A 72,089-nucleotide genomic window follows, 5' to 3' on the forward strand; every position below is an offset into this window, starting at 1 on the left:
TGGCTCTTTCCTGTGACTGTACGGTGTTGGATGTCTCTGCAGGGGTCCCCCTTTCTGCATGTGGGGTGACTGGCCCTACTGATTGATCATTCAGATGTATTAAAACTTGGGACAGTACTTTAGTCTGCCTGGCCAAGGTGGTTTTTCCTGTTAGTACTTTAGTCTGCTGCGTCCAATAGTCCATTTTTCCTTTTTACCAACCCTACTGCTCACAGGTTATAGGTGAAATAGAGCCTCCATTCAATGTCATGTTCTTTTGCCCGGACTTGCACATCATGACCTTTGAAACTTGGCTTCCAATTGCTGCCTATTTGACAAGGCACTGTTCCAGGTGAGGGTAAAGAGTGCTCCAAAACCACAAATCCCTACAAAGGCTGACACCTCTTTTATATCTGTAGGAGTTGACTAGGCTTGCACCTTATCACTCACAGCTTCTGGGACAACTCATGACTTTCTTGACCAGACAACTCCTGAAAACAGTGCCTGGGCCTTGAATTTTCTGTGGGTTCTCCACCCTTCCTTTTCCTCACCCTGCAGCAGAGGCAGGTCTTCACATGTTAGCATTATATCACCAACATAATGGGTCCATTTTGCTGATGTGGAAACAGGAACAAATCTTGTACTACAGCTCTACAACATATTGTAGGGCTGTGCACATAGCCTTGGGGAATTACTTGAAAGGTACATTATTATCCCTCCACATGAAGGCAGATAGATTTTAGTTATCAGAAACCCGTACTTGTTAGAGTCTTCCTCATGAATCTCCTTAAAGATGAAGCACTTTTGCGGGGACACTTTTTTGAAAGCATCAGGGTAAAACGGTAATAGTCTATAAATGACAAAAGACTTAAGAAATGGTCATGGTTAAGGATCTCATGAGAGTTCATTGATATAGTGCAATTGACAAGGAAATTTAGTTATTTCTGTGACATACATTTAAAATTTATGATTGATAATATTATACCAGAACATATTAGATTTATAGAAATTTCATACAAATATACCCTTAGAGTGTTTACCATCACTTGTTATTCGACAATGCCTCCCCTGTCTTAGATGGCCATGAGATAAGTAGATCTCCACACCCACCACCAGAATCATAAAAGTTTAAATAGAGCCCTTCACTGGAATCTGTCACCTCCACAGTCCAAATGGTCTCAGCAGCACCTTTCTCTCTCGAGGTTGTGTCTTTGGAACAGCTTCCACTGGGAACAGGGGAAAACGGACATTCCTGGCACAGTTGACGGGGTGAGGAGCTTCTGATTGCTCGAGCCCAGCTCATCAGTCAGTCACTGATCATGTCCTCTTGAAGACCTTATGTAACATAGTCTGTGTCCTTTTTTGGTCAGTTTATCCAAGTTTATGTCTTTTATTGATCTTTTCATAAAATTGCCTTTTAGTTTTGTTAATTTTTCTGTAGTCTTTGTTTTCTGTTTCATTATTTTCTGAACTTTAGTATTTTTTTCTTCTGTTTACATTGAGTTTAATTTGATCATCTTTCAATTCTGAAGTTGAAAGCCTTGATAATTGATATTAACCCCTTTTCCTCTTCTATAAGTATTTGAAGCTATAAATTTTTATTATAGCTTATTTTAGGTGGATGCACAAAATTTGATATATTGTCTTTTCATTTTCATTCAATTTAAAATATTTCCTATTTTTCCTTGTGTGTTTTTTTGTCTTTGACCCTGTGGATTTTTAGAAGTTGCTTAAATATTTGGGCTTTCATAGGTATCTACATATATTGATTTCTAATTTATCAATAATTATATTGTCACAGAACATACTATGTGGGCTTCAGTCTTTTGAAGTTTATTGAAATTTGCTTTATCACCCAGAATATATTCTTTCTTGGAAAATGGTCCATGTTCATTGAAAAGAATGCTGAAGTCATCAGGTGTAATGTTCTATAAATGTCAGTTAACTTAAGGTAGTTGAAAGTGTCATTCAGATCCTCTGTATTATTAATTATTTAGTTGCTCTATCAGTTATAGTGAAAGATGTATTGCGTGCTCAGTCGTGTCTGACTCTTTGTGACCCCATGGACTGTAGTACCCCAGGCTCCTCTGTTCCTGGGATTTTCCAGGCAAGAATACTGGAATGCATTAGTTGTCATTTCCTCCTCCAGGGGATCTTCCTGACCCAGGGATTAAACCTGTGTCTCTTGTGTCTCCTTGCATGGGCAGGCATATCCTTTACTACTGAACCACCTGGGAAGCCTTACAATTACGATTGTGTATTTGTTTCTCCCTTCAGTTACTTTAATTTTTGCTTCATGTATTTTGAGATTCCATTATTAGGCACAAATGCATATATAATAGTCACAGCTGCCTGATATATTTCCTTTTTATGAATATGAAGTGTCCCTCTTTATTTTTAGTGTTTGTTTTTGTTCTGAAGTCTATTTTGTCTGATATGTAGGTAGCCACTCCTTATGTTTTCTTATGTTTCCTCTTTCCACCTTTAAATTTTTTACCTATATGTATCTTTATATTTTAAATGCATCTTATGGACATCTTTGCGCTTCCCTGGCGGCTCAGATGGTAAAGAATCTGCCTGTAATGCAGGAGACCCGGGTTTGATCCATGGGTTGGGAAGATCCCCTGGATAAGGGATTGGTTACCCACTCCAGTATTCTTGCCTGGGGATCACTTGGTTCTTGTTTTTTACCTAGTATGGTAATCATTGCCTTAAAATTTTTTTAATATATTAAATTGTGGCAAAATAGACATAATATGAAATGTACCATCTTAACCATTGTCAAGCATTCAGTTCAGCGACATCAAGTACATGCATATTGTGCTACTGTAACCACCTTCCATCCACAGACTCTTTTCATCATGCAGAACTCTACCAGTTAGGGAATAACTCTCCATTTCTCCCCTTTCCCCAGCATCTGGTAACCACCATTCTTTTTGTCTCTGATTTTGACTACTCTCGATGCCTCATGTAACTGGAATCATACAATATTTGTCCTTTTGTGACTGGCTTATTTCTGTTAATATAGTGTCCTCAGGGTGCATCCATGTGGTAGCGACACAATGCCTTTCTTTTTTAAGGCTGAATATGCTCCATTGTACATGTATACCATTGTGTTGCTCCTACATTTTGGCTACTATGAATAATGCTGCCGTGTACATGATTATTCAAATATTTCTTTGAGAGCCTGCTTCCAATTCTTTTGTTACATGCCCAGGAGTAGAACTGCTCAATCATATGGTGATTCGTTCTTAATTTTTCATTATACTTTTTCCATAGCAGTTGTACCGTCTTACGTTTTTTACCGACAGTACACAAGGGTTGTCTACATCCTAATAAATACTTGCTGTTTTTTTTTTTAAATAGTTGTATTTGCTTCTGAGATTGGGATAAGGCAAAGCTCTCTACCCTCACCACTTCTAGTCAGCATTGTACTGGAAGTCCTAGACAGTACAAAAAGCAAGAAAAAGAAATAAAAGTCATACAGAAAGAAAAATGTAAAGCAGTTGTTATTCACAGACATGATTGTGTATGTGGAAAATCCTAAGGAATTTACAGAAAAGCTACTAAAGTTATTCAGAGAGTTTATTAGCAAGGTGATGAGATACACAGTAAACAGGTAAGACTAATAATGTCAATTGGAACAATTGGAAATTGAAATTTAAGTAAATTAAATTTAAATTGTCATGTAAATAGTGTCAAAGACATTATATAATTGGAGACAAACTAAGCAAAAATGTGTATACAATAACAACCACAAAAGACTGCTGAGAGAAATTAAAGACTATAAATGGAAAGATACACCAGGTTTATGAATCAGAAGATTCAATATGATTAAGATGTCAATTCTTCCCAAATTAATCTGCAACTTTAATTCAATTCCAGTAAATATCCCAGCAAGCTTTATGTAAAAATTAGGAGTTGTTTCTAAAATTTCTATAAAATACAAAGGATCTAGAGTAGCCAAAAATAATTTTGAAAGAGAAAAATAAAGCTAGAGGACTTAAACTATGTTACTAAAAGAGTTACAGTTACATGAAGTGATGGGACCAAATGCCATGACCTTCGTTTTCTGAATGCTGAGCTTTAAGCCAACCTTTTCACTCTCCTCTTTCACTTTCATCAAGAGGCTTTTTAGTTCCTCTTCACTTTCTGCCATAAGGATGGTATCATCTGCATATCTGAGGTTATTGATATTTCTCCCGGCAATCTTGATTCCAGCTTGTGCTTCTTCCAACCCAGCGTTTCTCATGATGTACTCTGTATAGAAGTTAAATAAGCAGGGTGACAATATACAGCCTTGACGTACTCCTTTCCCTATTTGGAACCAGTCTGTTGTTCCATGTCCAGTTCTAACTGTTGCTTCCTGACCTGCATATAGGTTTCTCAAGAGGCAGGTTGGATGGTCTGGTATTCCCATCTCTTTCAGAATTTTCCACAAGTTTATTATGATCCACACAGTCAAAGGCTTTGGCATAGTCAGTACAGCAGAAATAGATGTTTTTCTTGAACTTTCTTCATTTTTTGATGATCCAGCAGATGTTGGCAATTTGATCTTGAATAGAAGATTTAAATAACAAACTTCTTTTGGCTAATAATAATCTTCAACATCATTAATCATCAGGGAAATGCAAATTCAACCCACAAATAGATAATACCACACACCTAATTGAATGGCTAAAATTTTGAAGACTAACAATATCAAACACAGTCAAAGGCTTTGGCATAGTCAATAAAGCAGAAATAGATATTTTTCTGGAACTTTCTTGCTTTTTCCATGATCCAGTGGATGTTGCCAATTTGATCTCTGGTTCCTCTCCCTTTTCTAAAACCAGCGTGAACATCTGGAAGTTCACTGTTCACATATTGCTGAAGCCTGGCTTGGAGAATTTTGAGCATTACTTTACTAGGATGTGAGATGAGTGCAATTGTGCAGTAGTTTGAGCATTCCTTGGCATTGCCTTTCTTTGGGATTGGAATGAAAACTGACCTTTTCCAGTCCTGTGGCCACTGCTGAGTTTTCCAAATTTGCTGGCATATTGAGTGCAGCCCTTTCACAGCATCATCTTTCAGGATTTGAAACAGCTCAACTGGAATTCCATCACCTCCACTAGCTTTGTTTGTAGTGATGCTTTCTAAGGCCCACTTGACTTCACGTTGCAGGATGTCTGGCTCTAGAAGAGTGATCACACCATCGTGATTATCTGGGTCTTGAAGATCTTTTTTGTACAGTTCTTCTGTGTATTCTTGCCACCACTTCTTAATATCTTCTGCTTTATTTTTGGGGGGCTCCAAAATCACTGCAGATGGTGACTGCAGCCATGAAATTAAAAGATGCTTACTCCTTGGGAGAAAAGTTATGACCAACCTAGATAGCATATTCAAAAGCAGAGACATTACTTTGCTGACTAAGGTCCGTCTAGTCAAGGCTATGGTCTTTCCTATGGTCATGTATGGATGTGAGAGTTGGACTGTGAAGAAGGCTGAGTGCCGAAGAATTGATGCTTTTGAACTGTGGTGTTGGAGAAGACTCTTGAGGGTCCCTTGGACTGCAAGGAGATCCAACCAGTCCATTCTGAAGGATATCAGCCCTGGGATTTCTTTGGAAGGAATGATGCTAAAGCTGAAACTCCAGTACTTTGGCGACCTCATGCAAAGAGTTGACTCATTGGAAAAGACTCTGTTGCTGGGAGGGATTGGGGGCAGGAGGAGAAGGGGACGACAGAGGATGAATTGGCTGGATGGCATCATTGACTCGACGGACGTGAGTCTGAGTGAACTCCGGGAGTTTGTGACGGACAGGGAGGCCTGGCGTGCTGCGATTCATGGGGCCACAAAGAGTCGGACATGACTGAGCAACTGAACTGAACTGAACTGAACAATATCAAATGTTAGCATGAATGTATTGGGTTAGCCAAAAATTTATTTACTTTTCCCATGTTACAGAAAAACCCAAGCAAACTTCTTGGCCAACCCAATGCAAGTGGAATGCTCATACATTAACTGGTGGGAATGTAAATGGTATAATAACTTTGGAAAATTGCCTGTTACTAATAAAGCTAAATGTACACTTAACTGTATTAGCCCTTAGCAATTTCACTCCTGTGTATTTGCACAAAAGAAAGGAAAATTATGTGCACATGATGTATATAAATGTTCATAGCAGGTTTGTATATAAAAGTCCCAAACTAGGAATACCTCTAATGTCCATCAGTACATAAATGGAAAAACAAATTGTGTCATATTCACGTTTGCCTCTATTCAGCAGTGAAAGGAAAGAACTACTGGAATGTGAAAGAACATGGAAGAGTCTTAGAAACATATTAAGCGAAAGAAGCCAGCCTCAAATGAGTGTGTATTAATGACTTCACTAATATGAAACTTTAGAAAGGACAAATATATCATGATAGAAAACTGATCAAGGTGGGATTTCATGGCAAGGGGTACAAGGGAACTTTCTGAGCTGAGGAAAATATTCTATGTCTTGATTATGAGGATGGTTACGTAGGTGTATACATTTTTCAAAAGTCATATTGTACACTTAAAATGTGTGCATTTTGTTTATAAATGATATCTCAATTGAGTTGATAAATATTATATCTATATAAAAGGAAAGAATAAACCCTAAAATCAGATGCAGATGGAAATAAATATTATTAATGGATAAAATTACTACACAGAAAATTACTTAATTCGTGTAACTTTCAATATAGTACTCTGTCCTCACAGAAAAAAGAGACAGAGTGATGTCTTGAATTTTACCAAGTAGGTGTCTACTGGTATAGATTTCAGTGTAGTGATTGTGAAACTATTTTGTGTGTGTTACAGAGTAAATTAGTAAATTATGTTGTGGGTAATTATTGCAAAAGAAGGAAGGCGCAAATATGAACTGGGGAAAGGTACTGAATAACACTTTGGTGTTGGATTTAAATTGGAAATATCAATATGAAGTGTTAGACACTCAGCGGTGTCCAAATCTTTGCAACCCTATGGATTATAGCCCACCAGGCTCCTCTGTCCGTGGGATTCTCCAGGCAAGAATACTGGAGTGGGTAGCCATTCCCTCCATGAGGGAATCCTCCTGACCCAGGGATGGAATCCAGGTCTTCTGCATTGCAAACAGATTCTTTACTGTCTGAGCCACCAGGGAAGTCCAACCAGGATGAAGTCATGCCTTATAAAATGTATTTCTTACTTAGCCTAGAATGAATGACAACTCAGTAGCAATGACTATTCCTTATTCTTGGTTTTTAGAGCCATTTCCCATTAAAAGAAATTAGGGTTCCTTGGAGAACTGAGTGGTTTACTCTTGCCTGGAAAATCCCATGGACGGAGGAGCCTGGTGGGCTGCAGTCCATGGGGTCGCTGAGAGTTGGACATGACTCAGTGACTTCACTTTCACTTTTCACTTTCATGCATTGGAGAAGGCAATGGCAACCCACTCCAGTGTTCTTGCCTGGAGAATCCCAGGGACGGGGGAGCCTGGTGGGCTGCCGTCTATGGGGTCACACAGAGTCGGACACGACTGAAGCGACTTAGCAGCAGCAGCAGCAGCAGCAGGAAAACTAAAAGTTTAGCCTAGAACATCTTGTTGTGCTAGAAAGGAAGTGCTTAAAAGCTAATGGAGGAATGTCAAAAGAACACAGTGGCCACCTTGAATTTAATTGGCCAAATCTGCAACAGTTTGGGCACCAAAAGAATAATGATGGTAACTGGATTACACACTAAATTTTAAAAAGAAGCCTATGAGCCATATGATGTTGAAAAAAAGGAGAAGAGAGAGGAAGAAAGCTCTTTTGCAGAAAAATACTTGCTAATAAATATAAAAAGAATGAGAAATAAGCATTTTGCAACCCTTAATGTAGTAGTTGATTTGAGCAAGGAGCTTCAACTAAAACCATTGAGTGTAAATTTCTTGAGGAAACGGATATTCATATAATCTCCAAAATTATGAAAGAAAAAGGGCATCTTTGCAATAAGAAAATATGGCAAATACCACTTTATTCAAGATAAAAGTGATAAGATGATCAAACAGCATCACCTATAATGGGACTAACTGACATTGTATGTTTTGATGGAATACAGTAGAAGTATATTATTTACGTCATAAATGTAGTAATCCAAGTCTGTGCCCCAAACACCAATGCTGAAGAAACTGAAGTTGAACAGTTTTATGAAGACCTAAAAGACCTCTTAGGGCTAACATCAAAAAAAAGAAAAAAGGAAAAAGTCCTATTCATCATAGCACATTGGAATGCAAAAGTAGGAAGTCAGGAGATACTTGGAATAACAGGCAAGTTTGGCCTTGGAGTACAAAATGAAGCGGGGCAAAGGCTAACAGAGTTTTGCCAAGAAAATGCACTTGTCATAGCAAGCACCCTTTTCCAACAACACAAGAGAAGATTCTACACGTGAATGTCACCAGATAGTCAATACCAAAATCAGATGGATTATATTCTTTGCAGCTGAAGATGGAGAAGCTCTATACAGTGAGCAAAAACAAGAGTGGGAGCTGACTGTGGCTCAGATCATGAACTCCTTATTGCCAAATTCAGACTGAAATTGAAGGAAGTAGGGAAAACCACTAGAAGCATTCAGGTATGACCTGAATCAAATCCCTTATGATTATACAGTGGAAGTGACAAATAGATTCAAGGGATTAGATGTGATAGAGTGCCTGAAGAACTATGGATGGAGGTTTGTGACACTGTACAGGAGGTGGTGGTCAAAACCATCCCCAAGAAAAAGAAATGCAAAAAGGCAGAATGGTTGTCTCAGGAGGCCTTACAAATAGCTGAGAAAAGCGAAAGGCAAAAGAGAAAAGGAAAGATATACCCATCTGAATGCAGAGTTCCAAAGAATAGCAAGGAGAGATAAGAAAGTCTTCCTAAGTGATCAATGCACAGAAATGGCGGAAAACAACAGAATGGGAAAGACTAGAGATCTCTTCAAGAAAATTGGAGATATCAAGGGAACATTTCACACAAGGATTGACACAATAAAGGAGAGAAATGGTAAGGACCAAACAGAAGCAGAAGAGATTAAGAGGTGGCAAGATAACCATGATGGTGTGATCACTCACCTAGAGCCAGACATCCTGGAATGTGAAGTCAAGTGGGCCTTAGAAAGCATCACTACGAACAAACCTAGTGGAGGTGATGGAATTCCAATTGAGCTGTTTCAAATCCTGAAAGATGATGCTGTGAAAGTGCTGCACTCAATATGCCAGCAAATTTGGAAAACTCAGCAGTGGCCACAGGACTGGAAAAGGGCAGTTTTCATTTCAATCCCAAAGAAGGGCAATGCTAAAGAATGCTCAAACTACCACACAATTGCACTCATTTCACATTCTAGCAAAGTAATGATCAAAATTCTCCAAGCCAAGCTTCAGCAGCTCATGAACTGAGAACTTCCAGAGGTTCAAGCTGGATTTAGAAAAGGTAGAGGAACCAGAGATCAAATTGCCAACATCTGTTGGATCATAGAAAAAGCAAGAGAATTGCAGAAAAAACATCTGCTTCATTGACTATGCCAAAGTCTTTGACTGTGTGGATCATAATTAACTGTGGAAAGAGATGAGAATACCAGGCCACCTATCCTGCCTCCTGAGAAACCTGTATGCAGGTCAAAAAGCTACAGAACACTGTGTGGAACAACTGACTAGTTCAGGACTGAGAAAGGAGTACAGTAAGTCTGTATACTGTCACCCTGTTTATTTAACTTATATAGAGTACATCATGCGAAACGCTGGGCTGGATGAGTTACAAGCTGGAATCAAGATTGCGGGGAGAAATATCAACAACCTCACATATGCCGATGATACCGCTCAAATGGCAGAAAGCAAAGAGAAACCAAAGAGCCTCTTGATGAGGGTGAAGAAGGAGAGTAACAAAGCCAGTTTAAAACTCAAACTAAAAAAACTAAGATCATGGCATTCGGTCCCATCACTTCATGGCAGATAGGGGAATAGGTGGAAGCAATGACAGATTTCCTCTCCTTGGACTCTAAAATCATTGCAGATGGTGACTGCAGCCATGAAATTAGAAAATGACTGCTTCTTGGCAGGAAAGCTAGGACAAACCTGGATAGTGTGTTAAAAAGCAAAGACATCACTTTGCTGACAAAAGTCCATGTAGTCAAGGCCATGGTCTTTCCAGTAGTCATGTACGGATGTGAGAGCTGGACCATTAGGAAGGCAGAGTGCTGAAGAATTGATGCTTAAGAACTGTGATGCTGGAGAAGACTCTTGAGAGTCTCTTGGACAGCAAGGAGATCAAACTAGTCAACCTTAAAGGAAATCAACCTTGAAAACTCTTTGAAGGATTGATGCTGAAGCTCCAACACTTTGGCAACCTGATGCGAACGGCTGACTCATTGAGAAAGATCCTAATGCTGGGAAAGATTGAAGGCAGAGGAGAAGAGAGCAACATAGGATGAAATTGTTGGGTGGCATCACCTGATTCAATGGATATGAACTTGGGCAAACTGTGGGAGATGGTGAAAGACAGGGAAGCCTTGTGTCCTGCAGTCTCTGGGGTGGTGAAGAGTCAGACACAAATTGGCAACTGAACAACAACAATAGTACTTGTGAAAAAACCTTTACTCTGACTTATCATGAGGAATTCAGATAAATTCAGAATGCAGAAGATTCTTTTTTTAAATTTTTTTTACTTTATTTATTTATTTATTTTTTTTTTTTTTTTTTTAATTTTAAAATCTTTAATTCTTACATGCGTTCCCAAACATGAACCCCCCTCCCACCTCCCTCCCCATAACATCTCTGTGGGTCATTTTTAAATCAATGTTAATATGCTTAAAATCCCATACTATCCTTAAATAATGTCAAAGGTTTAACAAAGTGTTTTATTAAAATTCACGGTATTAAAGCATTTAATTTATTCAAGTCTATTTTGATTCTTTTTTGCTTAATATATACATTTTATTGAAGTGTTGTTGACTTACAGTGTTTCAGGTTCACAGCAAAGTGATTCAGTTATACATATACACAAATATTATTTTTGAAATTTTCCATTATAGGTTATTACAAGATATTGACTATAGTTCCCTATGCTATACAGTAAACCTTTGTTGCTTGTTGCATATCTATTTTTATTAGAAATCTAGCATTCTATTCATATTAAGTCAAACAAGTGGAATCAAAATGTTATAAATTTTTTAGTTAGGCTAAAATTTGTAAGTTTTCTGATATATATTATATATACTACATATAAGTAAGCAAAAACTTTGCTTGATAAAGGCTTGAGAAAGAAAAAAAGAGATGGAGAAATTGGAAAACATAAACTAAATGAAATGAGAGCGCTGAATATGAAATAGAAAAAGCGAAACAAGCTAGATAAAAGATCATCACATAGTCTAGTTGTTTTTAAATATGGCTGCTCATTGGAAACATATGTGGAGCTTTGGAGAAAAAAAATACCTGGACAGTTGTATTTTTCAAAAAATTTTCAAGATAATTCTGATACACATCTGTATTTTTAAAAGTGATTACATATTTTCCTATTGAATGGTAGTTTTGATGATACAGACTTCTATTATTTGTCCAATGACAAATCATATAATGGTACTAAGTGAGTAACAGGTGCATAATCAGAATAGTAAAAGATATTTATCAGTTTTCACAATCAATAGCCAGACAGAAAATAAAAGATAATTGCAACTTCAAGCTGTAATGGGAACATGATTAACCTAACAATATAGAATAATTACATACAATTTGGGGTGTTCAAGCAGAGTGATGTGGTAAGTGGAAGTGCATAGATGAACATGTTTTCACCTGTCCAGCTAGTCTATGTCTTTTGGTTGATACATTTAATCCATTTACATTTAAGGTAATTTTCAATGTTTACAATCCTATTACCATTTTCTTAATTGTTTTGAGTTTATTTTCTGTAGATCTTTTCCTTCTCTTGTGTTTCTTGCCTAGAGAAGTTCCTTTAGCATTTGTTGTAATGCTGGTTTGGTGATGCTGAATTCTGTTAACTTTTGTTTGTCTGGAAAGCTTTAAATTTCTCCATCAAATCTGAATGAGAATCTTTCTAGGTAGAATATTCTTGGTTGTAGGTTCTTCCTTTTCATCACTCTAAATATATTGTGCCATTCCTTTCTGGCGTATAGAGTTTCTGTTAAGAAATCAGATGATAACCTGATGGGAGTTCCCTTGTACATTGTTGTTTTTCCCTTGTTGCTTGTAATATTTTATCTTTGTCTTTAATTTTTGTCAGTTGGATTACTATGTGTCTGAGTGTGTTCCTCCTTGGATTTATCTTGCCTGGGACTCTGCGCTTCCTGGACTTGGTTGACTACTTCCTTTCCCATGTTCAGGAATTTTTGAGCTATTATCTCTTCAAATATTTTTTCAGGTCCTTTCTTCTTATTCTGAGATCTCTATAATGTGAATGTTGGTGCATTTCATGTTGTCCCAGAGGTCTTTTAGGGTGTCTTCATTTTTTTTTTCATTCTTTTTTCTATATTCTGTTTTGTGGTAGTGATTTCCACCATTCTATCCTCCAGGTCATTTATCTGTTCTTCTGCCTCAGTTAGTCTGCTATTGATTCCTTCTAGAGTATTATTCCTCTTGGCTTGTTCTTTAGTTCTTTGGTAAACATTTTTTGCCTCTTTTCCATTGTTTTCTAGAGATCCTGGATCATCTTCACTATCATTATTCTGAATACTTTTCCTGGAAGGTGGTCTATCTCCATTTCATTTAGTTGTTTTTCTGGGGTTTTATCTTGTCCTTCCATCTGGGACATAACTTCTGCTTTTTCCTCCTGATTAACTTTCCATAATGTGGTTTTTGTTCTAGCGGCTGTGGCATTGTGGTTCTTCTTGCTTCTTCTGTCTGCCTTGTGATGGAAGAAGCTAAGAGGCTTGTGTAAGCTTCCTAATGGGAAAGTGAAAGTCACTCAGTCATGCCCGACTCTGCAACCCCATGGACACTAAAGTCCATGGAATTCTCCAGGCCAGAATACTGGAGTGGCTAGCCTTTCCCTTCTCCAGAGGATCTTCCCAACCCAGGGATCGAACCCAGGTCTCCCACATTGCAGATGGATTCTTTACCAGCTGAGCCACAAGGAAAGCCCAAGAATACTGGAATGGGTAGCCTATCCCTTCTCCTGACCCAGAATTGAACTGGAGTCTCCTGCATTGCAGGCAGATTCTTTACCAGTTCAGTTCAGTCGCTCAGTCGTGTCCAACTCTTTGCAACCCCGTGAACCACAGCATGCCAGGCCTCCCTGTCCATCCCCACCTGGAGTTTACCCAAACTCATGTCCACTGAGTCAGTGATGCCATCCAATCATCTCATCCTCTGTCATCCCCTTCTCCTCCTGCCCTCAGTCTTTCCCAGCATCAGGGTCTTTCCAAAAGAGTCAGTTCTTCGCATCAGGTGCCCAAAGTATTGGAGTTTCAGCTTCAACATCAGTCCTTCCAATGAACACCCAAGACTGGTCTCCTTTAGGATGGACTGTTTGGATCTCCTTACAGTCCAAGGGACTCTCAAATCTTCTCAACACCACAGTTCAAAAGCATCAATTCTTTGGCGCTCAGCTTTCTTTATAGTCCAACTCTCACATCCATACATGACCACTGGAAAAACCATAGCCTTGACTAGATGGACCTTTGTTGGCAAAGTGATGTCTCTACTTTTGAATATGCTGTCTTTGTTGGTCATAACTTTCCTTCCAAGGAGTAAGCGTCTTTTAATTTCATGGCTGCAGTCACCATCTGCAGTGATTTTGGAGCCCCCCAAAATAAAGTCTGACACTGTTTCCACTGTTTCCCCATCTGTTTGCCTAGAAGTGATGCGACCAGATGCCATGATCTTTGTTTTCTGAATGTTGAGTTTTAAGCCAACTTTTTCACTCTCCTCTTTCACTTTCATCAAGAGACTCTTTAGTTGTTCTTCACTTTCTGCCATAAGGGTGGTGTCATCTGCACATCTGAAGTTATTGATATTTCTCCCAGCAATCTTGATTCCAGCTTATGCTTCTTCAAGCCCAGCATTTCTCATGATGTACTCTGCATATAAGTTAAATAAACAGGGTGACAATATACAGCCTTGACGTACTCCTTTGCCTATTCAGAACCAGTCTGTTGTTCCATGTCCAGTTCTAACTGTTGCTTCCTGACCTGCATACAGATTTCTCAAGAGGCAGGTCAGGTGGTCTGGTATTCCCATCTCTTTCAGAATTTTCCAGTTTATTATGATCCACACAGTCAAAGGCGTTGGCATAGTCAATAAAGCAGAAATAGATGTTTTTCTGAAATTCTCTTGCTTTTTCGATGATCCAGCAGATGTTGGCAGTTTGATCTCTGGTTCCTTTGCCTTTTCTAAAACTAGCTTGAACATCTGGAATTTCACAGTTCACATATTGCTGAAGCCTGGCTTGGAGCATTACTTTACTAGCATGTGAGATGAGTGCAATTGTGTGGTAGTTTGAGCATTCTTTGGCATTGCCTTTCTTTGGGATTGGAACGAAAACTGACTTTTTCCAGTCCTGTGGCCACTGGTGAGTTTTCCATATTTGCTGGCATATTGAGTGCAGCACTTTCACAGCATCATCTTTTAGGATTTGAAATAGCTCAACTGGAATTCCATCACCTCCACTAGCTTTGTTCCTAGTGATGCTTCCTAAGACCCACTTGACTTCACATTCCTGGATGTCTGGCTCTAGATGAGTGATCACATCATTGTGATTATCTGGGTCATGAAGATCTTTTTTGTACACGGATTCTTTACCAATTGACCCTCCCAAAAAAAACAGAAAAATAGAACTACTACCTAGTGGTTTAGTTGCTAAGTCTTGTCCAACTCTTGCAACCCCATGGGCTATAGCTAGCTAGGCTCCTCTGTCCATGGGATTCTCCAGGCAAGAATACTAGAGTGGGTTGCCATTTCTTTCTCTAGAGGATCTTCCTGATCCAGGAATCAAACCCAGGTCTCCTCCATTGCAGGCAGATTCTTTACCGACTTAGCTGTGAGAGAAGCCCCTCCTAATGCGAAGGACCAGGAAAAACTGAGTCTTGCTCTGGTGGGCAGAGCCTTGCTCAGTTTTTCTAGTAGTCATGTATGGATGTGAGGGTTGGACTATAAAGAAAGCTGAGTGCCGAAGAATTGATGCTTTTGAATTGTGGTGTTGGAGAAGACTCCTGAGAGTCCCTTGGACTGCAAGGAGATCAAACTAGTCAATCCTAAGTGAAATCAGTCCTGAATACTCATTGAAAGGGCTGATGCTGAAACTGAAACTCCAGTACTTTGACCACCTGATGTGAAGGACTGACTCCTTAGAAAAGACTCTAATGCTGGGAAAGATTGAAGGCAGGAGGAGAAGGGGATGACATAGAGGATGAGATGGTTGGATGGCATCACCAACTCGATGGACATGATTTTGAGCAAGCTCTGGAAGTTGGTGATGGACAGGGAGGCCTGGCGTGCTGCAGTCCATGAGGACGCAAAGAGTCAGACATGACAGAGTGACTGAACTGAACTGGGGTTTTGCTCCCGTCCTGTTGTTTGGCCTGAAGCAAGCCAGGCCTGGGGTTTGTGGGCTGTATGGTGAGGTTAATGGTGACCTCCAAGAGTGCTTATGCCTAGGGGGATCTTCCAGGACTGCTGCTGCCAGTATCCCCATCCCTGTGGTGAGCCCAAATGCAGAGGATTCTACAGGATAGTTGACTTGGACTCTATCACTGTTATGAAAGACAAAAAAGAATATAAAATAAGGACAGAGGAAACTATTTTAAATTAAAGGACATCGCAATGTGTGGAATTTGGATTATATGCTGGAGTAGGGCAGAGACTATAAAAACATTTTTAAGACAGGAAGATTGGAATACAGACCCTATATTAGATGGTATTAATAAATCATTGTTAAATTTCATTGGTGGGATAATGGTATTGTGATTCTTGCTCTTGGAAGATAATGTGTTGTATTTGCTTTCAGATTGTTAAACCAAAAAAAAACAAAAAAAAAAGTGTGTGTGTGGAGAGAGAAAAAAAATGTGCGAACAGGGCAAGAGTTTAATGTTTGGCGGATAAAGGTGGACAGTCATTGTACTCATCTCTCACCTTTGAGACTGAAAATTTTGAAAATAGCTGGGAAAAAATAATGCTTAAGAAGAGTACGTAAAAATCCTCCTTATAAATGAAATAGGCAGAACTTACGGTAGCTGCCTTTGCATAGTACGCCTATGTATGATTTTTTCTCTACTTATTTTCTCTACTTCAGATTTTGATGGTACAATATGAGGATAGCCTATTTCGGGAATTGGAAAAATAAATTAAAATTTATAATAGTACACTTTAATTTTTAATTTTAAAATTTTATAAAATATTTTATTTGCTGCGCCACACAGCTTGTGGGATCCTCTAGGGACTGAATCCAGACCACAGCAGTGACAGCACTGAGTCCCAACCACTGAAGCACCAGGGAATTGCCCTATTTTATACAGTTTTTAAGTGGCAACCCACTCCAGTACTCTTGCCTGGAAAATCCCATGGATGGAGGAGCCTGGTAGGCTGCAGTCCATGGGGTCGCTAAGAGTCGGACATGACTGAGTGACTTCACTTTCACTTTTCACTTTCACGTACTGGAGAAGGAAATGGCAACCCACTCCAGTATTCTTGCCTGGAGAATCCCAGGGACGGGGGAGCCTGGTGGGCTGCCATCTCTGGGGTCGCACAGAGTCGGACATAACTGAAGTGACTTAGCAGCAGCAGCATACAGTTTTTAAAGGTAACTTTCCACTTTCCACTGGGCTTCCCTGGTGGCTCAGAGGGTAAAGCGTCTGCCTACAATGCAGGAGACCTGGGTTTGATCCCTGGGTCAGGAAGATCCCCTGGAGAAGGAAATGACAACCCACTCCAGTACTCTTGCCTGGAAAATCCCATGGACTGAGAAGCCTGGTAGGCTACAGTCCATGGGGTCACAGAGTCGGGCACAACTGAGCGACTTCACTTCACTCCACTTTCCATTATGGAATATTGGCTATATTCCCTATGTTGCACAGGACATCCTTGAACCCATCTTATACCCAGTAGTTTGTACCTCCCACTCCCTACCTCTATATCGTCCTCACCCCAAACTGGTAACCACTATATCTGTGAGTCTACTTCTTTTATGTTAAAAATAATATACTTTAAAATTTGAGTTTATAAGTAATAACAAGTCCTTTGTTCTAGTAAATTTTTCAGATTTTGAAAGAAATAAAGTATCTATTGGATATATATATCTATATAATGAAAAGACCATATGAATCATGCGTGTGCTAAATTGCATCAGTCGTGTCCGACTCTGTACGACCATGTGGACAGTAGCCTGCCAGGCTCCTCTGTCCGTAGGATTCTGCAGGCAAGAATACTGGAGTGGGTTGCCATTTCCTCCTCCAGGAGATCTTCCCAACCCAGGGATCAAACCCGCATCACTTATATCTCCTGCATTGGCAGGTGGGTTCTTTACCCCTAGTGCTAGCAGGGATAATAAAAATAGGAACTGAGCACCTTCAGTATATCAAAACTTTGTATAATCAACTTGTTTAATCATCACAACACTGGTGCCAAGTAGGTGTCAATAATCGTCCCAACTCTTACAAATACTAAGTTAACAGAATGAAATTTGAAACAAAGCCTGTCTTAGGTTCCAAAATCTATCCTCTAATAGTCTCTCGTGGTGGAGAGAAATGTTATATAACTGAATTCTGGTTGGCTGAAATAAGTGAACTAAACTGGGCAAAAAGATAAGAGGTTGCAAATAATAGATGCTGCCTGATTAGATAGGCAGACCTAAGCAGTAAGTAGGACATACCTTTGAATTGAAAAGCAAGGATTTTCCCTCCAGTGCTGTCAATACATTCTGAAGAGTTTCTTAACATTAATATCCAGGGCTTATCAAGTGAATCCGAATGATAGTCAGGTAGAATAAACAGAAAATGACTAATGTATTATACTGATTGTTATAGAAGCATCACCCACTAATTCCTTATAAGACCTTGTCAATGGATAAATTAGGGTCTCCTTCAAAAAAGAAGAGTCAGTATCCCCTGAATGTTGCTCACATGTCTATGAAAAAGTCAGTTTTCTGCCTCTTGAACATTAAACTGCTGATGATCCCCAAGGGAATTAATTGATGGAAAACTCATGCTTACTTTCAGTTAAATCCTAAAATTAGGTTTAAGCTAAACAAAGCAAAACAACAAAAATACATGGTTTTAACTGGTTGAATGTTAAAAGGAAGGATGAGAAAATAATTACTTCTCCTTTATGCATGAGTTCTCCAGAGTTTAAGGGAGATTCTAATCCTGTTTTTTTTGTTTTAATAATTCATATTATAGATTAGTCATCATAAAGTTAATCCCAGGTTGGTATTCTTCCTTTCTAAGCATGCTTCTCAGTCATCTCACATTTAATTCAAGGGCCCAAGGAATACAGACTTTTAGCATGGGCTTCGAGAAAATAACGTTCAGAAAGTTGGTTATAACATTGCCAAAAAAAAAGTCTTAGTATACATTTCTAGATAAGAAGTAAATTATTTGGAGGTGTTTGCACCACAATTCTCTCTTGGCATCGGAAAGGAAGTATTAATATTAAATAGTTCTAATTAGAATTTGATTAATAGGCAGATACTTACTTCTTCAAATATCCTTTGAGAGTCAGAAACAAGATGATGATTCAAAAAATATATATCATACAACCAAATGTTTTTGAATAAAATAAAACCTAACTTAAAAGTTTTGATTAATTTAACAAAAACCAACTTTTCTTTTAATTATTAGCTCTTTATTATTTGACATTTATATACATAAAGTATATATTTAGCTGTTTATACAAACTCTAGGAAGATATTCCAAATGCAAAATTATGATTATAAAGTATAACAAGATACATCAAGGAAGAATGTGATTGAGTGCCAAATCTGTAATCACTTATCTAATATGTCACAATCCTTTTATTCCAAAAAATGTTCACATGAGAACTCTAGAATGGGCAATTATTTGTCAAAAGAATAAATGATTTTCATTATGTAGAACATGGAAAGGGACACGATGCAAAATAAAGATTCTTCAGAATTTTTTTATGGAGTTGCAAGTAAGACAGCAGAACCTAAGGCTATAAGGACCTGTCCAAGTAGAATATTTATATTAAATGTGCCTTTATTGCTTGACTGGTAGAGTTGCTCTGTCAGCCACTTTTGGTTGAAGGATGGTGCGCTATAGACACCAGGAAAATTTTTTCGACCACAGCCATATCCGTAACTGGTAATTCCCATTACAAAATATCGTTTACGTTCTGGTAGGTAGCACATTAATGGTCCACCACTATCACCCTATTAAAAAAGTCCCAAAATAGTATTAGTTACTTCCAGTAGTCTTTAAACAACAATAAATCTGGAATAAATTAATCACATTAATTATATATTTATATAAATATACATTTTTAACTTCTAACTTATAAAGATGCATAGATTTTCAGTTTTATATTCCAACTGAAACAGGTATTCAGTCTGGCCTGTTATTTTTGAGGAACCATATAGCTGGTGGATAAATTTTCCACCTGCATAGTTTAGAACCAAAATAGTATAAATCGAATTGTTTGGATTTTTTAATGTAGTTACTCAGGAGGAATATAATTTAGGAGTTGTGCAAAATACTATAAATATTGTCTATTAGAATACTTGTATTAATGCTATGTAGGAATGGTAGAACTAAGATATATAACGGATTCATTTAGGTGTGTGTGTGGTTTGCTAACTAGAGGACAGGAGTGAACGGGCATCTTGCAAGACACGGCATCTTTCTAAGTGTTGACATTAACTGGTGCAGGATCATAGGAATAAATAGCTAAGCATGCAATGCAGGAGACTGGGGTTCGATCCCTGAGTCAGAAAGATCCCCTGGAGAAGGGCATGGCAACCCACTCCAGTACTCTTGCCTGGAGAATTCCATGGACAGAGGAGCCTGGTGGGTTACAGTTCATGGGATCACAGAGTCAACATGACTGAGCAACTAACATTTAATAGTATTAAAATGACAAATCTTTGTCATAGTTTATACTAGACTGTTAACACACCAAAACACCATTACTGAAGAGTATTAATCATTCAAAACAATAAAGACTCTGAGATAACTGTTTAATGCTTAAAGTTTAAGGATCGTGTTTCTAACGTGTTTTCAAATTCTCTATATAAGGAAAGCATTAAAAAATTATTTTTTGACGATGAGAATGTTTCATTTATGAATGCAATTAAATTAGATTGAATTCTTCTATTCAGTAAGATTTTTAAGGAAAAGGATACCAGAAAGACAAACCCTGAAGAGCAGAAATCAAAGTGAGTAGGAAAAGATCAGAGCATGGGACACTGTTTGGGAGCGATGTGCTGGTAGATTTAGAAGCAGTAAGAAAAAAGAGGAATAAAGAAAGATTTAAAAGCTACAAGGGACAAAACAAAAAACGGATACATTTGATTTTGTAAAAAAAAAATCAAAGATGGGAATTCGCTGGTGGTCCAATGGTTGAAAATCCACCTGCTGATACAGGGGACATGGGTTTGAGCCCTGGTTCTGGAAAATTTCACAAGGTGCAGGGCAACTAAGCCTGTGTGCCGCAACTACTGAGCGCCTGCTCTGGAGCCTGCATGCTGCACCTACTGAAGCCTGCACCCGCTAGAGCCCGTGCCCTGTGACAAGAGAAGCCACTCCGGTAAGAAGCCTGTGCACTGCGACTAGAAAGCGTCCCGCGCTCGCTGCGACCGGAGGAGCCCATGTGCAGAAAGGAGACCCAGGGCAGCCAGAAACGAGCAGTGAGAGAGATTAAAAGCATGATGGGACTTCCCTGGTGGTCTAGTGGCTAAGACTCTGTGCTCCCGTCCAGGGGGCCTGAGTTCAATCCCTAGTCAGGGAACTAGATCCCACTTCCCAGATCTGAGAGTTCAATGGCCACAACTGAAGATCCCGCAATGAAGGCTGAAGATCCCCGAGTGCCACAATTTAGACCTAGCGCAGCCAAGTAAATATAAAAAAAAAAAAATCAAAGACAGCCCTTCCCTGGTGGCCCAGTGCAGGAGACACGGGTTGATCCTTAGTCAAGGAAGACCCCACATGCTGTGGAGAAACTAAGCCCATGTACCAGAACTACTGAGCTGGGAGCCGCATGTGCTGAGCCACGTGCCACAACTACTGAAGTCTGCATGCCTAGAGCTCTTGCTGTGCAACAAGAGAAGCACCACAATGGGAAGCCTGCACACTGCAACGAAGACTAGCTCCTACTCAACAACTAGAGTAAAGCCTGCGTAGCAGTGAAGACCCAGCACAGCCAAAAATAAAATCGTTTTTAAAAATCATTAAATGAAACAAACCACAGACATGGAAAATAAACTTATGATTACCACAGGGGAAAGGGATATAGAGAGGAATAAATTATTTAGAAGTATGGGATTCACAGATACAAACTGCTATACATAAAATAGATAAGCAACAAGGATTTCAGTATCTTGTCATAATAATAATGGAAAATAGTCTGGAAAAGTATACACATATTACTGAATCAATTTGCTGTACACCTGAAACTAATGCAGTATTGAAAATCAATTGTATTTCTATTTAAAAAAAGATAGACAATAACAAGTGCTGACAAGGAAGTGGAGAAATTAGAAACCCAGATAATCATGCTGGTGTGATCATTCACCTAGAGCCAGACATCCTGAAATGTGAAGTCAAGTGGGCCTTAGGAAGTATCACTAGGAACAAAGCTAGTGGAGGTGATGGAATTCCAGTTGAGCTATTTCAAATCCTAAAAGATGATGCTGTGAAAGTGCCGCACTCAATATGCCAGCAAATTTGGAAAACTCAGCAGAGGCCACAGGACTGGAAAAGATAGTTTTCATTCCAATCCCAAAGAAAGGCAATGCCAAAGAATGCTCAAACTACTGCACAATTGCACTCATCTCACTTCCCTGGTGGCTTAGAGGTTAAAGTGTCTGCCTGTAATGAGGGAGACCTGGGTTCGATCCTTGGGTTGGGAAGATCCTTTGGAGAAGGAAATGGCAACCCACTCCAGTATTCTTGCCTGGAGAATCCCATGGACAGAGGAGCCTGGTGGGCTACAGTCCACGGGGTCGCGAAGAGTAGGACACGACTGAGCGACTTCACTTTCACTTTCACATACTAGCAAAGTAATGCTCAAAATTCTCCAAGCCAGGCTTCATCAGTACATGGACTGTGAACTTCCAGATGTTCAGTCTGGTTTTAGAAAAGGCAGAGGAACCAGAGATCAAATTGCCAACATCTGCTGGATCATCGAAAAAGCAAGAGAGTTCCAGAAAAACATCTATTTCTGCTTTATTGACTATGCCAAAGCCTTTGACTGTTTGGATCACAATAAACTGTAGAAAATTCTGAAAGAGAAAGGAATACCAGACCACCTGACCTGCCTCTTGAGAAATCTGTATGCAGGCCAGGAAGCAACAGTTAGAACTGGACATGGAACAACAGAATGGTTCCAAATAGGAAAAGGAGTACGTCAACGCGTATATTGTCACCCTGCTTATTTAACTTATATGCAGAGTACATCATGAGAAACCCTGGGCTGGAAGAAGCATAAACTGGAATCAAGATTGCTGGGAGAAGTATCAATAACCTCAGATATGCAGATGACACCACCCTTATGGCAGAAAGTGAAGAACTAAAGAGCCTCTTGATGAAAGTGAAAGTGGAGAGGGAAAAAGTTAAAGCTCAACATTCAGAAAACTAAGATCATGGCATCTGATCCCATCACTTCATGGCAAATAGATGGGGACCCAGTGGAAACAGTGTCAGACTTTATTTTTGGGGGCTCCAAAATCACTGCAGATAGTGACTGCAGCCATGAAATTAAAAGACACTTGCTCCTTGGAAGGAAAGTTATGACCAACCTAGACAGCATATTAAAAAGCAGAGACATTACTTTGCCAACAAAGGTCCGTCTAGTCAAGGCTATGGTTTTTCTAGTAGTCATGTATAGATGTGAGAGTTGGACTATAAAGAAAGCTGAGCGCTGAAGAATTGATGCTTTTGAACTGTGGTGTTGGAGAAGACTGTTGAGAGTTCCTTGGACTGCAAGGAGCTCTAATCAGTCCATCCTAAAGGAAATCAGTCCTGAATATTCATTGGAAGGACTGATGTAAAGCTGAAACTCCAATATTTTGGCCACCTGATGCAAAGAGCTGACTCATTTGAAAAGACCCTGATTCTGGGAAAGACTGAAGGCGGGAGGAGAAGGGGACAACAGAGGATGAGATGGTTGGATGGCATCACCAACTCAATGAACATGAGTTTGAGTAAACTCTGGGAGTTGGTGATGGACAGGGAGGCCTGGCATGCTGCAGTCCATGGGGTCTCAAAGAGTCAGACTTGACTGAGCGACTGAACTGAACTGACACATTGCTGAGATGGCCAAAAGGCACATGAAAGGATGCTCAACATCACTAATTATCAATGTTAGAGAAATGCAAATCAAAACTACAATGAAATATCATCTCACACCAGTCACAATGGCCATCATCAGAAAATCTACAAAGAGTAAATACTGGAGAAGGTGTGGAGAAAAGGGAACTCTTCTACACTGTTAGTGGGACTGTAAATTGGTATAGCTACTGTGGAGAACAGTATAGAGGTTCCTTTAAAAATTAAAACTAGAACTACCATATGACTCAGCAATCCCACTCCTGGGCATACACCTAGAGAAAAATATATTTCAAAAAGATTACATGTACTGCAATGTTCGTTGCATCACTGTTTATAATAGCCTAGACACAGAAACAACCTACGTGTTCATCAACAGAGGAATGGGTAAAGAATATATGATACATATATACAATGGAATATTACTCAGCCATTAAAAAAGTAATGCTATTTGCAGCAACATGGATGAACCTAGAGACTGTCCTACTGAGTGAAGTAAGTCAGACACAGACAGATATATGATATTGCTTATATGTGAAATCTAAAAAAAAGGAGTACAAATGAACTTGGTTACAAAACAGAATTAGAGTCACAGATGTAGAAAACAAACTTATGGTTAACAGGGGATCAGAGAGGAGGGGTAAATTGGGAGATTGGGATTAACATATACACACGACTAAATTTAAAGCAGATAACTAAAGAACCTGCTGTATAGTATAGGGAACTCTACTCAATATTCTGTAATGACCTATATGAGGAAAGAACCTTTAAAAAGTGAATATACATGTGTGTGTGTGTATATATATATAACTGATTCACTTTGCTCTATACCTGAAACTAACACAACATTGCAAATCAACTATATTCCAATAAAAAACAGAAGAAGTCTCATATTGTTGCATAAGAATGTAAAATGGTGTAGGCACTTTGGAATACGTTTGACAGTTCTTTAAAATGTTAAGAATTGACTCAGCAGTTCCACTCCTAGGTAGAATTCCCAAGAGAAATAAAAACATACTTACACATAAAAACATGTACACAAATATTTATAGCCATGTTATTTGTAATAGCCAAAAAGGCAGAAATAGCTTAAATGTCCATCTACAAATGGATGGATGAATTAAATGTGACATGTCCAAACTATGGTATATTATTTGGCAATAAAATGAATAAGGTATTAATACATGCTATAATGGAGACGAACTTGAAAACATTATGCTAAGTAAAAGAACCTAGTCACAAAAGACCACATATTGAATGATCCTGTTCATAGGAAACTTCCAGAATAGGCAAATCTCTACAGACTAATGGTTGCCTTAATGGGAAGAGTTTTTTTTTTGGGGGGGGTGACAAAAGTGTTCTAAAAATTAGATTATGGTAATGGTTCACTACTCTAAATATAAAATCCCCCAATGAGTTTTATACTTTAAATGGGTGAACTGTAAATTGTATCTCAATAAAGGTGGTAATGAAAAGAAAAGATTCAAGGCAAATATTTCTTAGGTTGATTGTGATTGTAGAAACCAAGGAATTAGGCAAGCATGGAATAGTTAAAAAGGACAAAAATAATTTAGACTTGAGAATTAAGACTTCACCAGAAAGTGATCAAAGATTTGTTCAAGTTCCTTTCTGTCTTTAGAAAATATTGCTAAGGAAAAGTATTTGGTCTTACCCTGCAAGAATCAAAAATTCCATCTTCATCACCTGCACAAAATGAAGTGTTAGGAACTATACCCCCATAGCTCCTCTCAGAATTACAGAAACTTCGAGAAATATAATGCACTTCTGCTTCATGTAACTCTTTGGTAGCATTACCTATTAACAACAACAAAAAGAAATACCAGTTAAATTATTTTGGAGAGCAGACATTTTGACAGCAATATAAAATGTTCATGTTCAACAGGTTTTCTTTCCATAGTGACTGATTGAACAATTATGTAAAATTGTATCCAGATATGTATGCATGTATGAATGCCTGGAGATACGGTGAAAGAAAGTCGACCAAGTCTTAATGATAGTTATCTCTAGATAGTAGGAATTTCAGGTTACTTTTTAAAAAATCTTTGCTCTCTTATGTTTCTTGGAGGTCTCACAGAAGGATCTGTAGTGTTACAAAATAAAACTATAAAGATTATCAAGGGCTAAAGAGGTAAATGGGGTCGCAAAGAGTCAGACATGACTGAGCAACTGAATTGAACTGAGAGAGGTAAATGCTGAGGTCATTCTTATGTTGTAAGTTGTGAATAATTTTAATTAAGTTTTCTAATGACGCTGTCTTGCAAAATGTTGAATGTGAAAATAAAGCAGATTTCTAATTCATGTACTCCCCTAACTTCTCTGCTTATTCTTGAACATAAAGTGGTTCTTTGCTACAGAAAAGATAGGAAGATATAAGATAACACTTCAGATTATTCTAAGATTTATCCACAGAAAAGCTACTGTAACAGCAGCATCTTATACCATCAGGCTGTCTCAGAATTGCAGTTGTCATATGTGGAAGCTGAATATTTTATGTGCGCCACATTCTTCCTTAGCTTTTCAAGTAATAGACATTTTCCCCTTTACTGCAAATGGGAAAATGACCAAACCGTTCCATTTACAGAATCCCACTCTCCTGGAATTAGTCTAGAGGTGATTATATTTGGTATAAGCCTCGTCAATTGGAATACGTATCCAGCTTTTTTAACTGGAGGTGCCAGAGAAGAATCTGTTTCACCCTAGTCACATGGTTAGGTATTAATATAAGTTCAAATTAGCCTGCAGCCATACTTCCACATTTATGAGGACAGGCAGCCTGAGAAAGTAAAGTCAACATGGATAGAGAATAAGAAAAGGAAATAAAAATAAAGTATATCTAATGACATCCAAATTCCTGGATCAAGGCTTCCTAGAGGAAAGATGCATTTCTACCCTTTGTTTTCAAATAATTAAAGTAATACTGGCTGTATATAAAAGAGTATATGTAACATAGACGTTAACCAGATATAATAATGAAATCAACATCTGTAAACCTACCACCTGATTTATGAACAATACTAATCCAATGTGATATTGGTGTAGGGTTATTGAAAATAACTAGAGATTTTTGAAGTGAATAGGAGGAGAAAGACAGTCCAGGAATAGATGCCTGTGTTTTCTGTTCTGTTCCGCTGGTTACTTAGAATATCCTTGCAAAGATACAATACTGATCAATTACAAACACCCTCTTCCAAAAACACAAGAGAAGACTCCACACATGGACACCACCAGATAGTAAATACCGAAATCAGATTGATTTTATTCTTTGCACAAAGATGAAGAAACTCTATATATATAGTCAGCAAAAACAAGACTGGGAGCTGACTGCGGCTCAAACCACGAACTCCTTAATGCCAAATTCAGACTTATATTGAAGAAAGTAGGGAAAACCACTAGGCTATTCAGGTATGACCTAAATCAGATCCCTTATGATTATACACTAGAAGTGACAAACAGATTCAAGGGATTAGATCTGATAGACAGTGCCTGAAGAACTATGAACAGAGGTTCTTGACATTGTACAGGAGGCAGTGATCAAGACCATCCCCAAGAAAAAGAAATGCAAGAAGGCAAAATGGTTGTCTGAGGAGGCCTTACAAATAGCTGAGAAAAGAAGAGAAACAAAAAACAAAGGAGAAAAGGAAAGATTTGAATGCAGAGTTCCAAAGAGGAGAGATAAGAGAGCCTTCCTCAGTGATCAGTGCAAAGAAATAGAGGAAAACAATAGAATGGGAAAGACTAGAGATCTCTTCAAGAAAATTAGAGATACCGAGGGAACATTTCATGCAAAGATGGACACAATAAAGGACAGAAATGGTATGGACCTAACAGAAGCAGATAAGAAGAGGTGGCAAGATTACACAGAAGAACTATACAAAAAAGACCTTCATGACTTAGATAGCCATGATGTTGTGATCACTCACCTAGAGCCAGACATCTTGGAATGCAAAGTCAAGTGGGTCTTAGGAAGCATCACTATGAACAAAGCTAATGGAGGTGATGGAATGCCCACTAAGCTATTTCAAACCCTAAAAGATGATGCTGTGAAAGTGCTGCACTCAATATGCCAGCAAATTTGGAAAACTCAACAGCAGCCACAGGACTGCAAAAGGTCAGTTTTCAAAATGCCAAAGAATGTTCAAACTACCGCAGAATTGCACTCATCTCACACACTAGCAAAGTAATACTCAAAATTCTCAAGCCAGGCTTCAGCAGTACATGAACCATGAACTTCCAGATGTTCAATCTGGTTTTAGAAAAGGCAGAGGAACAAGAGATCAAATTGCCAACATCTGCTGGATCATCAAAAAAGCAAGAGAGCTCCAGAAAAACATCTCCTTCTGCTTTACTGACTAGGCCAAAGCCTTTGACTGTGTGGATCACAACAAACTGTGGAAAATTCTGAAAGAGACGGGAATACCAGACCACCTGGCCTGCCTCTTGAGAAATCTGTATATAGGTCAGGAAGCAACAGTTGGAACTGGACATGGAACAACAGACTGGTTCCAAATAGGGAAAGGCTGTATATTGTCGCCCTGCTTATTTGACTTATATGCAGAGTACATCATGAGAAACGCTGGGCTGGAGGAAGCACAAGCTGGAATCAAGATTGCTGGGAGAAATATCAATAACCTCAGATATGCAGATGACACCACCCTTATGGCAGAAAGTGAAGAACAACTAAAGAGCCTTTTGATGAGGGCAAAAGAGGAGAGTGAAAAAGTTGACTTAAAGCTCAACATTCAGAAAACAAAGATCATGGCATCTGGTCCCATCACTTCATGGGAAATGGATAGGGAAACAATGGAAACAGTGAGAGACTTTATTTTGGGGGGCTCCAAAATCATTGTAGATGGTGACTGCAGCCATGAAATTAAAAGATGCTTGCTCCGTGGAAGAAAAGTTATGACCAACCTAGACAGCATATTAAAAAGCAGAGACATTACTTTGCCAACAAAGGTCTGTCTAGTCAAAGCTATGGTTTTTCCAGAAGTTATATATGGATGTGACAGTTGTACTATAAAGAAAGCTGAGCACCAAAGAATTGGTGCTTTTGAACTGTGGTGTCAGAGAAGACTGTTGAGAGTCCCTTGGACTACGAGGAGCTCCAACCAGTCCATCCTAAAGGAAATAAGTCCTGAATATTCATTGAAAGGACTGATGCTAAAGCTGAAACTCCAATATTTTGGCCACCTGATGCGAAGAGCTGACTATTGGAAAAGACCCTGATACTGGGAAAGATTGAAGGTGGGAGGAGAAGGGGACAACAGAGGATGAGATGGTTGGATGCCATCACTGAGTCAATGGACATGAGTTTGAGTAAACTTCCCTGGTTATAGACAGAGAAGCCTGGCATCCATGGGGTCGCAAAGAGTCGGACACAACTGAGTGACTGAACTGATATACATTATTATATAGTTATAAGGATTTAAGATTTTTATTTCTTCTTTGACATAGGAGCTATTTAGTAGTATATTTTAAATTTTTCAAATGTGTGATTTAAATTTTGGGGGGTCATTTTTAAAGAAGCTTTATTTATGTTTAATTTACATAACAATTCTCACACTGTAAGAAAGCAGCTCAATGATTTTTTGTAAATTTATACCAGGCCCACATCCAGTTTTAGGATACTTCCACTTCAATGAGTCCTCTCCATGCCAACTGCAGTCAGTTCTCACTTCCAGCCTCACCCTCAGAAAATGACTGATAGGATTTCTGTCTCTGTAGGTTTGCCTTTTCTAGGAATTTTGTATAAATATATCAGTTGATCATAAACATAAGTTGGGTTGTTTGGGGGTTTTTTTGGACTCTGTATTGTGTTCCATTGATCTCTGCTATGTTTAACCAACCAGCACTGCAGAAATACAAAGGGTCATAAGAGACTACTACAAGCAAATATACACCAATAAAATGGATACCTTAGAAGACATGGGCAAATTCTTAGAAAGGTACAATCTCTCAAGACTGAACCAAAAAGAAACCAAATTTGAATTAACAGTACTGAAAGTGAATCAGTAATTTAAAAACTCCCAGCAAACAAACAAATATCCAGGACCAGATGGCTTCACAGTTGAATTCTACAGATATCACAAAAAAGAAAAAATTATAGGGCAGTATCACGGATGAACATAAATGCAAAAATCCTTAACAAAATACTAGCAAACAGAGTCTAACAATGCATTAGGAGGATCATATATCATGACCAAGTGGGATTCAGCCCAGGGATGCAAGGATTTTCCAAGGTCCGTAAATTGATCAGTTTGGTACACTGTATTAACAAATTGAAAAATAAAAACAATATGACCATCTCAATAGATACAGAAGAATTTTTATAAAATTCAACATCAGTTTACAATAAGAGCTCTCCAGAAAGTGAGCATAGAGGGAACATACTTCAACATAATAAACACTATAACTAACATCATACTCAATGGTGAAAAGCTAAAAGCATTTCTTCTAAGATGAAGAACAAGACAAGGATGGTCACCCTTGCCACTTTTATTCAACATAGTTTTGGAAGTCCGAGTCACAGCAGTTGAAGAGGAAAAAGAAAGAAAAGGAATCCAGATTGGAAAGGAAGAAGTAAAACTGTCATTATCTGCAGATGACATGATACTACACATAGAAAATTCTAAACATGCTACCAGAAGATAAATCAATACCATACTGTCTTAATGGCTATAGTTTTTAGTATTAGGTAAATTTAAATTAGGTAGAGTAACTTAGTTTTGTTGTTCTTCAAAAAACTTTTTGACTATTCTAGGTTCTTTGCCTTTCCATATACATTTTAGGATCAACTTGTCAAGTGAAGTGAAGTTGCTCAGTCGTGTCTGACTCTTTGCGACCCGATGGACTGTAGTCTACCAGGCTCCTCTGTCCATGGGATTTTCCAGGCAATAGTCCTGGAGTGGATTGCCATTTGTATGAAAAACCTTGCTGAGATTTTGATAGGGATTGCATTGAATATATGGGTCAATCTGAGGATAATAGCCATATTAACAATATTGAGTCTTTGAATCCATGAATGTGGGATGTCTTTCCATTTATTAGGTCTTCTTTAATTTCCCTGTGTAGCATTTTGTAGCTTTAAGTATACGTGCTTTGCACATTTTTAGTTTTTTTAAAATCTTAATTGGGATTCGTTGAGCTTCTTTATTATGAATTAAAGGTTTGTGTTGTTTTTCTTTTTCCATGAAATTTAGGTTGTTTGGGGCTATTATTTTCCTCAGCTATTTTGTCCCCATTTTTTCTCTCTTTCCTTTCCAGAAATCCCACTACATGCACGCTGGTATACTTGATGTTGTGCCACAGGCCTCTCTGAGTGTGTTTATTTTTCTTCAAGAATTTTTTCTCTGTTTTCTCCAGATTATATTATTTCTGTTTCTGTAGTTTAAATTCACAGATGCTCTCTTGTGCCATATCAAATCTCTAGAATTTCCATTCGGTTCTTTTTAAAATTGTTTATTTCTCCACAGGCATTCCCTATTTGTTAAGTCATTGTCATCACATTTTTAATTCTTTGGACAATAATTTCTGTTTAATTTGTCAAACTATTTAAAGTGCTTTTTGAAGCCTTTGCTGTATTCAACATCTAAACCTGTCCAGAGTCAGTGTCTATTGACTACTTTTTCCCCCTGAATATAGGGGGAAAATATAGGTCATATTTCTGTTTGTTTTTTTTTTTTCTTAGTTTTTTGGATGTCTTACAGTATTTCTGTTTAAAATTGTGCATTTTCAGATTAATGTACTGTAACAACTCTGGGTTTTGATTCTCTTCTCAACAATGTTGTTGTGTTTTCTTAAAAATAACTTGCCTGGACTTAAATTGTAGAATCTGTGTGTCCCACATTGTGTGACTGTTGATGTCTCTGCTCAGTTTTTTAATTCTGATTTTTACCTTTTAACCTGCCTTCACAGGGCTTACCCATGTGTCTGAATAGTTTACTTATCAGTTAATGATTTGGGCTTTCATCCTCTGCTGATGAATCTATGTATGGTTTGGGGAGTGTGTTCAGAGTTCAGTCAGATTTCAACTCTGCCTTGGTTTTCACTTTATGCTAAGCTCTCTCAGGTTTTTTTTCCCCACGTGTATACATGTATGTTTCCCAGTAAACCAAGGATGTTTGGAGAGCTTATCTAGCCATTCTGTAGCTGTCTCATTTTGAGGTTCTTCATGTCAAATTTCTGATCTTTTCCACTCCTGACTGCATCTAGGATCACAATCCCAGATCAGCAGAGCTGTTTGTTTCCCCTCTTCATCTCTTGCTGAGTCCAATACTTGTTTAAAATTAATTTTTTTAAATTTTTTAGTTTTTTGAATCAATTACTTTTATTGGCAGTGCTACTGGCCTGGATTATCAACTACTCCTCCAAATCAAGTCCATATCCTTTGGTAGCAAGATCCTTTTTCCTCATGATCCTCATGATCTTGGTAAAGCTATTACACTGACTGATCAGAAAGGGAGTTAGGAGCAGCCACAGCAAGAAAACTACAAGTTCCTCTTTTTACCCAAATTTCTAGATGCTTATAATAAACAAATACTCCTCAATTTATTGTGCATTTTTATTTCTAGGGCTCTGAAATCGTTGCTTTTGACAGTTTTTGAGTTTTTTTTTTCCAATTTGTGCTTATGTTGGAGGATGAGGATTTGCCAACCTCCTTATTCCATCATATTCCCATCTCTCTTATTTCTAAATTAATTGTAATCACAGTATATAGTTTGTATATTACCTGTCCTTCGAACTTGGAGATTTTCTTTATGGCCTAGTAAGCAGTCAGTTTTTATAAAGGTTCTACCTGTACTTGAAAAGATGAAAGTGTCTGATTTTGGGGTGCAGAATTTTCTGATTTGGCTATTAAATCAAACTTGCTAATTCAAACATTATAATTTTATTATTATTTTTTTTACAACCAACACTTTTATTTGCATTTATTTTTTGCAGTATTTATTCCTAGGCCATAAGTTTTTCTTTCTTCAGTTTCTTCTGGGATATCTTTTTCCTTCTGTGCAGCCTCCTTATCTGGTTTAGGAACAATCTGTTCTTTTTCGGTAAGGATCATCTCAATATGACAAAGTTCATGTAGGGGTTGATCCAACCGTGAACTAAGTCCTGTGCCACGTCTTGGGGGCTTTGTTCACCTGGATGTGCTCAGTGACCAGAGAATCTACATCTAAGCCCTTAAGTTCAGCACGACTCTGCACTTTTGAGCATGTGCAGTAAACTTTCAGCACTCTTTTTGGGCCGCTGACCCTGCATCCAGCCCCACTGTTTGGCCTGTGCATACCTCCAGCTCCACCGTTGTAACGACAGAATGGCACACATTGCTTCTTTAAAGTGACATCCTCAGATATTTGCTGGCTTTTTGGATGTGCATACCCTTTATGGCCTGGGCAGTTCTACAAATGTTCTTAAAGTGAACACGAACATTTGAACCTCCTGATTTGCATGATTTTGTGGGGTTTTCTGGGTCGAGTGAATAGAGCACCATTTTCAGAGGTCACTTCAGGCCGCTTACTGGAAAGGCAAACATTATAAATCTTTACTAATTTTCCATCTGCTTAATATGCCAATAATAAAAGAGTTGTGTGAAAATTCCCTACTCTCATAAGGAAGTTATAATGTTTGTCATACAATTCTGTTTTTCTTTAATATTGTCTGCAGGGACTGTTTTCTATGTTTTTTTATTCCTTCCATTAGTTCAGATAGTCAATTTTTTGTGCACCTTTGTGCACTATAGAAAATACATAGCAATCAACCTGTTTGATACTAAACAGTACACTAAATAAAAAGGATACTAAATTTGATTCCTGATAGCCAGAAGCCTATCGTTTAAGATAAGCAAATCTGCCACAGAACTTGCTTTATCACCTAGGAGTCTCAGAAACTATAGAAACACTTGGAACCATCATTCTCTCTGAGAAAGTCTAAAAGTTTAAGTGTCTTGGCATGTAGGCATGTATAACAAAAGAAGTCTCTATTTCTGCTTTGGAAGATAAATTTCTCTCTCCCACAAGGAAGAAAAAAACATAGAAAATTAAAACACATTTTCTTTTCACTGGTTTATAAAGACCTACTGTTTAAACTCATGATATAAAGAGATATAAAGACATACATAAAAGAATTCACCCTCTGCCAATTATCAAGAAAATCTATATCAGCAAAATTCAGATTATAATTACCTTCTTCTTTTGTTCTTCCCCAGCCACTTATAAAACATGTTGTGTTTCTGTTTAGTCTTTGGAAAACACCAAAAGGTAGACAAATAGGCTGAATGTAATTATTATAACGCACTGCTTTTTTTAAGTGAAAAAGTGCAATATCGTTATCATAAGACTCCACGTTGAAGTCTGGGTGGATAATGATTGCATTAACTTTGATCTTCTTGCTGTGTGGCTCACTCCCTCTTACATTATTAGTTCCAATCACAGCTCTCCACATTACAGGATTTCTGAAAGAAAGTAAATGCTTTTGTTATAAACATGTTTATTTAAGTAAATATTCTTTTTCTCCCACTAGTTTTTGTTTTTCTCAGGTTAGATTAATAACAAAAAAAAATTAATCCTACTTTCATCTGACAAAGTCATATGACGGAAAAACCTAACTACTGTGATGTAGAAAAGGAGAAAAAGATCAGTGGAACAGAAAGTCTCAAACGGATTCAAGTACCTGAGAATTTAATATATGGTAGCAGTTCTTATCAAAGGACAAATGGATGAATTATTCAATAAATGATATTGGAACTAACAAACAAGTTAGAAAAGTGAAATAAAATTAAATCTTTGAAAAATATTAAACAGTAAAATAAACTCCAAATGGATTAAATATTTAAATACACAGATCTTTTAAATAAAGACTTATCTTTCAGAGATACATGAAGTGGTATGTCTGAGATTTCTTTCAAAATAATTGAAGGGGGAGTTGGCAAGAATAAAGATGAAATAAGATCAGGCATGAGCTGATGAACTGAAGCTGCATAATATGTATTGGGAATTCACTAAACTATTTACTTTTTAACATTTTTGAAATCCTTGAATAAAACATTTGGATATTAAATTAGGATGAGAGGTTTAAAACTCAAACCAGACAGAAAATATAGATGAATATACAACTTTGATGTTGGGAAGGACTTTATATATTCCACTGGACTGTATCTTTGTGAGAAAGGACTTTATAAAGCAAGACACTAAATGTAAAAGAAGCAACTAAGTGGATCTCAAACTACCGCACAATTGCACTCATCTCACATGCTAGTAAAGTAATGCTCAAAATTCTCCAAGCCAGGCTTCAGCAATACGTGAACCGTGAACTTCCAGATGTTCAAGCTGGTTTTAGAAAAGGCAGAGGAACCAGAGATCAAATTGCCAACATCCACTGGAACATCGAAAAAGCAAGAGAGTTCCAGAAAAGCATCTATTTCTGCTTTACTGACTATGCCAAAGCCTTTGACTGTGTGGATCACAATAAACTGTGGAAAATTCTGAAAGAGATGGGAATACCAGACCACCTGACCTGCCTCTTGAGAAACCTATATGCAGGTCAGGAAGCAATAGTTAGAACTGGACATGGAACAACAGACTGGTTCCAAATAGGAAAAGGAGTACATCAGGGCTGTATATTGTCACCCTGCTTATTTAACTTCTATGCAGAGTACATCATAAGAAATGCTGGGCTGGAAGAAGCACAAGCTGGAATCAAGATTGCTGGGAGAAATATCAATAACCTCAAATATGCAGATGACACCACCCTTATGGCAGAAAGTGAAGAACTACAGAACCTCTTGATGAAAGTGAAAGAGGAGAGTGAAAAAGTTGGCTTAAAGCTCAACATTCAGAAAACTAAGATCATGGCATCTAGTCCCATTACTTCTTGGCAAATAGATAGGGAAACAGTGGAAACAGTGTCAGACTTTATTTTGGGGGGCTCCAAAATCACTGCAGATGGTGATTGCAGCCATGAAATTAAAAGACACTTGCTCCTTGGAAGGAAAGTTATGACCAACCTAGATAGCATATTAAAAAGCAGAGACATTACTTTGCCAACAAAGGCCCATCTAGTCAAGGCTATGGTTTTTCCAGTAGTCATGCATGGATGTGAGAGTTGGACTATAAAGAAAGCTGAGTGTTGAAGAATTGATGCTTTTGAACTATGATGTTGGAGAATACTCTTGAGAGTTCCTTGGACTGCAAGGAGATCCAACCAGTCTATCCTAAGGGAGATTAGTCCTGGGTGTTCATTGGAAGGACTGACGCTAAAGCTGAAACTCCAATACTTTGGCCACCTGATGAGGAGAGCTGACACATTTGAAAAGACCCTGATGCTGGGAAAGACTGAGGGCCGGAGGAGAAGGGGATGACAAGAGGATGAGATGGTTGGATGGCATCACCGACACAATGGACATGGGTTTGGGTGGACTCTGGGAGTTGGTGATGGACAGGGAGACCTGGCATGCTGCAGTTCATGGGATTGCAAAGTCGGACTCAACTGAGCGACTGAACTGAACTGAACTTTTAAATAATGTTTCTTTTCTTTCTTGAATTAAATTATCTTTATTTTAAAGATAAAGATAAAATTAATTTATCTTCCTTGAATTAAAATTTTTTTGTTTTATTGAGAAATAATTGACATACATCATTGTATAAGATTAAGGTGTACTGCATATTGGTTTGATCTACATATATTGTAAAATGATTACAATAGGTTTAATTAACATCCATAATCTCATTTATATGCAATAAAAAGGAAAGAAAAAAAAATTCTCCTTGTGATGAAAACTCTTAGGACATACTCTCTTAATCATTTTCCTGTATATCATACAGCAGTCTTAACTATACTCATCATGTTGTATGTTACATTCCTAGTTCTTATTTATCTTATGATGGAAGTTTGTACCTTTGACTACTTTTCCTCCAATATCCCTTCTCCCCACAGCCTGCCTCTGGGAACAGCCACAAATCTCATCTCTTTTTCTCTAAATTTGGTGGGGATTTTTTGTTTTTCTTGGATTCTACTTATAACTGAGAACATGCAGTATGAGTTTGTCTGTCAGACTTATTTCACTTAGCATGACGCCTTCAAGATCCATCCACAGTGTCACAAATGGTAGGATTTCCTCATTATTTATGGCTTAATTACACACACACACACCACATTTCTTTACTTTTTTATCCATTCATCCATCGCTTGTTACTTAGAAGCTATGGTAAATAATTCTGCTATGAACATGGGGTGCAGATATCTTTTTGAGTTAATGTTTCATTCCTTTTGGATATTGTCCCAGAGATAGAATTGCTGGATCATGTTATAGTACTATTTTTAATTTTTTGAGAACCCTCCATACTGTTTTTCCATAGTGGATGTAACAATTTACACACTCCCATATGCTGTTCACAAGTGTTCCTTTTCCTCCACATCCACACTAGCATTTGTTAGCTGTCTTTTTTCATGATGGTCATTGTAAGGTGATATTTCGTTGTGGTTTTAATTTACATTTCCCTAATGACTAGTGAGTTGAGCATCTTTTCAGGTACCTGTTGACCATTCATTTATCTTCTCTGGAAAAATATCTATTCAGATTCTATACCCATTTAAAAAATCTTATGATCCTTTGTATTTCTGTGGTATAAGTTATACTATGTCCTTTTGCATTTATAAGTTTGTTGATTTGGGTCCTCCCTCTTTTTTCCTTGGTAAGTAAGGGTTTGTCAATTTTGTCTATCTTTTCAAAGAACCAACTCTTAGTTTGGTTAATGTTTTATATATTTTTGGTATCTATTTAACACTGTGCTGATCTTTATCATTTCCTTCCTTCTAATTTTAGGTTCAGTTTCTTCTTTTTCTAGTTCCTTCAGGTACAGAGGTAGGTTCTTTATTTGGTATCATCTTCCTTCTTAATATATGCATTTATCGCCATGAACTTCTCTCTTAGAACTGCTTTTGCTGCATAAGTTGTGTTTCCATTTTTGCCTCAAAATCCTTTTTAAATTTCTCTTTTAGTTTCTTCTTTGATCCATTGGTTTCCTAGGAGAGTATTGTTTAATTTCCATGTATTCATGCATTTTCCAATTTTCCTCTTTTTATTGATTTCTACTTTCATGCTATTGTGGTCAGAGAAGCTCCTTGGTGTGATTTCGGTCTCCTTGAATTTGCTGACTTGTTTCGTGGCCTAACGTATGGTCTGTCATAGAAAATGTTCCATGTGTATTTGAGAAGAATGTATAATCTGCTACTGTTGGCTAGAAGGTTCGGTCTATGTCTGTTCAGTCCTTCTTGATCTATAGCATTGTTTAAATCTGCTGTTTCCTTATTGATTCTCTCTCTAGATGATCTGTCAATTGTTAAGATCCCCAACTAAAGTCCCCAACTATTACTGAATTGCTATTTCTCCTTTTTTTTTTTTCATCATGATCAAGTTGGGTTTATTCCAGGAATGAAAGAATTCTTCAATATATGCAAATCAATCAATGTGATACACCATATTAACAAATTGAAAGATAAAAACCATATGATCATCTCAATAGATGCAGAAAAAGCTTTTGCAAAATTCAGCACCTATTTATGACTAAAACTCTTCAAAAAATGGGCATAGAAGTACCCTGCCTCAACATAGTAAAGACCATATATGATAAGCCTATAGCAAACATTATTCTCAATGGGGAAAAACTGAAAGCATTAACCCTAAGATCGGGAACAAGACAAGGTGTCTACTTTCACCATTATTATTCAACATAGTTCTGGAAGTGCTAGCTACAGCAGTCATCAAAGAAAAAGAAATAAAAGGAATCCAGATCAGAAAAGAAGTAGAGCTCTCATTGTTTGCAGATAACATGATATTGTACATAGAAAACCCTAAAGATAGTATCATAAAAATACTAGAGCTAGTCAGTGAATTTAGCAAAGTTGCAGGATACAAAATTAATACACAGAAATCACTTGCATTTCTATATACTAATGAAAGGTTGTTGTTGAATCATGATGCCAGGATTCTTGGCCCCTGGAGGAGAAGAATTCAATCCAGGGCCAGAGACGAGGCTTGATTTCTCAGAGCTTTTGTGTAATAAAGTTTCATTAAAGTATAAAGGAGATAGGGAAAGCTTCTGACATAGGCATCAGAAGGGGGCAGAAAGAGTACCCGCTTGTTAGTGTTAGCAATGAAGTTATATACTCTCTAGTGAATCCAAAGAATGTCTGGAGGTTGTAAAGACCTCACCAGACCTACTCCCATAATTTACCTTTTAAGATAAAAAGAGTTTGTCCTTTCTTCCTCCTTGAGAATTCCAGACCCCTCTCCCCTTGGGGACCCCTAGACTTTTTATCAACCTGCCTAGGAAATGACTCTCTCATTCCCCCCTTTTCTTTTAGCAGAATTATGTTGCCTAGGGAAAAGGGGCATCATTCTCGTTCCATAACTGCTTTCGAGCTGAGAAGGGGCGTTGTCCCTAAATTGGTGAGGCAACGTATTCTCCTAATCCTCATATTTAGGATATCTGATCTAGGGGCCCCAAATAGTAGTTGGAGGAAGGTGCAGCAGTAGCAGGAGTTTGAGCAACCATTTGTAACTTAAAAGCTTTCATGCGGCTAGAAACAAATCCAGTTATACAATACAGATGTAAGGCAACATAGTCATTAAAACAAGTTAAAATCAAAATTAAAAGTCACATTATGTCCATAGTTAAAATGCAACGTGTTGCACCAGTCCATTTTAGGGTTGGTAGATGTCATCAGATGAAGAAGAGGCATCGCATGTGATTGTTGTTGAAGGTATTCACAGACTTGGAGAAAGTCCTTTCCTTGAAGTGGAGATGTCCACCACGGGAAGCCTTCCACTGATGAAGAGAATCTTTATAACCTCCTTAGCCTGTTCACTTGTCCTGAAGGATCCCAGACGAGCCCCCAAGATGAAAGGTTGTTGTTGAATCATGACGCCGGGATTCTTGGCCCTCGGAGGAGAAGAATTCAATCCGGGGCCAGAGGTGAGGCTTGATTGCTCAGAGCTTTTGTGTAATAAAGTTTTATTAAAGTATAAAGGAGATAGGGAAAGCTTCTGACAGGCATCAGAAGGGGGCAGAAAGAGTCGCTATTTCTCCTTTTAACTGTTAGTTCTTGCTTTATATATTTAGATGTTCCAAAGTTGGATGCATAAATATTTACTGTTATTATATCTTCTTGATGGCTTGACCCCTTTATTATTGTTGTTCAGTAGCTAAGTTGTATCTGACTCTTTGATGGACTACAGCACAACAGGCTTCCCTGTCCTTCATCTTCTGGAGTTTGCACAGATTCATGTGCATTGAGTGGATGATGCTATCTAACCATCTCATCCTCTCCTACCCTCTTCTCCTTTTCCCTTCAATCTTTCCCAGCATCAGGGTCTTTTCCATTGTATGCGGATCTTTTCTTGTCTCTTTTACCATTTTATGCTTAAAGTCTATTTTGTCTAAATACCCTTGCTTTTTAGGAGGTTACCAATTTCTTGAAATATCTTTTTCCATCCCTTCACTCTCAGGCTATATGTGCCTTAAAAAAAATTGTTTTTAATCTATTTGCCTGCTTCAGATCTTTATTGCTGCACATGGGATCTTCGTTGCTGCACATGGGATCTTCATAGCCTCATGTGGGAACTTTCACTGTGATGTGTGTGCTGTCTGGTTGTGGCATGCAGGCTCAGTTGCTCCATGGCATATGAGATCTTAGTTCCCTGGAATTGAACCGCACCCCCTGCATTGCAAGACAAACTCATAACCGCTGAACCACCAGGGAAGTCCCCTATGTGTGCCTTTAAAGCTAAAGTGAGTCCCTTGTAGACAGCAAATTGTTGGATAAAGACTTCCTGAACAAACAAAAGCTGAAGGAGTTCATTACTACTAGACTAACCTTACAAGAGAAGTCTAGAAAAACATCTTCTTTTGTTTCATTGACTATGTTAAAGCCTTTGTGTGGATCACAACAAACTGTGGAAAATTCTTAAAGGGATGGGAATACCAGACCACCTTACCTGCCTCCTGAGAAACCTGTATGCAGGTCCAGAAGCAACAGTTAGAACTGGACATGCAACAATGGACTGGTTCAAAGTTGGGAAAAGAGTACGTCAAGGCTGTATATTGTCATCCTGCTTATTTAACATATATGCAGAGTACATCATGTGAAATGCTGGGCTGGATGAATCACAAGCTGGAATCAAGATTGCTGGGAGAAATATCAACAACCTCAGATATGTAGATGATAACCACCCTAATGGCAGAAAGTGAAAAGAAACTAAAAAGCCTCTTGATGAGGGTGAAAGAGGAGAGTGAAAAAGCCAGCTTAAAACTCAACATTCAGAAAACTAAGATCATGGCATCTGGTTCCACCACTTCATGGCAAATAGATGGGGAAACAATGGAAACAGTGACAGACTTTATTTTCTTGGGCTCCAGAATCACTGTGGATGGTGACTGCAGCCATGAAATTAAAAGACATTTGCTCCATGGAAGAAAAGCTGTGACAAACCTAGACAGTGTATTAAAAAGCAGAGACATCACTTTGCTGACAAAGGTCTATGTAGTCAAAGCTGTGGTTTTTCCAGTATTATGTATGGATGTGAGAGCTGGGTCATAAAGAAGACTGAGTGCCAAAGAATTGATGCTTTTGAATTGTGGTGTTGGAGAAGACTCTTGAGTCCCTTGGACAGCAAGGAGATCAAGCTAGTCAATCCTAAATGAAATCAACCCTGAATATTCGTTGGAAGGAAGTGCCAATCCTTTGGCCACCTGATGTGAAGAGCTGACTTACTGGAAGAGGCCTTATGCTGGGAAAGAAATGGAAACCCACTCCAGTATTCTTCCCTGGAGAATTTCATGGAAAGAGGAGCCTGGCAGGCTATAGTCCATGGGACCGCAAAGAGTCAGGCATGATTGAGTGACTAACACATTTACTGATACTAGGAAAGATTGAAGGCAGGAGGAGAAGGAGGTAACAGAGGACAAAATGGTTGGATGGCATCACTGACTCAATGGACATGAATTTGAGCAAACTCTGGAAGATGGTGAATGGCCTGGGAAGACTGGCATGCTACAGTCCATGGGGTTGCAAGGTCAGACACAACTGATCGACTGAACAACAGCCTTACAAGAAGTGCTAAAGGAAGTTCTTTGAGTGAAAGTAAAAGGACACTAATCAACATCATAAAGACATTAAAAGGGTGCAAAATTCATGGATAATGGTAAACATACAGTCAAACTTACATTCTGTAACTTGGTAATAGTGGCACATAATTTACTTGCAACTTTAGTTTAAAAGTTAAATTAATGTAGTAAAAATAATCATAAGTATAATCATCCATTAGTTACATAAAAATACATAAATCATGACTGCAGTATCCTAGAATGTGAGGTGGAGGAAAAGCTAAAGTGTAAAGTTTAGGAATTCTATTGAAGTTGTAACAGCTTAAAATACGGTGTTATAATTTTAAGGTAGTTTGTGTAAACTTCTTGATAATCTCAAGGGAAAAACTTGTAGCAATTACACAAAAGGACACAATAAAGAAGCCAAAGCAACATTAGCATATGTAAAACAGATAGTGGGAAGTTGCTATATAGCACAGGGACCCCAACCCTGTGCTCTGTGTCAAGAGGGCAGGGACATATGTATACTTATGGCTGATTCACGTTGTTGTATGGCAGAAACCAACACAACTTTGTAAAACAATTATTCTCCATTTAAAAATAAATTTAAGAAAAGAAGTCAAGGCATACTGATTCCAAAAGACATCAAACCACACGCACACACAAAACAGCAGGCTAATAAGGAATAATGGATTTATAAAAAAAAAAAAACAGAAAACAATTAACAAAATGGCAATAGTAAGTCCTTACCTATCAATAATTACTTTAAATGTAAACAGATTAAATCCTCCATCAAATGACAAAGAATAGCTAAATCAGTTTATATTACTTACTGTGTGGATCACCACAAACTGGTCTTAAAGAGAGATAGGAATACCAGACCACCTTACCTGCCTTCTGAGAAACCAATATGTAGGACAAGAAGCAACAGTTAGAACCAGAAATGGAACCTGACTGGTTCAAAACTGGGAAAGGAGTACATCAAAGCTATATATTGTCACCCTGCTTATTTAACTTAAACGCAGAGTATATCATGCAAAATGCTGGGCTGGATGAAGCACAAGCTAGAATCAAGATTGCCAGGAGAAATATTAATAACCTCAGATATGCAGATGACACCATCCTTATGGCAGAAAGTGAAGAACAACTAAAGAGCCTTTTGATGAGAGCAAAAGAGGAAAGTGAAAAAGCTGGCTTAAAGCTCAACATTCAGAAAACTAAGACCATGGCATCTGGTTCCATCACTTCATGGCAAATAGATGGGGAAACAATGGAAACAGTGACAGACTTTATATTCTTGGGCTCCAAAATCATTGCTGATGGTGACTGCAACCATGAAATTAAAAGATGCTTGCTCCTTAGAAGGAAAGTTATGACCAACCTAGACAGCATATTAAAAAGCAGAGACATTACTTTGCCAACAGACGTCCATCTAGTCAAGGCTATGGTTTTTCCAGGAGTCATGTATGGATGTGAGAGTTGGACTATAAAGAAAGCTGAGCACTGAAGAATTGATGCTTTTGAACTGTGGTGTTGGAGAAGACTCTTGAGAGTCCCTTGGACTGCAAGAAGATCAAACCTAAAGGAAATCAGTCCTGAATATTCATGGAAGGACTGATGCTGAAGTTGAAGCTCCAATACTTTGGCTACCTGATGCTAAGAACTGACTCCTTGGAAAAGACCCTGATGCTGGAAAAGATTGAAGGCAGAAAGAGAGAGAATGACAGGATGAGATGGTTGGATGGCATCAGCAACTCAATGCTGGACAGAGAAGCCCGGAGTGCTGCAGTCCATGGGGTCACAAAGAGTTGGACATGACTGAGCAACTGAACTGAAGTGACTTCAATTTATATTCAGACCATAAGATTAAGAAAGTAAGTTATATACACTGAAAACTATAAAACTTTGCTAAAATAAATTAAAGATGATGTAAATAAATGGAAAGACATCCCTTGTTCATGTACTGGAAGACAATACTGTTAAAAATGACAGTACTACACAGAATGTTCCATAGAGTCAATGCAGTACCTATACCAATATCAATGTTTTTGCAGAAATTAAAAAAAAATCCTAAAATTATATCAAAAGACCCCAAGAACCCAAAATAAGCCTGAAAAAGAAGAATGAAGTTGGAGGATCATATCTCTAGTTTTCAAAACTTAATGAAAAGCTACAGTAATCAAAACAGTGTGGTACTAGCATAAGGGCAGACATATATGGCAATGAAAAGATTAGAGAGCCCAGAAATACACTCTTGCATATGAGGTCAGTTGATTTTCGACAAGAGTGCCAAGACTATTCAATGGAGAAAGGAAAGACTTTTCAGCAATGGTGCTGGGAAAGTTGGATATCTACATACAAAAGAATGAAGTTGGATTCTTACTTTATAGCATATGCAAAAGTTAAGTCAACACAGATCAAAGACCTAAGTGTGAGAATAAAGCTATATAACTCTTAGAAGAAAACACAGAAGAAAAGCTTCATGATATTGGATTTGGCAATGATTCTCAGATGTGACATCAAACATAAAATAACAAAAGAAAAAAATAAATTGGAGTTGGTCAAAGTTAAAAGTTTTGCATAAAAGGACACTATTAAGAGAGTGAAAAGACAACTCACAGAATTTGAGAAAATGTTTGCAAATCATATATATTTCAGTCAGTCAGTTCAGTCGCTCAGTCATGTCTGACTCTTTGCGACCCCATGAATCGCAGCATGCCAGGCCTCCCTGTCCATCACCAGCTCCTGGAGTTTACCCAAACTCATGTCCATCGAGTCGGTGATGCCATTCAGCCATCTCATCTTCTGTCGTCCCCTTCTCCTCCTGCCCACAATCCCTCCCAGCATCAGGGTCTTTTCCAATGAGTCAACTCTTTGCATGAGGTGGCCGAAGTATTGGAGTTTCAGCTTCAGCATCAGTCCTTCCAATGAACACACCCAGGACTGATCTCCTTTAGAATGGACTGGTTGGATCTCCTTGCAGTCCAAAGGACTCTCAAGTCTTCTCCAACACCACAATTCAAAAGCATCAATTCTTCTGTGCTCAGTTTTCTTTATAGTCCAACTCTCACATCCATACATGGCTACTAGAAAAACCATAGACTTGACTAGATGGACCTTTGTTGGCAAAGTAATGTCTCTGCTTTTTAATATGCTGTCTAGGTTGGTCATAACTTTCCTTCCAAGGAGTAAGCGTCTTTTAATTTCATGGCTGCAGTCACCATCTGCAGTGGTTTTGGAGCCCCAAAAAATAAAGTCCATCATTGTTTACACTGTTTCTCCATCTATTTGCCATGGAGTGATGGGACCGGATGCCATGATCTTTGTTTTCTGAATGTTAAGCTTTAAGCCAACTTTTTTATTCTCCTCTTTTACTTTCATCAAGAGGCTCTTTAGTTCCTCTTCACTTTCTGCCATAAGGGTGGTGTCATCTGCATATCTGAGGTTATTGATATTTCTCCCAGCAGTCTTGATTCCAGCTTGTGCTTCTTCCAACCCAGCATTTCTCATGATGTACTCTGTATATAAGTTAAATAAGCAGGGTGACAATATACAGCCTTGATGTACTCCTTTTCTTATTTTGAACCAGTCTGTTGTTCCGTGTCCAGTTCTAACTGTTGCTTCCTGACTTGCATACAGAACATGCTGCATGGTGCAGCCAAAAATGAAACAAACTTTACAAAAAGGAAGAAAAAATACGATGGCCAGAAAGCACATGGAAATATGCTCACCATCACTAATCATTAGGGAAATGTGAATGAAAACCACAATGAGATACCACTTCACACTCATTCAGATATTTACCACAGTAACAGTGTAAGTAGTATAAGTAATGAACTAAGGATATGGAGACTGATATTCTGAATCTACTTCTAATCAGTGGGGAGTAGTATTGGGAGACAGAAAGAAACAAATTTAAGAGATACTGCAGAGAGTCAACTAACCCTCTGGGTAATGGAACTGTTGGTGAAGCTATTACCTAAGAAAATAGAGAAGGGAAAGAATTAGATTTTAAAATTTCATGTTTAGACTTCTTGAGAATGTGACTCCAATATATATGTATAGGAGGGAGCTGGAAATATGACTCGGCTGGAGAGACTTGGGAGTTACTAGCACATGATGACTCCTAAAACGAGTCTCATCTCATTTCTGAGATGAGACATCTCTCAGAAAGAGTTCAGATGATAAGGCAAGAGGATAGAAGGTGGAACTCTTGAAAATACTGTCATTTAAAAGATGACAAGGACTTCCCTGGTGGTCCAGTGGTTCAACCCCACACTTCCAATGCAGATGGTGTGAGTTGGATCCCTGATCAGGGAATTAAGATCCTACAAGCCATGTGGCGCAGCCAGAAAGAAAGAAGAGAACAGTAATCAACTTTGCCAAATGTTATAGAGATAAAATAGGATAAGGATTGAGTGGAGCTCATTGGATTTGACATGGAGGTGGGTCTTTAATAGCGTGTTCTAGCCACAGAAATCAGATTGCAACTGGGATTTTATGAGTCAATGCAGGTGAAACAAAAGGAGCCTTTTTTCAAGGAATCTAGTAGTGAAAGGAATAACAGGAACAGGTAGGGTTCGTTTATTTGTTAAATAATGATGAGTTGAGCTACACATGTTTGAAAGCTGTAGAGAAGAAATGAGGAAAATATTGAAAAATACTAAAGAGACAGTGAGATATAATGAAACAGCTTAGATTTGAGAATAGGTTTAAATCAATAGATTGCTACTTTACAGCAGTGTGATCTTGGGCAAGTTACCAAATCTCTCTGATCTCTGGATTCCTCAAGTGTGAAATGAAGGTAACAGCAATTTCAGAGGGCTACTGGGAGGGTTCAGTTCAGTTCAGTCGCTCAGTCGTGTCCGACTTTATTTAAATACAGAATTATATGTAACATCCTTAGACAGTACCTAATCTCAGAGCAGGTCTTTGATAAACAGTTGTTTTAAGAAGGAATAAGGGACAGCTGATGGTGTAAGATTTAGAAAATGAAGGGGAACAGGAATAGAAGTGGCAGACTTTTCTGAAACAGGAGGAACTCCTAAAAAATATACTCAGTAATGTTGACTTCCTCAGCATCTTGCCCAATTCCTAGTATATAACATATATTGAGTAAATTTTTGTTGAGTGAAAAGGTAAAAATATCAGTAAGATTTAGCCTTGAGAACTGTTAGGTAGAAAATTAATACTATCTTCAAATGCTTGGAAGAGGAATGAAATTTAATACATATGGCTTCAACAGGTAGAACAAAAGTCAAGACACTTATTCAGCATAAGGAAAGGCTTTCTAAGAAAAAAAGCTGTACAAAGTTTAAATGAGGTTCTTTCCAAGGTTCATCATCACAAAAGGTATTTTAAGTAGAAAGCCAAATGGTATAGTTATGGTTATGTGTGTGGATTTCCATTCTGACACACCTGGATTTGATCCCTGATTTTGTTGCTTTCCAGGCAGGGTCTCCCTCTAGCAAAGACTGGTTGTGGGGAGTAGTGGAAATTGTGTATGACAAAATGCCTGGCTCAATGCATTAAAGAACAATTATTTCAGACTAGAGAACCCTTCATTTCAGTACTGTAAGAAGGATTCAACTATAGGACAGAGAATTGAACTAAACCCTTATTAATACCTCTATGAACTCTAAGATTCTGTGACAGTATAACACAGCTATATTATTTGATCAAGTCGGTACATCTAGTAGGTTCTGGAACCTTACTTAAAACCACTGCACCACAAAGAGTCAGAGGAGGACTAGGATACAGGTTGCCCCTCTCCAAATGTGTTAGTCTCCCCACCGTGTCAAAGGAACAGACCAGTAAAGGTGCAATGTCAGGACTTAATAGGTGAGAAGAGCTTCAAAATATCCCCTAAAAGAATAAAGTAGGAATGTTCTGAATACATACCTAGCGTCCTTAGTGCAGTGGGCAGCCGTGAGGACCCATCTATTTTTCACTAAGCTTCCCGCACATACATGAGCACCAGATCTGCCGGAATGAATCTGTAGGCTAACTAGCCATGGCCATGCGCCAGTTTGAGCCTCTCTGCCCCCTACAATCCGAGACCCCTTGAACATATGCATAAGTGGTGCTATTCCACAATCTAAAAATAAAAATGATATATTATTTGAACTGAACATATTATTATATGTATGTTTCTAATCTTAATACATTAATATAATCTTTAAATTCCTATTAAAAAAACTGATAGACCTAAGCTATGTCCATATTTTGACAAAAAAAATCTTAGCGAGTTAAACATGATGTCAAATTGCTTACAAATAAGACATCAAATAAACTCAATTCATGAATTTTAAAACTTTACTTCTGAAAAGTGTAATGGTGAGATAAGTTTCTTTGCTCAGGTAACACACTTTTCCCTATCTGAAATGGCAACTGAGAGCTCCTGGGACTGGTGAACCAAGAGCTACAGTTTCTAATACTTGCCGTTTAACTTGTGGGGTTAATTTTTCTGAACTGTAGCATGAAAAAGTCACCTATCAGCCCTTTCAGCTTTGAATTTCAATGAACTATTAATCTGTAAAATGGGAATGACACACCCCAGAATATTCTAAGGTGCATATATACAGACGCACAAGTGTATGGCATTTCTACCGTAAGTACTACTATTACAGTCGTCATTAAAATAGAACTGCTAGGGTCTGTAAATTTTTAGGTAAAGGCAGTTGGTAAAAACAGAAAAGGAGGGCCCCAAATTCAAACACTACTTAAAATGGGACAAACAAAGAAAGGGCGACTGACTGAAGAAGAGAACAGATACTGCCCTTTGAGTCCAACTCTTCCTGTTCCCGGGCCTCGCGCGCCTTCTGACCTCTGGGCCTCCTGCTCACGGCCTCAGGCCACCCCAGACTGCCAGCCTGTTCCCGCGAGGAGCCGCGCCTGCTCCTTTCAGAGAAGAGCGAGTAGTGTTCTGAGCTTATGAGAGCGCTCGCCAGAAACAACAGCGCTGCGCTCAGGAGCCCCAGCGCCATGTCCGAGCTCCCGGTGGGCAAGATGGCGGCAGGCATTTCTTGCCGCGAGCTCGTGGGCCTGCGGCCTAGGTAATGTGGTTTGCGAGATGGGAGAGAGGGGGGTGGAAGGCGGCGGCGAGGCGCGCGCGGGGCGGCGGGGAAGGACTGTGCACGTGACGTAGGCGAGGCGCCATACATGAGGCCTGCGAGGCTGCCGAGATAACCTGGGTGAGTCAGGCCTCCCCCTTGTTCTAGTTACCGGACAGACGGAGTATCTCGCCCTCAGCCAGGGTCTGGGGATTCGCTAACTGATGAGACCTTCCCGAGCCAGATCTACACGCTTAGACGGTACTGTAAGGCAGTTGTGGTAAGAAGGGAGCTGCTGGAACCACTGGGGGGCGCTGCTAGCTCAGATTTCCAGGGCCAGGAAGGCTTCCAGAAAGAAGAGCATCTAAGCTGAAGTGGGTAAGCTGGAGAAGGGAGCCGTAAAGCAGAAGGCAGACAAGTACGGAGGTGGGGATCTGAGGCCAGTTTCAGCTGTACACATTGATCTTACTATAGTTTTAGAGTAGTTTACCTTCAACTGATCATCTTAGGGTGAGCTGATAGAATCAAATTTCAGTTCAGTTTAGTTCAGTCGCTCAGTCGTGTGCGACTCTTTTGTGGCCCCATGAACCGCAGCACGCCAGGCCTCGCTGTCCATCACCAACTCCCCGAGTTTACTCAAACTCATGCCAGTTGAGTCGGTGATGCCATCTAACCATCTCATCCTCTGTCGTCCCCTTCTCCTCCTGCCCTCAAATCTTTCTCAGCATCAGGGTCTTTTCAAATGAGTCAGCTCTTTGTATCAGGTGGCCAAAATATTGGAGTTTCAGCTTCAACATCAGTCCTTCCAGTGAACACCCAGGACTGATTTTCTTTAGGATGGACTGGTTGGATCTCCTTGCAGTCCAAGGGACTCTCAACAGTCTTCTCCAACACCACAATTCAAAAGCATCAATTCTTCTGTGCTCAGCTTTCTTTATAGTCCAATGCTCACAACCATACATGACTACTGGAAAAACCATAGCCTTGACTAGACGGATCTTTGTTGGCAAAGTAATGTCACTGCTTTTTAATATGCTGTCTAGGTTGGTCATAACTTTCCTTCCAAGGAGTAAGCATCTTTTAATTTCATGGCTGCAATCACCATCTGCAGTGATTTTGGAGCCCAAAAAAATAAAGTCCATCACTGTTTCCACTGTTTCCCCATCTATTTGCCAAGAAGTAATGGGACCAGATGCCTTGATCTTAGTTTTCTGAATGTTGAGCTTTAAGCCAACTTTTTCACTCTCCTCTTTCACTTTCATCAAGAAGCTCTTTAGTTCTTCTTCATAAGGCTGGAGTTATCTGCATATTTGAGGTTATTGATATTTCTCCCAGCAATCTTGATTCCAGCTTGTGCTTCTTCAAGCCCAGCGTTTCTCATGATGTACTCTGCATATAAGTCAAATAAGCAGGGTGACAATATACAGCCTTGATGTATTCCTTTTCCTATTTGGAACCAGTCTGTTCCATGTCCAGTTCCAACTGTTGCTTCCTGACCTTCATACAGGTTTCTCAAGAGGCAGGTCAGGTGGTCTGGTATTCCCATCTCTTTCAGAATTTTCCACAGTTTATTGTGATCCACATAGTCAAAGGCTTTGGCCTAGTCAATAAAGCAAAAATAGATGTTTTTCTGGAACTCTCTTGCTTTTTTGATGATCCAGCGAATGTTGGCAATTTGATCTCTGGTTCCTTTGCCTTTTTAAAACCAGCTTGAACATCTGGAAGTTCACATTTCACGTATTACTGAAGCCTGGCTTGGAGAATTTTGAGCATTACTTTACTAGCATGTGAGATGAGTGCAGTTGTGCGGTAATTTGAGCATTCTCTTGAATTGCCTTTCTTTGGGATTGAAATGAAAACTGATCAAATTTAAGGACCTACAAAGGTAAGGACAAAGCCTCACTGGAGATCACTGTACCTCACCCCAAATACACACACACACACATACACTCTTCAGGCCCCAGCCTGAGAGAGAATATTCCTTGCCCCATTAGAACGCCAACATTGCAAACACTGTGGTTGCAACACTGTGGAAAGAGAGCGTAGATAAATGGTCTTAGTTAATCGATCCATTGAACAAGTAGATATTAACTTCACATTTTGTACCATACACCAAAATAAGTATCATATTAAGGGAGATATGTTAAGACCTAGCCCTCCAACCCAGAGAACATTATACCTTGGCTAGTGGAGAAAATCAGGGATCATTCACTTGGAGTTAATGAAGAAGGAAGTCCTGACACCTACGCCTAGTATGAATTCAGACACAGGGTATTGGTGTCAGTTGTGGCAGTCTGGGAAGACTGCCTGTAAGAGGAGGATATGAGCTGGACTTAGAAGGGGAAGATCAAGAAGAGGAAAGAGATGTAGTAGACAGACTAAGGCATAGATATATATATCTATGTGTTTTTCCAGAGAAACAGAACTGATAGGATATACAGATATAGATATACAGATGTATTGTTTTACTCAGTAAGTCATGTCTGACCCTTTTGTGACTCCATGGACTGTAGCCTGCCAGGCTCCTCTGTCCGTGGGATTTCCCAGGAAAGAATACTGGAGTTGGTTATTTCCTTCTCCAGGGTATCTTCCCCACCCAGGGATGGAACCCACATTTGATTCTTTACCACTGAGTCACCAAGGAAGCTCGATAGATGTATAGAGATATGTAAGAGGAGATTTCTTTTTAATGGGAATTGGTTCACACAATCATGGAGGCTGAGAAGTCCCATGATATGCCATCTGCAAGATGGAGAACTAGGAAAACCAGTGTTATAATTCAATCCCAAGCCAAAGGCCTGAGAACCAGAACCAGGAGCTCTTAAGTGGGAGGGCAGGAGAGATGGATGTCCCTACTCAAGAATAAAGAGGTAGACATTGCCCTTCCTGCACCTTTTTGTTCTGTTTGGGCCCTTAATGAATTGTATTGGATGATATCTATCCACATTAGTGAGGGCAGATTTTTACTCAGTCTACCAGTTCAGATGTTCATCTCTTTCAGAAACACCCTTATAGACACACCCAGAAATAATATTTTTCCAGTGACTTTGGCATCCTTTAGCCCTATCAAATTGACACATAAAATTAACCACAATAATGATAATACCTAGACAGCATATTAAAAAGCAGAGACATCATTTTGCTGACAAAGGTCCATATAGTCAAAGCTATAGTTTTTCCAGTAGTCATGTACAGATGTGGGAGTTGGCCCATAAAGAAGGCTGAGTGCTGAAGAATTGATGCTTTCGAACTGTGGTGCTGGAGAAGACTCTTGAGAGTCCCTTGGACAGCAAGGAGATGAAACCAGTCAATCCTAAAGGAAATCAGTCCTGAATATTCATTGGAAGGACTGATGCTGAAGCTGAAGCTCCAATACTTTGGCCACCTGATGCGAAGAGCCGACTCATCAGAAAAGACCTTGATGCTGGGAAAGATTGAGGGCAGATGAGAAGGGGGGGAACAGAGGATGAGCTGGTTGAATGGCAGCATCAACTCAATGGGACATGAGTTTGAGCAAGCTCTGGGAGAAGATAGACAGGGAAGCCTGGAGTGCTGTGGTCCATGCTCAAAGAGTGACTGAACAACAATGATAATACAGTGTGTGTTTATAACTTTAGCTTTTTTTTTTTTTTTTTACTGTTTTCTGTTGTTTTACATAGTCTAAAGAGGGAAACCATGTCTTAAAAATTTTAATCAGGGTATGTAAGAGAAAAACCGAAGTTGAAGTCTTCTTCCTGGTTTTGCATTTGATTTGATTCTGTTTGGAGTTCAGGAACATGTATGGCCCTTCTTCCCTTTAGCAGAACAATTAAACTTTGGTTTTGGATATGCAGTAGTAGCCTTGGACCCTGCTTTGTACTTAAGGGTGTAAGTATGCTCAGCATAATGAAGAGAAATTTTTCAGTGTGCAGAGGAGGCTTGGGGAGAGAGAAGAAAGAAGCGAGCTGCCCAACTACATGGCAGGCCAGGCTTGAGCCAAAAAGATGTCTGTGAGAGTTTCACTGTGGTAGGTTGACCCAGGGTTTTTATGAACAATGATGTGTAACATTTGGTTTTAAATTGTTTTATCATTGCTATATTGAACTGTGCTAAAGTTTGCCTCTGTTAACCAACTACTTCAATAACAAGGGCACAGTGTGGGCTGTGGTAGTCTGGTCACATGGTGGGGATTGGAAGTAAGGGTCAGCAAAAGGACAGTGCCTAGCTCATGTCATCCTCTGAGGTTGTCATGGTTGGCAGCATTCAATCTAAGGAGGCTATTAGTTGAGGCTTACAGGTATTAAGAAGTGGAAAGAGAACAGAAGTTTAGGGCTGAACAGAAATTCACTGGGAGGGAGGCCAGGCACAAACTGCAAACACATTGCAGCACAAACTGACCCAACCCAGGGGCAGAGAAGGAAGCAAATTTCCTGTTCCCCAAATAGTTTGGTGGAAGGTGATACCTGAAAGTGGGGAAACACAGTTGGGGTATGTTTCTGTGGGGGAGAGATGCGATCAGATTGGGTATGCATTGTAAGCAGGGCAAGATGTTGGGTCTTGCTGTGGCAAATAATAAAGCTTTGACAAATTTCTTTTCAATATCCTGGTCAAAAATAGGTGCTTGCAGCCAAGTCATGAACTGGCAATGAAAAGTACAGTGGACAGTTTTGGAATAATTTGTTGCATAGCAGATAATGCATCTTGTTTCTCCTGTCTTTGAAAGAGGATGAGGGCATTAATGCTGGGCCTGGGGTTGGATGCAGGGATGTAGGATGGTACGGTTGACTGGGTCTTGAGTTAGGGGAGATTTTATTCTTCCTAGTTTTCCCTTGTCCACTTGAGTTAGTGCTAGAAATCTTTTTAATAAAAATATTTTATTATATAGACTGTAATAATAACAATAACTTTCTGTGTATCTACCACCTCATTTACTATTTTTGCTTGTTATGAAATTTTTAATCCTTTTGCTTGTTATGAAATATTTAATCCTTTTGAAATTTTTGCTTGTTATGAATATTTATGGTATAGTTTAAAGAATTAAAATAATATAAGGCCACCTATTTAAGAAAAAGAACATTATTGTTACTTTGGAAATCCCGTGTACCCATCCCTGATTCTGTCCCTTTCTCTTTCGCTTAGAAAAAAAAACAGTATTCTAAATTTTATACTTACTATTCCATTGATTCTCTTTATAAACCTGACTGTACAGTATGGTAGCAACTAACAACAGGTGACCATTTAAGGTTAAATTTAAATTAAAATTCAGTTTCTCAGTCATTTTAGTCTTGTGGCTAGTGGTTACCATACTGAATAGCCAAGTTATAGAATATTTGCATCATTGCAAATTCTGTTGGACAGCAGTGATCTAAACAATTTTAGTTTTGCATGTTTTTAAACTTGATAGCAGTTGAATCAGACAGTTCATTTTCTTTTGTAGCTAGCTTTGTTTCTTTCAGTGTTAGGTTCCAAACCTTCATTCGTGTAGTTACCTATAACTGTTGTTCAGTCACTCAGTTGTGTCTAACTCTTTGCGATGCCATAGACTGCAGCACACCAGGCTTCCGTGTCCTTCATCATCTCCTGGAGCTTGCTCAAACTCATGTCCATTCAGTTGGCGATGCCATCCAACCATCTTGTCCTCTGTTGTCCCCTTCTCCTCCTGCCTTCTATCTTTCCCAACATCAGGGTCTTTTCCAATGAGTCAGCTCTTCACATAAGATGGCCAAAGTATTGGAGTTTCAGCTTCAGCATCAGTCCTTCCAACGAATATTCAGGGTTGATTTCCTAGGATCTCATTGCTGTTCAAGGGACTCTCAAGAATCTTCACAAGCACCACAGTTCAAAAGCATTGATTCTTTGGCGCTAAGCTTCTTTATGGCCCAACTCTCACATCCATACATGACTACTGGAAAAACCAAAGCTTTGACTATATGGACCTTAATCTGCAAAGTAATATCTCTACTTTTTAATATGCTGTCTAGGTTTGTCATAGCTTGTCTTCCAAGGGGCAAGAATCTTTTAATTTTGTGGCTGCAGTCATTGTCCACAGTGATTCTGGAGCCGAAGAAAATAAAATCTGTCACTGTTTCCATTGTTTCCCCATCTATTTGCCCATCTATTTGCCATGGGACCGGATGTCATGATCTTCATTTTTTGAATGTTGAGTTTTAAGCCAACTTGTTCACTCTCCTCTTTCATTTTAATGAAGAGACTCTTTAGTTCCTGTTTGCTTTCTGTCATCAGAGTGGTGTCATCGGCATATCTGAGGTTACTGATGTTTCTCTAGGCAGTCTTGATTCCAACTTGCGCTTCATCCAGCCCAGCATTTCACGTGATGTACTCTGCATATAAGTTAAATAAGCAGGGTGACAGTATACAACCTTGATGTATTCTTTTCCCAGTTTTGAACCAGTCCCTTGTTCCATGTCTGGTTTTAACTGTTACTTCTTGAGCTGCATACAGGTTTCTCAGGAGGCAGGTAAGGTGGGCTGGTATTACCATCTTAAGAATTTTCCACAGTTGATTGTGATCCTCACAGTCAAAGGCTTTAGTGTAGTCGATGAAGCAGAAGTCAGTGTTTTTTTCTGGAATTCTCTTACTTTTTCTGTGATCCAGCAGATGATGGCAGTTTGATCTCTGGTTCGTCTGCCTTTCTAAATACAGGTTTTACATCGGAAAGTTCTTAGTGCATGTACTGTTGAAGCCGAGCTGAAGGATTTTGAGCATTACCTTGCTAGCACGTGGTAGTTTGAACATTCTTTCGCATTGCCGTTCTTTGGGATTGGAATGAAAACTGACCTTTTCTAGTCCTGTGGCCAGTGCTGTTTTCCAAATTTTCTGGCATATTGAGTATAGCACTTTAACAGCATCATCTTTTAGAATATGAAAGAGTTCATCTGGAATTCCATCACCTCCACTAGCTTTGTTCATAGTGATGCTTCCTAAAGCCCACTTGACTTCACATTCCACAATGTCTGGCTCTAGGTGCATCATTTTGTTGGGTTCCCCCCCCCAAAATTTACCTTTTTTTTTTTTTTCCCCTCACGATTCACCTAGAGACTTTCTGGAGACTCTAGGTGAGAGTAATCACAGCATCATTTTTACCATACTCATGGTGTGAATATACCACAATGTATTTACCTACATTGGCATCTATTATCGATGAACATTTGAATTGTTTCCTGAATTCTTTTCTTAACTGATAACTGTTAAGAGTATGACTCTGAGTTTCTTTGGATTATACACTACTTTGGGCTTGCTGAGTCATGCAGAATATACACCGTCACCTTCTGTGAATATACACCATTACCTTCTTTGCATGTGTGTATGCTCTGTCGCTTCAATCGTGTCTGACTCTTTGAGTCCCTATGGACTGTAGCCCGCCAGGCTCCTCTGTCCATGGGATTCTCCAGACAAGAATACTGGAGTGGGTTGCCATGCCCTCCTTCAGGGGATCTTCCCCACCCAGGGATTGAACCCACCTCTCCTGCGTTGCAGGTAGAGTCTTTACCACTGAGCCACCAGGGAAGCCCATCACCTTCTCTAAATAATGCCAGATCGTTTTCTAAAGTGTACCAATACACTCTCCAATGACAGCATGTATAAGTTCCCATTGTGTATATTATTACTCAGTTCAGTTCAGTTGCTCAGTCATGTCCAACTCTTTGCGACCCCATGAACTGCAGCACATCAGGCCTCCCTGTCCATCACCAACTCCCGGAGTCCACCCAAACCCATGTCCATCGAGTCGGTGATGCCATCCAATCATCTCATCCTCTGTTGTCCCCTTCTCCTGCCCTCAATCTTTCCCAGCATCAGAGTCTTTTCCAATAAGTCAGTTCTTCATATCAGGTGGCCAAAGTATTAGAGTTTCAGCTTCAACATCAGTCCTTCCAATGAACACCCAGGACCGATCTTCTTTTGGATGGACTGGTTGGATCTCCTTGCAGTCCAAGGGACTCTCAACAGTCTTCTCCAACGCCACAGTTCAAAAGCATCAATTCTTTGGTGCTCAGCTTTCTTTATAGTCCAACTCTCACACCCATACATGACCACTGGAAAAACCATAGCCTTAACTAGATGGACCTTTGTTGGCAAAGTAATATCTCTGCTTTTCAATATGCTGTCTAGGTTGGTCATAACTTTCCTTCCAAGGAGTAAGCGTCTTTTAATTTCATGGCTGCAGTCAATATCTGCAGTGATTTTGGAGCCCCAAAAAATAAAGTCAGCCACTGTTTCCACTGTTTCCCCATCTGTTTGCCAAGAAGTGATGGGACCAGATGCCATGATCTTCATTTTCTGAATGTTGAGCTTTAAGCCAACTTTTTCATTCTCCTCTTTCACTTTCATCAAGAGGCTCTGTAGTTCTTCTTCACTTTCTGCCATAAGGGTGGTGTCATTTGCATATCTGAGGTTATTGATATTTCTCCCAGCAATCTTGATTCCAGCTTGGTGCTTCCTTCAGCCCTGCGTTTCTCATGATGTACTCTGCATAGAAGTTAAATAAGCATGGTGGCAATATACAGCCTTGATGTACTCCTTTCTGCTGCTTTTTAATTTAGCAGTCTTATGGGTATGAATTGAAGACTTATGGTTTCAATCTGCATTTTCCTGACTTTAAATTAATTTGAGTATTTGAATATGTTTTCATGTTTTCATCCTGTATTTAAGGGACATTAATTATGTCATGTTAAGTACCTGCATGTTAGGTCTTTTATGTGTTTGTCTTACGGATTTCATTAATGTAGCCGCTCATCTTGTACTGTTTCCATAGTTTTGCCTTTTTCAGAATATCATATAATACATACATACAATATGTAGGCTTTTCAGATTGGTTTCTTTTACTTAGCAATATGCATTTAACATTCCTCTATATCTTTCATGACTTGAGGTCTCACTTTTTTCTAGTGATCAATAATATTGTTATCTGGATATACCGCAGCTCATCCATTCACCTGTTGAAGAATAACTTAGTTGCTTGCAAGTTTTGGCAATTAGGAATACATTTGCTATAAATACCTGTGTGCAGATTTCTGTATAAACATAAGTTTTAAGCTCTTTTGGGCAAATATCAAACAGTGCAATTGCTGGATCGCATGGTAAGAGTATGTTTAGTTTTGTAAGAAATGGCCAAACTGTCTTCCAAACTTGCTGCACCATTCTTGCATTCCCATTAGCAATGAGTGAGGGCTCCTGTTCCACATTCTTACCAGCATTTGGTGATTTGGATTTGCCTATTCTAAAAGGTCAGTTTTCATTCCAGTCCCAAAGAAGGGCAATGCCAAAGAATGTTCAAACTACTGCACAGTTGCACTCATTTCATATGCTGGTAAGATTATGCTCAAAATATTTCAAGCTAGGCTTCAGCAGTACATGCACTGAGAACTTCCAGATGTACAAACTAGATTTAGAAAAGGCAGAGGAACCAGAGATCAAATTGCCAACATCTGTTAGATGATAGAGAAACAAGGAATTCTAGAAAAACATCCGCTTCATTGACTACACTAAAGTCTTTTGACTGTAGATCACAACAAACTGTGGATGGGAGTACCGGACCACGTAAACTGTCTCCTGAGAATCCTGTATATGGGTCAAGAAGCAACAGTTAGAACCAGATATGGAACAACAGACTGGTTCACAATTGAGAAAAGAGTATGTCAAGGCTATATATTGTCACCCTGCTTATGATTTCTTTGGAGGGAATGATGCTGAAGCTGAAACTCCAGTACTTTGGCCACCTCATGTGAGGAGTTGACTCATTGGAAAAGACTCTGATGCTGGGAGGGATTGGGGGCAGGAGGAGAAGGGGACGACAGAGGATGAGATGGTTGGATGGCATCACTGACTCGATGGAGAGTGAACTCCAGGAGTTGGTGATGGACAGGGAGGCCTGGCGTGCTGCGATTCATGGGGTCACAAAGAGTTGGACACGACTGAATGACGAACTGAACTGAACTGAACTGAACAGAGTATATCATGTAAAATGCTGGGCTGGATAAATTGTAAGCTGGATCAAGATTGCTGGGAGAAATACCAACAACCTTAGATAAACAGATGATACCATTCTGATCCTAAAGGAAATCAACCCTGAATATTCATTGGAAGGACTGATGCTGAAGCGCAATACTTTGGCCATCTAATGTGAAGAGCCAACTCATTGGAAAAGACCCTGATGCTGGGAAAGATTGAAGGCAAAAGGAAAAGAGGGCAGCAGAAGATGAGATAGTTAGATAGCATCACCGACTCAATGGACATGGATCTGAGCAAACTCCAGGAGATAATGAAGAACAGGGAAACCTGGCTGCAGTCCATGGGGTCACAAAGAGTTGGACACAACTTAGTGACTGAACAACTACCACCACCACTCTAAAGGCAGAAAGTGAAGAGGAAGTAAAGAACCTCTTGAGGGTGAAAGAGGAGAGTCAAAAAGCTGACTTGAAACTCAACATTCAAAAAATTAAGATCATGGCATCCAGTTCCATCATTTCATGACAAATAGAAGGGGGAAATGTAGAAGCAATGACAGGGTTTATTTTCTTGGGTGCCAAAATCACTGTGGATGGTAACTGCAACCATGAAATTAAAAAACGCCTGCTCCTTGGAAGAAAAGCTGTGACCAACCTAGAGAGTATATTAAAAAGCAGAGAAGTTTTCGAGAGAGAACAAGATGGCAGAGGAGTAGGTGGACGTGGAGTACATCTCTCTCCACGGATACCTCAAGAATACACCTTCAGACACAGAAGGGCTTGCAGTACACCCACTGAGAATAGGCAGGAGTACCTGACCACTGGACAAGAATATATAGAACCACTCAAAACTCGGTAGGATGAAGGAACTAGGGGGGAAAACATGGAGTGTTAGTAGGACTGGACCTACCCTCGGCGGGTGGGGGAACTGAAGCAGGGATCTGATCCCCATATCGGGGCAATTGTCTGGGTCAGAGGAGAAACATTTGAGGCTAAGAAACATAAAGCAGCTGATCTGTGACAGCCTAAATGAAATGAGAATCAGACAATCCTTGCTACAGACATATGTACCCTGGACAGGGACACAGGTCCCCTAGAAGGTGCAGCAGGTGGGAGCTGGAGCATAGAGATTGTGGAACAATCCCAGGGTGAAGGCTGCTGTTGACTGCTTGGAGACAGACTGAGAGGACATGAGGGAGGAAGTGCCTATAGAGGAAAGCCAGGCAGCCATGGAAGCAGGGATACTGCTGAGTCATGCATGGGGGGTGGAGCTATCACCTTAGCCTCTCTCTCCCCGCATGTCAGCACCGGCAGCTGAAGAATAGAGAGGCTGGCCCATCAACTGCCTGATGAGGGGAATAGTAGAGTAGGACTCCACCCAGGGTGCCCCTTTAAGTCCCTCATTCGCTCCTTTAACTCCTGTGGTTGAGGCAGTCTGTGTCCCTGCACACTTGGCGCCACCAGGGTCCCCGCAACCCAAGCAGCTGCACTACCTCAATACCTGGCACTCACTGGAGCAGACCTAAGTTCTTCAAGGCAGCATCAGGAGCAAACCCCAGTGGACTACCCACATGCAGAGGTGGAGATAAAACCACAATTGAAACCCAGGGGCAGTGTGGCTAAGGAAGAGGACCCAAAACCCCTCCCACCAGCTGTACAAGCTGCAGATTAAATCCACATGATCAACTACTCAGACCCTGTTGTCTATGGAATATATAAAAAGACACTGAGCGCTCCCACAAAAGAAAATGCACCAGTTCTGACAGCTGTGGACACTGGAGGCAAGAACACACAGGAGTAGGACCAGATTATAGTGTGAGCTGCCCTCACAGCAGGCCCAGAGACCAGCGCAGTGTTGGAGGGCAACCTAGCGAGGTGAGGTGGACTGTGACTCTCAGTGAGGGAAAGGACGCTGATAGCAGAGGCTCAAGAAAAACATTTATTATTCTTATATTTTGACTTGTTCTGTAGTTTCTTTGATTTTTTTTTCCCCTCCTGTTGTAGTTGTTGATTTTATTAGCACTGTGAAATCTATTTAAGCTTTTGAGATTTTTTTTTCCAATTACACTTTTTATTTCTGTTATAGACTTCTGTCTCTATGTTGGCCTTTTGCAGTTCTGTAGTTTTCCTTTTCTCTCTTTTTTTATTTAAATTTTTAAACTTATTATTTTTTCTACATTTATTCCTTTGTTTGTTTTTCCTACTGTTCTTTACCCCTTGCTGTTAATCTTTAATATATATAAATATTCTTTATCTACTTCTGTTTAACTTTGCATTTCTCTTCTCTTTCTTTCTTTTTCTCACCATATTTGTTAGTTTTGCTTTCATGCTTTATTCCCCACTTGGCACCTTGCTTTAGTTTTGTTTTCCAGTTTGTGCTTTAGTTAGTTTTGTTCTTAACAGCTGGGTAACATTTTTGGTTTCCTTTGTTGACTGGGTCAATCTATTGTACTTGACTGTTTTGATTTTGCTTATGGGTGTACATGTATGTGTGTATAGTCCATTATTTTAATTATTATTTGCCTGATTTTGTAATTGCCATTTGTCTGGGGTTGTTTTTGGCTTCTCATATTTGGGTATTTATTTTAATCCCATTTAATGCCATAACAGACCACTTGTGGAATCTCTGTTCCTGGCCAGAGATCAAGCCCTGAGCCTTTGGAGTGGGAGCGCTGACTCCAAGACCCTAGACTACCAGAGAACTCCTCACCCTAGGGAATATTAAATAGTGAGAACTCCTACAAAGGCAACCACTTGTATACAAGATCCGGCATCACCCAACTATCAGTAGCACCCTGTGCAGGACACCTCATCCAAACAACAAACAAGACAAAAACACAAGCCAAATCATCAGCAGACAGGAGTACCACCTCACTCAGCCCTGCCCATCAGAGGGGGGGAAAAAGTCATCTCCTTCCACCAGAATACAAGCACAAGTCACACCCTACATGAAGCTTATACAAACCACTGCACCAAACTTACAAGGGCAGAAACCAAAAGAAAGAAAGAATTCAACCTTTAAATCTGGAAAACGGAGACCTCAAACACAATAAGTTAAAAAAAATAATGAAAAGGCAGAGAAATCCTGCACAAATGATGGGACAAACTAGAAACACACAAGTCCAAATAAATGAAGAGGAAATAAGCAAACTACCTGAAAAAGAATTCAAAATAATGATAGTAAAAATGATCCAAAATCTTGAAAATGGAGAAAATGCAAGAATCAATTAACAAAGACCTAGAAGAATTAAAGAATAAACATACAAACAATACAATTATTGAAATTAAAAATATTCTAGAAGGAATCAAGAGGATATCTGAAATAGAAGAATGTATGAGTGAGCTGGAAAATAAAATGGTGAAAATAACTGCTTAAGAGCAGAATAAAGTTAAAATAATGAAAAGAACTGGGAATAGTCTCAGAGATCTCTGGGACAATATTAAATGCACCAACATTCAAATTACAGGGGTCCCAGAAGAAGAAGAGAAAAAGAAAGGGTATGAGAAAATTTTTGAAGAGATTATAGTTGAAAACTTCCCCAACATGGAAAAGGAAATAGTCCAATCAAGTCCAAGGGATGCAAAGAGTCCCATATAGGATAAACTCAAGGAGATACACGCCAAGACGCATACTAATCAAACACAAAGACTATTAACACAAAGACTATTAAAAACAGCAAAGGAAAAGCAACAAGTAACATACAAGGGAAACCCCATATGTTTAACAGCTGATCTTTCAATAGAAACTCTGCAGGCCAGAAGGAAATGGGAGGATATATTTAAAGTACTGAAAGGGAAAAATCTACAACCAAAATTACTCTACCCAGCAAGGATCTCATTCAGAATTGATGGAGAAATCAAAAGCTTCACAGACAAGCAAAAGTTGAGAAGTCGGTACCACCAAACCAACTTTACAGCAAATGTTAAAGGGACTTATATAGTCAGGGAATACAAGAAAAGATAAAGATCTACAAAAACAAACCCCAAACAATTAAGGAAATGGCAATAGGAACATATATATCAATAATTACTTTAAATGTAAATGGATTCAATGCTCCAACCAAAAGACAGACTGGATGAATGGATACAAAAATAAGACCCATATATATGCTGTCTACAAGAAACCCACTTCAGATCTAAAGACACATATAGACAAAGTGAAAGGATGGAAAAATATATTCCATGTGAATGGAAATCCAAAGAAAGCTGGAGTAGCAATCCTCATAACAGACAAAATAGACCTTAAAATAAAGAAGGTTTCAAGAGATGAGGAAGGACACTACATAATGAGGGAACAGTCCAAGAGAAAGACATAACAATTGTAAATATCTACGCACTCAACATAGGAGCACCTCAATACATAAGACAAACACTAACAAACATAAAAGGAAAAGTTTACAGTAACACAATAATAGCAGGAGACTTTAATACCCCATTTACACCAGTGGACAGATCATCAAAACAGAAAATTAATACGAAAACACAAATCTTAAATGATACATTAGACGAGATGGATTTCATTGATATCTTCAGGACATTCCATCCAAATGCAAAAGAATACATCATCTTCTCAAGTGAAGATGGAACATTCTCCAGGATAGACCACATCTTGGATCACAAATCAAACCTCAGTGAATTTAAGAAAATTGAAATCGTATCAAACATCTCTTCTGATGACAACACTATAAGACTAGATAGCAATTACAAGAAAAAAACTGTAGAAAACACGTGGAGAGTAAACAATACGTTTATAAATAAGGAACAGGTTACTGAAGAAATCAAAAGGGAAATCAAGAAATGAAATGGAAACATGACAACTCAAAACCAATGGGATGCAGCAAAAGCAGTTCTAAGAGGGAAGTTTATAGCAATACAGTCCTTCCTCAAGGAACAAGAAAAACATCAAATAGGCAACCTAACTTTACACCTAAAACAATTGGGAAAAGAAGAACAACAGACCCACCCCACCCCCCCAAGAAAAAAATTAACAGAAGGAAAAAAATCACAAAAGTCAGAGCAAAAATAAATGAAAAAGAAATGAAAGAAACAATAGTAAAGATTAATAAAACTAAAAGCTGGTTCTTTGAAAAGATAAACAAAATGAACCTTTCACCAAACTCATCAAGGAAAAAAGAAGAATCAAATCAACAAAATTAGAAATGAAAAAGGAGAGGTTACAACAGACAATGCAGAAATGCAAAGGATTATGAGACTATTATGAGCAACTGTATGGAAATAAAATGCATAACCTGGAAGAAATGGAGAGATTCTTAGAAAAGTTCAATCTTCCAAGACTGAACCAGGAAGAAATAGAAATTATGAACAACCCAATTACAAGCACTGATATCGAAACTGTGATAAAAAATCTCCCAGAAAACAAAAGCCCAGGACAAGATGGCTTCACAGGTGAATTATAACAAACATTTACAGAAGAGCTAATACCTATCCTTCTAAAACTCTTTCAAAAAATTGCAGAGGAAGGAACACTTCCAAACTCATTCTACGAGGCCACCATCACCCTGATTCCAAAACAAGACAAAGACAAAACAAAAAAAGAAAACTGCAGGCCAATATCACTGATGAACATAGATGCAAAAATCCTCAACAAAGTTTTAGCAAACAGAATTCACCAACACATTAAAGAGCTCATACACCATGATCAAGTTGAGTTTATTCCAGGGATGCAAGGATTCTTCAATATATGCAAATGAATCAATGTGATATACCATGTTAACAAATTGAAAGATAAAAACCATATGATAATCTCAATAGATAAACAGACAAAATTCAGCACATTTATGATTAAAATTCTTCAAAAAATGGGCATAGAAGGAACCTACCTCAATATAGTAAAGGCGTATATGATAAGCCCACAGCAAACATTATTTTCAGTGGTGAAAAACTGAAAGCATCTCTTCTAAGATTAGGAACAAGACAAGGGTGTCCACTCTCACCACTATTATTCAACATAGTTTTGGAAGTCTAGACTACAGCAATCACAGAAGAAATAAAAGGAATCCAGATCAGAAAAGTAGAGTGCTCCCTGTTTGCAGATTACATGATACTATACATGGAAAACCCTAAAGATATTATCAGAAAATTACTAGAGCTAATCAGTGAATTTAGCAAAGTTGCAGGATACAAAATCAATACACAGAAGTCACTTGCATCCCTGTGTACTAACAATGAAAAATCAGATAAATTAAGAAATGAATCCTATTCACCATTGCAACAGAAAGAATAAAATATCTAGGAATAAACCTACCTAAGGAGACAAAATAACTGTAAACAGAAAATTATAAGACACTGATGAAAGAAATCAACGATGACATAAACAGATGGAGAGATATTCCATGTTTCTGAGTAGGAAGAATCCATATTATGAAAACGACTAAGCTACCACATGCAGTCTACAGATTCAATGTGATCCCTATCAAATTACCAATCACATGTTCAAAGAACTACAACAAAAAAATTTACAGTTCATATGGAAACACAAAAGACTCTGAATAGCCAAAGCAGTCTTGAGAAAGAAGAATAGAGCTGGAGGAATTAACCTTCCTGACTTCAGATTATACTACAAAGCTACGGTCATCAAGGCAGTTTGGTACTGGCACAGAAACAGAAATATAGACCAGTAGAACAAGATAGAAAGCCCAGAAATAAACCCATGCACCTATGGGTACCTTATTTTTGACAAAGGATGCAAGAATATACAATGGGGCAAAGACAGCCTCTTCAGTAAGTGATGCCAGGAAAACTGGACAGCTACATGTAAAAGAATGAAATCAGAACACTTCCTAACACCATACACAAGTATAAACTCAAAATGGATTAAAGTCCTAAATATAAGACCAGAAACTATAAAACTCTTAGAGGAAAACATAGGTAGAACACTTGATGACATAAATCAAAGCAAGATCCTCTATGACCCACCTCCTAGAGTAACGGAAATAAAAACAAAAGTAAACAAGTGGGATGTAGTTAAAAGGTTCTGCACAGCAAAGGAACTATAAACACGGTGAAAAGACAACCCTCAGAATGGGAGAAAATTATAGCAAATGACAAAGGATTAATTTCCAAAATATGCAAGCAGCTCATACAACTCAATACCAGAAAAAGAAACAGCTCAATCAAAAAGTGAGAAAAAAACCCAAACAGACATTTCTCCAAAGAAGACATACAGATAGCTAAGAGACATATGAAAAGATGCTCAACATCGCTCATTATTAGAGAAATAGAAATCAAAACTATAATGAGATATTATTTCACACCTGTCAGAATGGCCATCATCCAAAAGTCTACAAACAATAAATGCTGGAGAGGGTATGGAGAAAAGGGAGCACTCTTGCACTGTTGGTGGGAATGTAAGTTGATACAGCCACTACAGAAGACAATAGGGAGATTCCTTAAAAAACTAAGAACAAAACCACCATATGACCCAGCAATCCCACTCCTAGGCATATACCCCGAGAAAACCAAAATTGAAAAAGACACATGTACCTCAGTGTTCACTGCGGCACTATTTACCACAGCTAGAACATGGAAGCAACCTAGATGTTTGACCGGTGAATGGATAAAGAAGTTGTGGTACATATACACAATGGCATATTCACATTTCAGTCAGGTGGCTGAACCTAGAGCCTATTATACAGAATGAAGTAAATCAGAAAGAGAAAGATAAATATCGTATACTAATACATATATATGGAATCTGGAAAGATGGTACTGAAGAATTTATTTTCAAGGCAGCAGTGGAGAAACAGACATAGAGAACAGACTTATGGACACAGGGAGAGGGGAGGAGAGGGTGAGATGTATGGAGAGAGTAACATGGAAACTTACATTATCATGTGTAAAATAGGTAGCCAATGGGAATTTGCCATATGTCTCAGGGAACTCAAAGAGGGGCTCTGTATCAGCTTAGAGGGGTGGGATGGGGAGGGAGATGGGAGAGAGGTTCCAGAGGGAGGAGACATATGTACACCTATGACTGATTCATGTTGATGTTTGACACAAAACAACAAAATTCTGTAAAGCAATTATGCTTCAATTAAAAAATAAATTAAAAAAAAAAAAGGTAGAGCCATTACTTTGCAAACAAAGGTCCGTATAGTCAAATCTTTGGTTTTTCCAGTAGTCATGTTCGGATGTGAGAATTGGACCAAAAAGAAGGCTAAGCGCCAAAGAACTGATGCTTTTGAATTGTGCTGGAGAAACTTTTGAGAGTCCCTTGGGCAGCACGGAGATTAAGCCAGTCAATATTAAAGGAAATTAACCCTGCACATCCACTGGAGGAACTGATGCTGAAACTCCATCATGTCCTTTGGCCACTTGATGTGAAGAGCCAACTCACTGGAAAAGACCGTGATTCTGGGGAAGATTGAAGGCAAAAGGAGAAGGGGGTGGCAGAGGATGAGATGGTTAGATAGCATCACCAAGTCAACAGACATGTTTGAGCAAATTCCAGGAGATGGCAGACGACAGAGGAGCTCGGTATGCTGCAGTCTATGGGGCCACAGAGTCTTAGCAGCTGAGCAGTGAGTGAGTGTGTTAGTGGAATCTCATTTTTTAAAAAATTAGTTCTTGGCTGCACTGGGTCTTCTCTGCTGCTTGTGGCCTTTCTCTGGTTGTGAACAGGGGCTGCTTTTGTTGTGGTGCACAGGCTGTAGTAGTTGTGGCACACGGGCTTAGCTGCTCTACAGCATGCGGGCTCTTCCCGACCCAGGGATCGAACCTGCGTCTCTTATGTCCCCTGCATTGACAGGTGGGTTCTTCACCACTAGCACTGCCTGGAAAGCCCCTAGTCCTCTGTTAGGTATGTCTTCTGCAGATACTTTCTCTCAGTCTGTAGCTTTTCTTTTCATTGTCTTTCACAGAGCAGAAACTTTTAGTCTAATTTATCAGTTATTTCTTTCATGGATCATACTTTAGGAATTATTGCCAAAACCAAGGTCATCTAGATTTTCTCCGTTTTTTTTTAAAAAATAGTTATTTAGTTAACTGTTGCTGGGTCTTAGTTACAGCATGTGGGATCTAGTTCCCTGACCAGGGATTGAACCTGGGTCTCCTGAATTGGGAGAGTGGGGTCCTAGCCCTTGGACCACCAGGGAAGCCCTCTTCTATGTTATCTTCTAAGAGTTTTACACTTCTGTGTTTTACATTTAGGTCTGTGGCCCATTTCGAGGTAATTCTTGGGGAGGATAGAAGGTCTATATCTAGATTCACCTTTTGCTTACCGTGAATCTCCAGTTGTTCCAGCATCATTTATTAAAAGCGCTGTCTTTGCTCCATTTTATTGCCTTTGCTCCTTTGTTGAAGATTAGTTGACTATCCCTATGTAAGTCTGTCCCTGGGCTCTCTGTTCTACTCAATGACCTATTTGTCCTTTTGTGAATATCATCTTGGCTGTTGTAGCTCTATGGTATATCTTTAAGTCAGGTACTGGCAGCTCTTCAACTCCGTTCTTTTCCTTCAATACTACGTTGTCTATTCTGAGCCTTTTATCCTCTCTGTATAACCTTTAGAGTAAGTTAATATCCACAAAATAATTTGCTGAGGTTTTGATTGGGCTTGCTTTGAACCTGTAGAACAAGTTTGGAAGAACTGCCATCCTGACAGTGTTGTCTTTCTATCCATTGACAGGTGAAATACCTGTCCATTTATTTAGTTCTTATTTGATTTCTTTTATCAAAGTTTTGTAGTTTTCCTCACATAGGTCTTGTACATATTTTGTTAGATTTATACCTAAGTATTTCATTTTGGGGGGTGTTATTGTAAATAGTATTATATTTTCAATTTAAAATTCCAGTTATTCATTGCTGTTATATTTGAAAGCAGTTGACTTTTATATATTAACCTTGTATCCTGCACCCCTGCTGTAATCACTTATTAATTACAGGAGTTCCTTTGTCAAATCTTTTGGATTTTCTACATAGATTATCGTGTCATCTGTAAGCAAAGAAAATTGTATTTCTTCCCTCTCAATCTGTATACCTTTTATCTCCTTTTCTTGTTTTTAGGACTTAACAGTATGATGTTGAAAACTAGTGGGAATTCCGTGGAGGTCCATAGTTAGGACTCAGTGATCTCACGGCCGGGGCCCAGATTCAGTCCCTGGGACAGGAGCTAAGATTCCACGAGCCACAGAGCATGGCCAAAGGAAAAAAAAAAGTCCACTCTTACCAGTGCTATTCACTACTGTACAGAAAATCCTAGGCAGTACAATAAAGAAAGATAAAGACATACTTTAAAGAAAGATACAAAACTGTCTCTATTCACAAATGTCACTGTCTAGATAGAAACCGCCCCCCATCCCCCAAGAAAATCTGTTTTAAAAGCTCCTAGAACTAATAACAGAGAAGGCAATGGCACCCCACTCCAGTGCTCTTGCCTGGAAACTCCCATGGATGGGGGAGCCTGGTAGGCTGCAGTCCACGGGGTCGTGAAGAGTCAGACATGACTGAGCAACTTGACTTTCACTTTTCACTTTCATGCATGGGAGAGGGAAATGGGAACTCACTCCAGTGTTCTAGCCTGGAGAATTCCAGGGACGGGGGAGCCTGGTGGGCGGCAGTCCATGGGGTCGTGAAGAGTCGGACACGACTGAAGCGACTTAGCAGCAGCAGAACTACTAAGTGCATTTAGTATGATCCCAGGACAAAATTTCTCTTTTCATGTATTAGCCAAGAACAATTTAAATATTTAAAATACCTATAAGAAAAAAGAAAAAGTAATTAGGTACAAATCTAACAAAATATGTACATGGTCTCTGCCCAAAAGTACAAAACAGTGAAGAAAAAAAAAGAAATCAGAGAACACTAAGTGGAGATATATTGTATTTATGGATTGGATGCCTCGATATTGTTGTCAGTACTTCCCCAGTCGATCTACGTATATTTTTAACACAACCCCAGTTAAAGTCCTAGAAGGATCTTTTGTAGATACAAACCAGCTGATTCTAAAATTCATATAGAAGGCAAAGGAACTGGAATGGCTAAAATAATTTTGGGGAAAAAAAAACCCAAACTTGAATCCATACCACCTGATTTTAAGACTTATTATAAAGCTACAGTAATCAAGACAGTGGTTTTATTGAAAGGATAGACACATATAGACCAATGGAACATAGTCTGTATCAAACCAACTCTTTGAAAATTTGTTGAAAGGGAAAGTCACTCAGTTGTGTCTGACTCTCTGCAACCCCCATGGACTATACAGTCCATGGAATTCTCCAGGCCAGAATACTGGAGTGGGTAGCCTTTCTCTTCTCCAGGGGATCTTCCCCACCCAGGGATCGAACCCAGGTCTCCTGCATTGCAGGCGGATTCTTCAGCAGGTGAGCCAGGAGGGAAGCCCTCAGAATTTGTTGAGACTTACTTTATTGCCCATATTATATGGTTCTACTTTCATAAATAATATTTATACATTATTTACAGTTGCATTTTCTACATCAAATTTCATTGATTTAAAGATGTATGTTTTCCACATTGAAACATCTCTGAAATCAAGTATGCATCTGGCCACCAATGGCATGGTATAGTTTAACTGGCAATGGCCTTTCCTTCTTAGTGGTACTTAAGATAATAGCTTGTCTTATAATCAATCAGTGATGGCTTACAGATGATGAAATTCAGTATGTTAGGTCAAGTTTTTTCATTGTTCAAGTGTCTATACTGATTACTTTCCTGCTTTTTGTATCAGATCATGAACTCCTTATTACCAAATTCAGACTTAAAAGAAGAAAGTAGGGAAAACCGCTAGACCATTCAGGTATGACCTAAATCAAATCCCTTATGATTATACAGTGGAAGTGAGAAATAGATTTAAGGGCCTAGATCTGATAGATAGAGTGCCTGATGAACTATGGAATGAGGTTCGTGACATTGTACAGGAGACAGGGATCAAGACCATCCCCCTATGGTAAAGAAATGCAAAAAAGCAAAATGGCTGTCTGGGGAGGCCTTACAAATAGCTGTGAAAAGAAGAGAAGCCAAAAGCAAAGGAGAAAAGGGAAGATATAAGCATCTGAATGCAGAGTTCCAAAGAATAGCAAGGAGAGATAAGAAAGCCTTCTTCAGGGATCAATGCAAAGAAATAGAGGAAAACAACAGAATGGGAAAGACTAGAGATCTCTTCAAAAAAATTAGAGATACCAAGGGAACATTTCATGCAAAGATGGGCTCGATAAAGGACAGAAATGGTATGGACCTAACAGAAGCAGAAGATATTAAGAAGAGGTAGCAAGAATACACAGAAGAACTGTACAAAAAAGATCTTCAAGACCCAGATAATCATGATGGTGTGATCACTTATCTAGAGCCAGACATCCTGGAATGTTAAGTCAAGTGGGCCATAGAAAGCATCACTACGAACAAAGCTAGTGGAGGTGATGGAATTCCAGTTGAGCTATTTCAAATCCTGAAAGATGATGCTGTGAAAGTGCTGCACTCAATATGCCAGCAAATTTGGAAAACTCAGCAGTGGCCACAGGACTGCAAAAGGTCAGTTTTCATTCCAATCCCAAAGAAAGGCAATGCCAAAGAATGCTCAAACTACCACACAATTGTACGCATCTCACACACTAGCAACATAATGCTCAAAATTCTCCAAGCCAGGCTTCAGCAATGCAACAACCAGGAACTTCGAGATGTTCAAGCTGGTTTTAGAAAAGGCAGAGGAACCAGAGATCAAATTGCCAACATCCGCTGGATCATCGGAAGAGCAAGAGAGTTCCGGAAAAACATCTATTTCTGCTTTATGCAGGTCAGGAAACAACAGTTAGAACTGGACATGGAACAACAGACTGGTTCCAAATAGGAAAAGGAGTACGTCAAGGCTGTATATTGTCACCCTGCTTATTTAACTTCTATGCAGAGTACCTCATGAGAAACGCTGGACTGGAAGAAACTCAAGCTGGAATCAAGATTGCCGGTAGAAATATCAATAACCTCGGATATGCAGATGCTGCTGCTGCTGCTAAGTCACTTCAGTCATGTCCGACTCTGTGCGACCCCATAATCGGCAGCCCACCAGGCTCCCCCGCCCCTGCAATTCTTCAGGCAAGAATGCTGGAGTGGGTTGCCATTTCCTTCTCCAGTGCATGAAAGTGAAAAGTGAAAGTGAAATTGCTCAGTCGTGTCGAACTCTTAGCGACCCCGTGGACTGCAGCCTACCCGGGTTCTGAATCCATGGGATTTTCCAGGCAACAGTACTGGAGTGGGTTGCCATTGCCTTCTCCAGATATGCAGATGACACCACCCTTATGGCAGAAAGGAAGGAGGAACTAAAAAGCCTCTTGATGAAAGTGAAAGAAGAGAGTGAAAAAGTTGGCTTAAAGCTCAACATTCAGAAAACGAAGATCATGGCATCTGGTCCCATCACTTTATGGAAAATAGATGGGGACCCAGTGGAAACAGTGTCAGACTTTATTTTTTTGGGCTCCAAAATCACTGCAGATGGTGGCTGCAGCCATGAAATTAAAAGATGCTTACTCCTTGGAAGAAAAGTTATGACCAACCTAGATAGCATATTCAAAAGCAGAG

At 39.0% G+C, this 72,089-nt stretch overlaps 1 protein-coding gene across 1 annotated transcript; it reads right to left on the bottom strand.

Annotated features, from left to right (window-relative positions):
- Positions 19,068 to 48,535, bottom strand: TMPRSS12 (transmembrane protease, serine 12). The gene is made up of 5 exons (XM_018049023.1): positions 48,348 to 48,535; positions 47,451 to 47,648; positions 33,630 to 33,898; positions 25,103 to 25,245; positions 19,068 to 19,319 (listed from the first exon to the last, which is right to left on the bottom strand). Exons 1-5 carry the CDS (start codon positions 48,533 to 48,535, stop codon positions 19,068 to 19,070), a joined length of 1,050 nt encoding a protein of 349 aa, XP_017904512.1.

Source organism: Capra hircus, chromosome 5, assembly GCF_001704415.2.
Source record: "Capra hircus breed San Clemente chromosome 5, ASM170441v1, whole genome shotgun sequence".
NCBI classification, from domain to species: Eukaryota; Metazoa; Chordata; class Mammalia; order Artiodactyla; family Bovidae; genus Capra; species Capra hircus.

What these genes read in the sequence shown, in the direction of transcription:
- TMPRSS12 (XM_018049023.1), bottom strand. Translation starts at nt 48,535, where the DNA reads ATGGCGCTGGGGCTCCTGAGCGCAGCGCTGTTGTTTCTGGCGAGCGCT. An exon ending in GCGCGCGAGGCCCGGGAACA is followed by an intron (nt 47,649 to 48,347) that starts GGAAGAGTTGGA and finishes ATTTTTATTTTT; the next exon opens with AGATTGTGGAATAGCACCAC. An exon ending in CACTGCACTAAGGACGCTAG is followed by an intron (nt 33,899 to 47,450) that starts GTATGTATTCAG and finishes ACTTTCTTTCAG; the next exon opens with AAATCCTGTAATGTGGAGAG.